The sequence below is a fragment of the Spinacia oleracea genome, chromosome 2 (genome assembly GCF_020520425.1).
Source record: "Spinacia oleracea cultivar Varoflay chromosome 2, BTI_SOV_V1, whole genome shotgun sequence".
NCBI classification, from domain to species: domain Eukaryota; kingdom Viridiplantae; phylum Streptophyta; class Magnoliopsida; order Caryophyllales; family Amaranthaceae; genus Spinacia; species Spinacia oleracea.
In genome coordinates, this window is record NC_079488.1 from 73125679 (window position 1) to 73186626 (window position 60948).

The 60948-nt window shown below is 37.5% G+C and overlaps 5 protein-coding genes across 5 annotated transcripts; 1 reads left to right on the forward strand and 4 right to left on the reverse strand.

Annotated features, from left to right (window-relative positions):
- The first annotated feature begins 12058 nt into the window (after nucleotides 1–12058).
- On the forward strand, nucleotides 12059–19706 carry LOC110775696 (subtilisin-like protease SBT6.1). The gene is made up of 10 exons (XM_021980307.2): nucleotides 12059–12785; nucleotides 13469–13597; nucleotides 13735–13887; nucleotides 15214–15330; nucleotides 15731–15915; nucleotides 16638–16901; nucleotides 17020–18088; nucleotides 18496–18993; nucleotides 19075–19135; nucleotides 19367–19706. Exons 1-10 carry the CDS (start codon nucleotides 12234–12236, stop codon nucleotides 19456–19458), a joined length of 3120 nt encoding a protein of 1039 aa, XP_021835999.1. The 5' UTR covers nucleotides 12059–12233; the 3' UTR covers nucleotides 19459–19706.
- Nucleotides 19707–19935: 229 nt separating this feature from the next.
- Nucleotides 19936–22930, reverse strand: LOC110775702 (ras-related protein Rab7A). Its single transcript, XM_021980314.2, has 7 exons — nucleotides 22691–22930; nucleotides 22555–22581; nucleotides 22247–22346; nucleotides 20783–20929; nucleotides 20608–20688; nucleotides 20275–20420; nucleotides 19936–20176 (listed from the first exon to the last, which is right to left on the reverse strand). The coding sequence occupies exons 1-7, from the start codon at nucleotides 22741–22743 to the stop codon at nucleotides 20107–20109; spliced, it is 624 nt and encodes a 207-aa protein (XP_021836006.1). The 5' UTR covers nucleotides 22744–22930; the 3' UTR covers nucleotides 19936–20106.
- Nucleotides 22931–35886: 12956 nt separating this feature from the next.
- Nucleotides 35887–41421, reverse strand: LOC110775699 (proline-rich receptor-like protein kinase PERK1). Its single transcript, XM_021980312.2, has 9 exons — nucleotides 41156–41421; nucleotides 39210–39692; nucleotides 38205–38825; nucleotides 38005–38091; nucleotides 37853–37923; nucleotides 37616–37692; nucleotides 37316–37457; nucleotides 37000–37161; nucleotides 35887–36618 (listed from the first exon to the last, which is right to left on the reverse strand). Exons 2-9 carry the CDS (start codon nucleotides 39394–39396, stop codon nucleotides 36280–36282), a joined length of 1686 nt encoding a protein of 561 aa, XP_021836004.2. The 5' UTR covers nucleotides 39397–39692; nucleotides 41156–41421; the 3' UTR covers nucleotides 35887–36279.
- A 304-nt stretch (nucleotides 41422–41725) lies between these two features.
- LOC110775698 (proline-rich receptor-like protein kinase PERK1) lies at nucleotides 41726–48474 on the reverse strand. Its single transcript, XM_056837011.1, has 8 exons — nucleotides 46831–48474; nucleotides 45277–45816; nucleotides 44967–45053; nucleotides 44806–44876; nucleotides 44485–44561; nucleotides 43958–44108; nucleotides 43662–43823; nucleotides 41726–42287 (listed from the first exon to the last, which is right to left on the reverse strand). Exons 1-8 carry the CDS (start codon nucleotides 47750–47752, stop codon nucleotides 42042–42044), a joined length of 2256 nt encoding a protein of 751 aa, XP_056692989.1. The 5' UTR covers nucleotides 47753–48474; the 3' UTR covers nucleotides 41726–42041.
- A 6824-nt stretch (nucleotides 48475–55298) lies between these two features.
- On the reverse strand, nucleotides 55299–59689 carry LOC110775704 (proline-rich receptor-like protein kinase PERK1). The gene is made up of 8 exons (XM_021980315.2): nucleotides 58940–59689; nucleotides 58062–58616; nucleotides 57819–57905; nucleotides 57661–57731; nucleotides 57356–57432; nucleotides 57043–57190; nucleotides 56746–56907; nucleotides 55299–55935 (listed from the first exon to the last, which is right to left on the reverse strand). Exons 1-8 carry the CDS (start codon nucleotides 59592–59594, stop codon nucleotides 55558–55560), a joined length of 2133 nt encoding a protein of 710 aa, XP_021836007.1. The 5' UTR covers nucleotides 59595–59689; the 3' UTR covers nucleotides 55299–55557.
- Between the last annotated feature and the right edge of the window lie 1259 nt (nucleotides 59690–60948).

Genomic DNA, 60948 nt, shown 5'->3' on the forward strand with positions numbered 1-60948 from the left:
ATACCTTCAATGACCTGATCTCCATGTTTCTTCACTATCTAATAGAAGAATCTCATAGTTTCAGTGACTTGAACTCTATGCCAACTTGGGTATAGAAAATCAAACAATAGAATATCAATAGCCACTTGAAAGTCCTTGGAATATTCTGTTCTCCTTGAAGCACTTGTAAAGTCTTCTAAGAGATGTCTATTCTTTAAAGCCACTTCTAAAGTCCTTAAAGAATACGTGTTCGGATTTTCTAAAGAACTTCGAAAAGCCTCCGGAATGTCCGTTTATGTTTGTTGTTCGCCTCGAAGACTTTAGAGGTCTATTTTCTCCCACTTGTCATTTTGGAAACGAATCTCCAAAAGGACATTATTTCGAGCAAACAAACATTATGTTCTCAAAAATTCGTGGTAGAAACAATACCCTTGTGTCTCATTTGAATAAATCACAATGAAACATATATCTATACTTGGGCCTTAGTTTGTTGAATAACAAACTCTAAGCTCCCACTGAGTTTGGCAACTCTCTAGATATATATTATAAAAAGATATCCTGAAATTACTTTTCAATAGCTTTGACGAATTTGGTTTAGTTTGGTGGTAGTTGAGCATTTTGTTTCGAAAAAGTCTTTATGATCCATCATTGATCGAATCAAGTACTAATCGACTTCGATCATTCCAACTTAGATATACCATATATTATGGAGCTAGATCATGAAATTACAACACACAATCATTGATGATCATTCTTGGTATAAGTAATCAACAACATGATCTAACCTAGATCTTTATGATTTCTTGCCAAGTGGATTTTATACTTCTGAATCTTTGAACTAGCCAAACAAATTCAACTTATATCACATTTGAGTAAATAAACCTATATTCACTCAAATCCATGTGAAATAATAAAGTCATAAAATCTTTCTTTAGCTTTGAACTCTATTGTCTAGGCGTTCTAACAATAGTTCATATCTTTTGTTACTTTCAACAAGTAAGACTAGTTGTCTTAAATTGATCTAGAAATCAATCAACTTTCAAAAGTCCATCAAAATAGAGCTTTTGAATGTTAACTTGTTGATATGGTCTAAGCAACAATGCTAAAGGTTAGTGGAACTCAAATCAAGAGATTGATTTGAACCTAGTAAACTTTTTATTGTTAAAGATTTGTTTGTTTTAATCAAGCATATTGACTCAACCCGTAAATGACCATTTCATTCAAATAAACAAACAAACATTGTTTTTGTTCTTCTGAATGTGAGTCTTTCTGTGTTTGAAAACAGAAATTTAGGTATGCTGATTGTGGAACAAAATAGCCATTAAGTTCCAGCCTTTGAAAGGACTTAAAAAAAACTAGATGACCCTACAACTAATGTAGCATTGCCATGCTTCATTTCCTACTTGTAGGCCATTAGTGTAGCCTAGCTTCCATTGTTTGAGTTATTACCGAAGTAAGAACCTCAAGCGGTATATGATACCAAGGAAGTTTGATTGCTAGGTCACTTCTCTTTAAACATAAACTTATAGGTAGAAACGAAATCGTAAAATTTCTTTCATTTGTTCCTTGTTTTCCTATTTCTTGTACCCTTTCTTATAGCTAGTCTTAAGAATTGATTTCTCTAGATTTGACTTTTATACTTTGTTCAGACATGCCCAATGTCACCAACAAGGTTCTTTACCATTTTAATTTATGTTGAATATTTTTTTTCAACTAGATGATCTTACCAGAAGCTTCTAAAGTTCTCTAAGCATCGATCTATTCGAATGTCTAGGGACTAGACTCATTCGAGAATTAAATGGAAAATGATTTTAGGTTGTTAATCATTGGTAAAGCTGAGCGTTTAAACTCAATGCTTTATGATCTCAAAACTACATTGTATTTTGAATTCACAAGCACCAATCGGTTTGCCATTCGACTTTGATACTTGAAAACAACCATAAAAGTCGCTAAAAGAAACGTACATTTTAAATTGCTCATTTTCTCTTATTTCCGTGAATCGTTCTTAGATTCACTACCAATCGAGGAAATTTACGGTTACCTTTCTTAAAGGATTTATTGGTGTGCAAGATATTTAATTATAAACAATAATTAAAACATATATTGAAGCATGCAAAGTCTAAACATTTATCATGAGTAATAACTTGAAAATTATAGCAATCATGCAATTTAAACAAGTTATTAGCATTTTATTCGAATTTATTGTTCCGGCAGGTGTGAATAAAATGATTCCAAGACCCTAAAATCATTGAAGAATTAAGCACATTATGTATTTAGACTTAATTCTAAAATCTTTTAGGTAAGCAAAAAGCCTTTTGCTAATAGTCTAGAAACTACTCTTGGTTGATAGGTACGTCTAAGAACTTATTAGGTAAACCTATGGATTTTGCCACGACATAAAAGGACTCCTTACTTATATCGTTGAGTTTCACCAAAACTAACATGTACTCACAATTATTTGTGTACCTTACCCCTTTAGTATCGATAAGTAACACCTCGCTATGGCGGAAAACTATTACTAAGATCGATGAAAAAAGGATATCCAAGTAAGTGTTATTTTGGCATGGCACCTTTTAACTCAATTTTTAAGTGAACTAAAATCCTTAATCATTCAACATAATCAAGCTTTGATCTCATGCATATTTAAGACATATTTAATAGCAATAAATAACTTATAACATGCATAAGACAAATGTGATCTAGTATGGCCCGACTTCATCTTGAAGCTTCAACTTCAAAGTCCGTCTTGAAAATCTCCGTGGGAGGCGCCATTTTCTTCAAATAGGATAAGCTATAATTAAACTAATTACAACTATTTGATGGTACGCATACCATATTTGAATTGAAAAACAATTTTGGTACTTTAGACCAATTACATTCAAATTAATGGTACGCATACCATATTTTCTATCCTATTTGGGTCATACTAGTCACTTCATAACCTGCAAAACAGTACATATACAATATATACCATTCACCCATTCATTATCATGAATGGCCCACATAGTTGGTTAGTAAAACACGTTATGCATCACATAAATATTTGCAGCAATTAATTAAGGGCACCAATAATCTACCAATTATTCAGTCTTTATTAATTCTAATCAAGTTGTTAAACCTTAAAGGATTTGTAGACCTAATCAAGAGTTTATGACTAAAATACTCCCACTTAAACCAATAAAATCATATGCTTTACTAATTTTAAACATAAAAACGTATTTCTAGTCTAACCGGAAACATACAAATTTAATTAAAATTTAAAGCTCATATAAATTTATAATCGAATCCATTAATTTTAATTTATTTCAGTTGAATCAAACGAATTTAAATTAATTCAAGATTTAATTTTAGTAAAATAATTAGTATAAATAAAATTTATAATAATTATAATATTCAAAATTAAAATCCAAGAAAACAATTTAAATTACGAATTTTAAAGTTAATTAAAATTATTTCCGAACTGAAAATTCAAAATTAAAAATCAAAACGTACCAATCGTCGCAAGACGAGGCACTTGGGCTTGCGCCCAAGCCCCATCAAGCCACGAGGCAGCGCGCCCCGCTCGATCGATCGTTGCACATGGCATACACAGCCACACGCCACAGGCAGCCACACGCCACACGCATACGGAGCCATTGCTTGCCACGCTACGCGCAGCCTTGTGCTGTGTCGCGTCTGCTACTGCGCAGGCCAGCGCGCGCCGTGCGAGGGATCGCTCCCTGCTCGCGCGTTCTGCTTGCTTGATGGGCGAGCCAGGCGCGCTGTGGCGCGGCAGCATCGCTGCCCACTCGCGTCTTGCTCGTCGCTCGAGCCTTGGATCGTCGCCCTCGCCCATCGCATAGCACACACGGCACACACGCACATGCTCCCTTGCCTCGTGCGCGCGCCATGCACTATGTTGCTCGCTGCATTCGTACCGCACGGGCGACGAGCTCCCTTGCTCGTCGTCGCGTGCCCGCACTATACAACACCCCTTAAGGGTAACAGTAGCTTCCATTGCTTTGTGCGTGCAACATTAATGAGCGTGTTCATAAAAATTTAAAATTTTTAATTCAAAATTAATGATAAATTAATAAAACATATTAATTTCATAATTTTAGGGCAAAAAATCGAAAATTTATTAATCAATTAATTTCCGATTAACATAGATTCAAATCTAGGTCATAAAAATTAAAATTTTAACATAAATTAACAATTTTTATGGTGGATTTTAATCATAGATACCTAATTAAACTATTAATTAATTATGAAAATCAAATTAATTCTAAATTATTCAAATTTTAACAAATTAATCATAATTACAAATTAGGTTGTATAATTAACAAGGCTAGGCATTCAAACTTGTTAAACATATACTGTAGGTCAATCACAAATTCAAGATTTATCAACAAGAATCGCAAATACTTAATTTAACATCTTAAATTTACAAACTTTTGCGTTCGAAAAACTAAAACCTCCGAAAAGTCATAGTTACGATTCGAATTTGGGAATTCTGGGTTCGGCCGAAAAATACTAATTTTGTCAAAAATTTAGAATGCCTTTTACATGCGGAATTGACACAAAAATCACTCGATTTGGATGAGTAACGAAGAAAATGCCGAAAAACTGCGTACATATAATTAAATAAACGCAATTTGTAATTAATTAACAATTACGAAAATTAATCACCCCTTTTAATTCCTTGCAAATTTGTGAAATTTAACCATGTTATGAAATTTAGATTATGAAAATAATAAGAGGCTCGTGATACCACTGTTAGGTGATGATTCATATGACAAAACATAAATCATGCGGAAAAACCATAAAGCCAGGAAATCATATTATTTACACATAATCATTTAGCATAGTTTAGATGCATACACTTTGTTGCGTGCCCTCCCTAGCTGCGCCCGAACCGAACAAGAACTAGTCTTTAGGACTCCAAGTGTCGTCCCTCCGTAGATAGTCCACAGTACGTCCGGATCCGCCTCAAGATTGACCAACTAGAATCGCCCTTAAGGTACTAGGATTTTCGGCTAGGTTAGTGCAAGTGTATGGCTGAATTTTTCTTTCAAAAAACTTACCTTTTGAATACTAGCTTCAATTGTCTCTATAATTTATGACCCTAGGCTCCTATTTATAGAGGTATGGAAAAGGAATTATAATCCTACTAGGATTTGGATTTATTAATTAGAATCCAACTTGAACTCTACATAATAAATATAATCTTATTAGGATTAGGATTTAATCAATATGTAGAATCCCGATAGCTTTAGGATTCGTACAGAAACACAAATACTCACGCACGCACGAGCCGCACGCCCATGCGCAAGCCTCACGGCCCACGCACGGCGCACAGCCCCTTTGCCCGCAGCCCATTATTCGTGCGCGCCAAGGCTTGGCTGGGCCTGGCCTTGCGCTGGGCCTGGTCGAGTTTGGCGTGTGTTTGTTGCGTGTGGCTTGCTGGGCGACGGCCTGGCTTCGTATTGGGCCTTCGTCTAGCAAGCCTCGTCTGATGCTAATTCGTACGATACGCTTCAGATTAAATTCCCGATTCCGGAATTCATTTCCGATACGAACAATATTTAATATTTCCGATTCCGGAATTAATTTCCGTTTCGAACAAATATTTAATATTTCCGTTTCCGGAATTATTTTCCGATTTCGATAATATATATTTCCGATTCTGACAATATTTCTGTTTCTGGCAATATTTCCGATTCCGGTAATATTTCCATTTCCAATAATATTTTCGATACGTACCATGTTTCCGTTTCCGGCAACATCTACGACTTGGATAATATTTATATTTCCGATACGATCCATATTTCCGTTTCCGGCAATATCATCGTTTCCGGAGTATTCATTTCTTGCTTGTGACGATCTCAGCTCCCACTGAAACCAAGATCCGTCGATTCCGAATATCCATAGATGGAGTATTTAATGCCATGAAATACTTGATCCGTTTACGTACTATTTGTGTGACCCTATGGATTCAGTCAAGAGTAAGCTGTGGATTAATATCATTAATTCCACTTGAACTGAAGCGGCCTCTAGCTAGGCATTCAGCTCACTTGATCTCACTGAATTATTAACTTGTTAATTAATACTGAACCGCATTTATTAGACTTAATATTATATGCATACTTGGACCAAGGGCACTATTTCCTTCAAGATGCCGGGTAGGTATACTATAGAGATAATCCTAGGAGACCATTCTTGGGGATATTTCTAAGAGACCAGTCTTTTGAAATAACTGGTCTCTTAGGGTTTTGAATTTAAACCCCCGCTGCCGTAGAGAATAATTGCAATAATTTTGTACGACTGTAATATGAATATCGATTAATTTTAGGACAATACATTTTTTTTTTAGTAATATACTGTGTGTTGTGGAAGATCACCAAACACAACACTCTAAAAGTCTTGGGAACGTCACTGCCAACACCCAAAAAAAAAATTTCTGGCTCCGCCATTGATCACCGTACCACAACCAGTAATAGTGGCTTAAGATAGTGCCGAAAAGGGTGGTGGCTGGCCGTTGACTGGAAGCAGTCGACAGTAGGCAGTGCAGTAGCGGTGGCCCAAAGAGACAGCTCCGCGGTGGTCAAACCAGAGGAGATAGAAAGTGGGGAAAACTCTTAAATTTTTGGATAGAATACGAAACTGATGGTACAATTCAACTTGGATGTTAACAAGAAATTGGGCAGCAATTTACAGAGGCGAAAAGGGAGTATAAAACGTAAGCAATGATCACACATATCAAAACCATGGTCTAACAATATGATGGGTAATTGAGAAAACATACAGCATAATACTACATATGAGGAACTTTGTTACTGCATGAATAGGCTTGAAAGTCAAAGAAAGAAAGAAACTCTCAAACATCTGGCAACAAACAATGGCTGTCAGTTCTTTAGCTTCCCACGTAAGAGAGGGAGAAGAAGAAATGGTTTTGTTTTGTCATTGGAGCAACAAGGGTGAAAGTGTAATTTGGCAAATCAAATTGTTAGAATATCAAATTGAGGCTTAGGAGTTAGGAGGATATAACAAAACATTTCATACAAAAAAATAATTTTCCTTATTAAGCTTTCCCAATTAAAGCTTCATTTTTGTTAAAACCATTATAAAATACGTTTTGTGTTACTCATAAAATGGTGGTATAAAACGATCTGAAAAATTTAAGACATAATTATCTTAATAAATTATAATTAAAGAATGATAAAACATGTTTAAAAATATAGGGTCTTACAGCAACAACTTCAATTCCTTGCATATAGTTTCTAGAGTTAATGCTATATAAACAGTTTCAGATTTTTCTCAGGGGCCGGAGACCAAGGGGGCACCAATGTATCTTCGTCCTCGCATTAGAATAAAAAATGATACTCAGTATAGGTTTGAAACTTGATTCTTAATATCATGTGTTCATTCGTAAGCTTGTTCAGATTCGAATATAACTCGTTTAGAGGTCGTTAATTAACTCTAAAAATATATGACATTTTCTTTTAAAACTATGTTAGTGTGTTTGTATATCATTTAAATGAAGTCCAAAATTTGGCCATACGATTTTGCTTATAGAAAGATTAAAGAAAACCTAAATTGTATTCGGATATAATGGAGGTATATACTTATATATAACGACTCGTTTACTTTATCAAGCTCGATTGCAGTTCGAGCTTAAACTTGTAATAGAAAAAGCACGTTCGTGAACAAACCTTGAACAAATTACTCTTAACCAGCCAAGACCAAACAAAAATTTATTCGTCTGAGCTCGAGTTAGCTCAAACACTAAAATTCCTTATCAAGTTTAGCTTGAAAAGACAAACTCGACTTGACTAACTCTTTTGAAGCCTATACAACCCTACCTATGTAATTACATAGGCATATTCATTCAAAAAAAATGTTAGTCACTCCCAAACATAACGCATTTTATTGAGGCGCCCTTGTGACAAGTTACAAGGAGAGTTCCCTGCCAATTCCACCAACTTGTGTAGGTTGAAAAAGTAAGAAAGAACAAAGAAATATTTCTATGCACTCTTAACTATAGTCTACCGATAGGGTGTCAAACGAACCGAACCGAGACGAGTACTACCATGTTCATGTTGATGTTCATTTAAATTAGACGAGCTCGAGCCCGATCGCGAGCTTTCAACCAAGCTAAAAAATCAATTCAAGCTCGGTTCGTTTAAGAGATTTTGTGTGTCGTGAACGGTTCTTGAACATCTCATTTATTAATCAATTCGAGTTCATAAACAAGATTTTTTTCTTAAACGAGATTTGCTTTTTAGAGTTTAACAATTTGAAAACATAATTTTGAATGTGCACTTTAGCCATTAAACTAGTATAATGCCCGTGCGATGCACGGTTTATAATCCTAATATTAAATTTGCATGAAATCTAAATTGCAGTTGCAGACAATCTATAATAAAAAAATAGAGCTTATAAATATTTTCCTATTTAAAAATTAATGATGAATAAAATATAATAAAATATGTTGTTGCCCCATTCGTATAATGTCTTATTTATTTAAAAAAAAAATTAAAAATAAGGGTACAAAGATATGTTTGTTTTTGTCCCCTCTCATCACCCATGTCAAATAAAAAATTATTCTCATTCTCCCTATACTTCGGTAGTCATACTCCTCTAACACTCTCACCGTCCATCTATTTTATTCGACTATAAATGACTTTGAAGCGGGTGAAGCCTCCACAACCGTACCAGGGTAAATTTTTTATCCCCTCCACCAACTGTAGGTATAGTACCAAATCCAATCCCATTCCTGCTCGTATTAATTATGAGATACGAAATAAAATTCATCCTTAATAACTACCTCATTATCCGATCACTTAACACATACCCCCACCATTTACTTTATTCAGATATAGATGACTTTGAGGTGGGGAGGAGCCTCCACACTCGTAACCACCTAAGATCTTATCCCCCTCCTTGCCACCCACGATAGGAACAATATTACCAACCGGGCCACCCCACCCAATCCCTTTCCTGAAAGGTAAACAATAAAATTCATCCCCGTTCAATCACCCTCCCGTGTATCTACACCGGCCTCAAACCCACCCCTAAAATCAACATTTTTTGTTTAGGTAAGAGAACTTTGAATTTTAAAACTCTATTCTAGAGACGTCTACAATTTGGTTGTCTGGTTAGAGTAATCGAGTAAATAAACAAAACATTATAATATGTAGGTTAGTATTTTTTTTAAAAAAGATTCACAATAAATTAGTTGAAGGAGAAGAGAAGCGGGCGGGGCTAATAAAAATTCATGCATCCTCTTCCCGTCACCCGCGGCGAGTACAACTTTTTAACCCCGTCACCCACCAAATTTCCTCCACCCTTCCCACCAAGTGCGGATGCGCGGGCTTATCTCCCAAAAAAAAACTTGCCCCGTTGACAATCTTTCGTCCCTATATTCGTTAAATAAGTCACTTTGTCTTTCATCTATCTTTTGAATATATTGACATAAGTTTATTATTAAAATTATTTTTATTCGCTATAATATTGATGAAAATATCTGACATACATAATTAGAATTGGGTGAGGGTGAGGGTTCTCAATCCAATAATTCAAACTCGCCCCATCACCAAGGTGGCCTGATACATATTATCTTCATATCTGTTCACTAACGCTAAATCTCCATTTATTAGTCAATATTAGTCAATAATTTATCTTTATTTTCTTCGTTAGAATAAATTAAGTCCGGACTCGCCCATATCAAGTGCATGTGATGCATGGTTTATATATCAAAATGTTAACTTTACACGAAATTTTATATATAAGTGATATTACAATCCTTTACATTAACATAGAAAACTTATTTTTGTCGTTGCAAACATATTAATAATAATTTTGTTATTAATTAATTTAAGATACTACTACGTACAATACAAACCCTTAATTATAAAATATAACCATTATAAAGTCTATGTTGACTTATGGAGTTAGTAATTTCAAAATCATATTTGCCCCTTTACCCCAAGTATGATATAACATGATATATTATTAGTAGATCAAATATGTTACATTATAATGCTCACTCACTTTATTCGACCAAATATTCATTAAAAAATGTCATACTCCACCCTCTTAACTCAATTGACCAATTTAAAAATTTATCTTATTCATCAACTTTAAATTGAACTTAATATAATAAAATAAAAAATTAGAATTTTACTAAGTTATATGTATGTATATTCTCGATCACCTATCTTATCTTGTTATATCACAAATTAATGTTTTCGTAATATCTAGTTTTGCATGTACAATTGCATGGACATAATATGAAGCAGATCAGTTGCGTTGACATATAATTTGTATGTCATAGTAATACCATTTCATGTTTACTAATTTACTAATACATAAATTATAAAAGATATTTTTTAGTTTAGCAACAATATCTTTTAAAAATATACTTTGTAATAAGGTATTGAACTGAAGTATATCCTCCGTATAATTGATTTGTTTAATTAGGAAGGGGAAAAGAGCCGGGAAATATTTTTATATGTTTATTATCAACATAATATTTAAGATTTATAATGAAAATCAATAATATTTTTTCCTTAATTTAAGTATTTTAATTATTTTTGCTTAATAAAGAGAGGCGAATCAATGAGTGACATTTGTCATCACTACATTGATTTCCTCTCTTTCAGTATAATATATAGATATAGATTATGTGAAAAGTTAACATGTTTGGAGTATTACTGTATGAGTTTTAAACTTTCTATCATGTTATGATTTCTAATTTTGTAATCTACGGAGTATTGCATTTTTATTATCTTTTATAGCTTTGTTAGAGTTTCTAATTATGTTAAAATTAAATATCAACATATATGACTTAAATATTCTTTGACATATTTGGTCGAAATTTAGTTTAATGAATTCTAATTATGTAAGTTAGTCTCTTATGAAAGAGCTTACATGGCCACAATAAAGATAATTTTAAGAACAATTATAAATTACCCTAGTAAAAAATGTGATGTATTAATTATTTATATTAAATCAAAGAGTGGAAGTTGTTAGCTCCACATTAATCCTCTCTATTAAGCTATGTTCTATTCGATTTATTTGGTTTGAACTTATGTTATCTGAATTTATCTGAACTTATCCGAATTTAACCGAACTTATCTTAACTTATCTAAGCTTATTTTATCCGGGAAATAACTTATTTTTGTGTGAAAAAAAATGTCTGGAAAAAACTTAATTTTCTTAACTTATATTATCTAAATTAAACCTAACTGAATCTTTCTAAACTTATTTTGTCTGAAATAAGTCAAACAGCACAAAACCTTAATATAATCAAATATCTTCCAAATAATTTAGCCACAGCATGATTGTTTGCAAATTGCAAAAGTAATTTTGTGGACAAACAAATACTACGTAACTTCCAAATAATATATTCCAAATATTTGGAAGATAATACCTGAGCAACTTTCCATATTAGTTATTCATATAATATCTTCAAAATGATACATGTTTTGTAAATAGTAATATCATCGCACATTATGGGAAATATACAGTAATATAGATTTTGCGATTTTTCCATATTCATTATTGTTACAATAAATAAAGTAAGTTAAATATGACAAAAATGTTATCTTATTAATTAATTTATATTAAAAGAGAGGACCAATCATGTGGTGACATTTGTCATCACCACATTGAGTTCCTCTCTTTTAGTATAGTATATATAGATTAAAATATTTTTATTCTATGATATATGTTTTTGAATGTTAAAGTCAAAATATAATTTTATATCTATAATAAAGTAATTATGTATGGAAATTTTGATTAAGAACATAAATAGATGAGTTTGTTCATGTACATAAATAAACGAGTTGTTAGTGAACTTAAATGAACGGTTGAAATATGTTCATGCTCAAGTACGTTTATTAAACGAGCTTTAAAAATGGTTCAACATCGACTCATTTATAAAACAAACGAACATAAACGAGATTTAATCGAGTTTAAACCCGAGTAATTTATTGAAAATTTCGGCTCATTTGCACCCTCATCTACGGATTATTCGGGTTAGGCCATTGGTTGTCTCAGTAACTTCTGTCGTTTGTTGAAAAAGGCATAAGAAAATTTTCTGATTCATTCTCAAAAACAAAAAAACTTCACTTCCTAGTCCGGTAGTTCGTACTTCGTCCGGAGATCCCATCTTTAACTCATTTCCTTCCATTTCCTCTCTCTTCAATGGTGGAATTTTCCCGCCAAAGGAAATCCGCCATAGCAGCCCCCTTGCCATCTCCTAATTCGCCATGATCAAACCTCAGAGTTCCGCCTCTTTCCTTTTCTCTCTCCTCATTCTCTTCTCTTTTTCTCTTCACTCTCCCTTTCTCGATGACGGAACCCTAACCCTAATCGACCGCCCTCAGCCGGAATCCTCAAATTCAAGAAGAAACTACATCGTCCGATTCTTCGACTACAAGGATGCCAAATCTCACCGGAATTACCTCCGTCGTGGGATTAAATTCGACGGATGGGATTGGATCGAGCGGCAGAACCCTGCGGCGAAGTTTCCAACTGATTTCGGCGTTGTTTCTATTGAAGAATCGGTGAAAATGGCGGTGATCGGTGAAATTGAGAGCTTGAATAGGGTGAAGGATGTATCGGTGGATTTTAGCTATTCGAGGAGCTTGCTTGAGGAGGAGAAATTGGAGAGAGACAGTGATTTTTGCGATGTGAAGAAGCGGCCGGGGAAGATATTTACCAAAATGTCCTTTGAAGCGGATGATGAAGGGGCTGGAGGTCACTGGAGCTCTCTGAGCAACCAGACAATCAATTGGCAGCGGCGGCATCTTCTGGAAAAGGTTAGCTGATGATAAATAGTTAGATTTTTTTTGAATTAATTAAGAACTGTCATTATTGGTTTGAGTTTGGTGCATTTAGTGATAATTTTGTGTTGCAAGGGACTGAGGGAGGAATGGTGTATAGATTATCAATTGGCACTTTGAAGTTTTCTAATTTGTAAATGTTGATGGATATTCTTTCCATAGATGATACTAATGTAATGTCAATGCAAAATATAGTATGTATTGGCATCTTACTTTGATTTTGAAATGAAGAAAGACTAATCCTTTGCTCTCTTTGTCCAAATTCTGAACTTGTTCGAATTTTACTGAGCTGGTGAAAGTAAATTTATTGGGATTAATATTTTTAATTAGTAAAATTTGACAAGAGTATTGATAATGTTAAACTTGAGTGGTTGGATTACAAAATTTACTGAAACCAATGGGAATATATTGATAAATGGTCTCTAAATTTTCTGATGTTTGGAAATATGTCAATGGAGTTTATGTGAGTATGTCACAGGGATATGTAATGGTACTGGAGATTTTAAATTTTGTTGAATTCTTTTCTTAAGAAATGTCCAAGTTCATTGTGCTAGTGAGTGAATCCAAGATCTCTTTGCATTAGATTCTATGCATGAAATTTCTGTGCTTTAGAAACTTTATTTTGGTCGCATAATTATCTATGTTCCATTCTGATGTAGAGTTCTCAAGTAACTTCTCTGTTCGGGTCTGATTCTCTCTGGTCCAAGGGCTACACTGGTGCTAAAGTAAAAATGGCAATCTTTGATACAGGAATTAGGGCCAATCACCCTCATTTTCGCAACATAAAGGTATAATTTGCTCTTAACTATAATGTTTCGCTATAAAATGCATCTTATTAATGGAGGTTCTCTTGTTAGGCCCTACATAATGAAATTTGAATACCTTATACGTAAATCATTAGTTTGATTTTTCGAGTGGTTTGCAGGAGCGGACTAACTGGACTAATGAAAATACGTTAAATGACAATCTTGGACATGGAACATTTGTTGCTGGAGTGATCGCCGGCCAAGAATCAGAATGCCCTGGATTTGCGCCAGATACTGAAATTTATGCTTTTCGAGTATTTACTGATGCACAGGTAATCCATGTTTTGATACAGGGGAGAGAGATATAAATAACCTGCTACAAAGGATACACTTGCTAGCCTTCCCCCTTCTGTCAAGTTAAATTTTTGTTTCTAAAACTGAAATTGTTATCCTTTGTACTGTTCTCTTGTTGACTTATTCTTAATAGAAAGTATATTGTTTTAATGGCAAATCTTAAATTGGTAATGTCATGTTTGTGCTTGCGTATTGAACGGAAAATTCCTGTAGCTGCTTCAATTACAGGACGGAATTTCACTATGCATAGGTGATTGTAAGAGCTTAAAAATAGAAGTAAAATTTAAGATATATCTTAGTATCTATAGAGAGGAGAAGCTAGGGAAAACTGCTCATCTTTCATAGTGTCATGCATGCCTTTACTTAGTGAATTGACAAGTTTGCATTTAGGCTCCATTTAGGTTGATGGAAAATGATTTCCATGGCAAACCATCTTCAAGGGAAAACATAATTGGTAAAATAGTTTTCCATTGTTTGGTTTCTTGCAAGAAAAGTTGTGAAGAAAATGGAAATGGAAGGGAGGAGATGGAAGGAAGTAGAATAAAGAAAAAGGGTGAGGAAAGGAGTAAGGGTCTGTTCTGTTCGACTTATTTTGACTTATTTCAGACAAATAAGTTCAGTTAATTTCAGATAAGTTAGATAATATATGTTCAGCAAAAATAAGTTTTTTTCCAGACAATTTCACACACAAATAAGTTTATTTCAGATAAAATATGTTAAGATAATATAAGTTCAGTCAAAATAAGTCGAATAGAACGGAGCCTAAAGAGGAAAATGTGGCATCCTTTCCTTACAAAAGGAAAATACGAAGTATTTTTCACCCTTGAAGAGCTTTTCCATCTTAGGAAAATTGTTTTCCATCCTTAACAAACCAAACAAAGAAAATGGAAAATTATTTCACAGAGAAGTCGTCAAAACAAACAGAGCTCTAGTGGGATGGTGAGTTGGTGACTTCCAGTTTCTTTTGGGCTTTTGGCTTACTAGACCCTTGCTAGTCCTCCATCCTTGTAAAAGGAATTCGGATAACGTTGTGAGATTAAACCGGAGCTTGAATGATTGCTTAGTCTGGATAATCTAGAATAGCATTGAGCTAGGCATAATTTTTTGTGTGTGAATTGGGTGAAAATGTTATTTTCATAGGACCTATTGATCTTTTCAGTTATTTGATAATAAGTTGACTAAAAGATGGACCTTTATACAAATCATACAAGTTACATCTCTTTTCTGCCCCCCTCTCAAACATGCACTTCAAGTAGGCACACTATCAGCAATTTTGTGATAATCTTTTATTCAGCTTATTGCAGGTGTCGTACACGTCATGGTTCCTTGATGCATTCAACTACGCCATAGCTACTAATATGGATGTGCTTAATCTGAGTATTGGTGGTCCTGATCACTTGGATCTTCCTTTTGTGGAGAAGGTATGCTGATCAATTGATTTTTCCACATGAATTGTTGTATCTTTTTGGAGCATCAACATTTTTTATTCAAGTGCCTACTCGACTTGGGAATGAGGGGGTTGTAAGGTGCTTCAGATTCTCACCCCCCTTTTTATGTTGCAACTCACCAGGACAAAAAACAATCCACTGCCCTTGCACAACTGGAAAATGGATCTTGATCCACCATTTCCACTTTATTAATCTTTAATCAATCATTTGCAATTTTCCCGTTATTATGGGAAGGAATGCATTCCTTTTTGGATAAGGGTTTAAATGATGTTTCTTGCTAGACTCGGTTCACTTGTTTTGGTGCTAATTTAACTGGATCTGGTATACCATTGCAAGATAGCTGATGCCTTGGATACTTTATCATGTTTCTTAGGTTTGGGAACTAACAGCGAACAACATAATCATGGTATCTGCTATTGGAAACGATGGGCCACTTTATGGTACGCTGAACAATCCAGCTGATCAAAGTGATGTCATTGGAGTTGGTGGTATAGACTATACGGATCATATTGCATCATTTTCGTCACGTGGCATGAGCACGTGGGAGATTCCTCATGGGTAACAATTTTAATGATTTCTTCATATATACATTTTTTCTAATTATATAAGAACATATTTGTAGGATTATCTAATGCAGCTAAATAGCTGAATTGCAATAGAAGAGATCTTATATCCAAATTGTTCGGATACTAGACATGTCAAAAACCGACCCGAAAATACTGGGTCTTGAACAAGATTTTGTGACCCGTAACCCGATTTATCCGAACCCGACTAACCTGAAAAGTAATGGGTCAAAACCCAACTGTACCCATTTTTTACCCGACCGATTAAAAATCATTGTAGTTATAGTAATAAATGAGATTATGAGGAACTTTAAGCATAGTAAACACGTTTTTATTATTGTTGGGTGTAATATGATTTTAATTTGAATTATACGCCATTTTATGGTTGAATTTGACTAAATATAAACATGCGTAGAAAAATTTGTAATTTAGTGCCCGTATTTGGTATATTTATTACTTAAATTAATGAAAATATAATATGCGTTTTAAAATCTATCAACCCGTTGGGTCGACCCGAACCCGAAAGTCCTGGGTCTTGAACAAGCATTTGTAAACCCGAAAGTGACCGACCCGATTTAACCCGAACCGAAAATAATTTTTTTTACAACCCGACCCGACCGACTTGTTTGACAGATCTACCGGATACTGTATCTTACTTCTGATAACCTATGTTTGAGTCTTGAGATATAAAACTTATACGTGAATATCTTTGGCCAGATATGGTCGTGTGAAGCCAGATGTTGTAGCCTATGGACGTGACATTTTGGGATCAAAAATCAGTACAGGGTGTAAAACTTTGTCAGGCACGAGTGTCGCGAGTCCTGTGGTTGCTGGAGTGGTGTGCTTGCTAGTCAGTGTTATCCCAGAGAGCAACAGGAAGCGCATCCTGAATCCTGCAAGCATGAAGCAAGCACTGGTTGAAGGAGCTGCCAGGCTCTCTGGTCCCAATATGTTTGAACAAGGTGCTGGGAGAGTTGACCTGTGAGTTGTTTAAACCTATGCATGCTTCTCAATTCATGTTGTGACAAATAATTACGTTGTTTTCACAAATGAGTCCTGGCTTTGTACTATTGGGATTAATTGCTGATTATGATGTCAGGTTAGAATCATATGAAATCTTAAAGAATTATAGACCGCGGGCGAGCATTTTTCCTAGTGTGCTTGACTTCATGGACTGCCCTTATTCATGGCCTTTTTGTCGTCAGCCGCTCTATGCTGGTGCTATGCCTGTCATCTTCAATGCTACTATTCTGAATGGCATGGGTGTGATTGGCTATGTTAACGAGTCACCAAACTGGCATCCATTTAATGAGGAAGGTAATCTGCTTAGCATCCATTTTACTTATTCAGAGGTAATTTGGCCATGGACTGGCTACTTGGCGCTCCACATGCAAATTAAAGAAGAAGGTGCCCAGTTTCTTGGAGTGATTGAAGGCAACGTGACTGTTAAGGTTAGTAGTCCACCTTCAAAAGGTGAGAAAATAGTACGAACTACCATGTGTGTTCTGAGGCTGAGATTGAAAGTTGTTCCAACTCCTGCAAGAAACAAAAGGATCCTGTGGGATCAGTTTCACAACATCAAATATCCACCTGGCTATATACCTAGAGATTCTTTGGATGTCCGAAATGATATTCTGGATTGGCATGGGGATCATCCCCACACAAATTTCCATACTATGTTCAACATGTTGAGTGATGCCGGATATTATGTTGAGACCCTTGGTTCTCCACTTACATGTTTTGATGCTCGCCATTATGGAACACTCCTGCTTGTTGATCTAGAAGACGAGTATTTTGAAGAAGAGATAAATAAGCTGAGGGAAGATATTCTGAACACTGGGTTGGGCTTGGTTGTGTTTGCTGAGTGGTATAATGTTGAAACAATGGTCAAAATGAGATTCTTTGATGATAACACAAGGAGCTGGTGGACCCCAGTTACTGGTGGTGCTAATGTTCCCGCACTGAATGACCTTTTGGCACCATTTGGGATTGCATTTGGTGATAAGATCCTTAATGGTGATTTTACGATTAATGGTGAACAAAGTCGGTATGCATCAGGGACAAATATATTACGGTTTCCAGCTGGTGGATATGTTCACAGTTTTCCTTTCCTAGATAGGTCAGATAGGGGAGCTACTCAGAATGTACTTTCATCTGGCCTTACGAAAGTAAGTTTTTATGGTATGCTATTTTCTTTAAACATTCCAACATGATTAGATAGAATCTGTTGTGTCAGAGTTTTGAGAACATGCTTAGATGTATGATTCCTTGGGTTTAATACTTTTTTGTGGGGGTAATAGCACAGGGTTTGGGGAGCATGCTTAAATGTATCACTGTCCTCATTCATCACCATCCAAAATTTGGATATTGACCTTTTAAGTTTTCTCCTATTAAGAAAACGATACGGAAATTCTTACACAGAATCTTACTTTTGTTTTCTTCCCATTTTGGTGGTGGCATGATTCTTTTCCCATTTAGCTGGCAGGTTGACTGATGTCACTTGCTATGAAATTCTCCTTTTACATGTCTCTGTCTATCTTGATATCTAACTTCCTTATCTTGCTTGTTCTTGTAGGAAAATTCACCTATTCTAGGTTTTGTGGAGGCTGGGGAAGGCCGGATATCAGTTTATGGAGATTCAAATTGTCTTGACAGTAGCCATATGGTTACTAATTGCTTTTGGCTGCTTAAAAAAATATTAGAGTTTACAAGTGGGAATACCAAGGATCCAGTTCTTTTCTCGGATTCTGTTAGACAAGGTGAATCCTTGTATGTAGATGATAAGCAATTGCCATGTCGAAGGACTGATGTGAATTTCTCAGCTTATTCAGCTGTCATGGGGAAGGAATTGATGTGTAGGACTGACTCCAGGTTTGAAGTAGTGGGAACTAAAGGTTATAATATGCAGGTTAGGGGAAGAAACAGAAAACTGCCTGGTTATCATGCTATTGATATGGGGAAAAGTTCAAATTCCAGTTCTGAGGTTTCAGATCCGAAAGTTTACAGTACTAGTCCCCAGAAACCAGGCGATTCTTTAAGTAACAAGTATTTTGGTCTCTTTTATACAGATGAGGTGAGGAAGCAATTCTGCTCATATAATTTGTTGTTACATAATACATTAGCTATCTAGTATGACTCTTGAAATTTCATGCAGCTTGACATGCCCGTGCTGGTTGCTAGTCATTGGCTTGTACCTGCCATAATTGCCATTTCTGGTTAGTATAGCACTCTTGTAATTCATTATTTTTCCAGTATACAAGGCCCTTCCATCTCGTTGAACATTATCCCTAGTTATCCACCCTAATCTCCTTCCTAATTCATTTGGCCATCGGCATTCATGGTTCTTCCAGTATGCAAGATTTTTTTCATCTGATCGAATCTTGCATACGTACTTTTCCACCCTGTAATATTATCATGACCTGTGGACATTTTATGTGGTTTGGTAGGTTTCTTGCTTTTTTTGAGCTTTTGGAGAATCCGACAGAAGCGCCGGCGACGGAGGAAAGGATCAAGCTCAGGCAGATATCCAAATGTGTAATAATTGGCAGAAAAGTTTTGTAGGATAACTAGTTGGTAGGATCTGTTATTGAAGCTGAAATGTAGATTAGTCTTTTCCATATACTGCTAGGCTGCTAACCTTCGGGTTAGATCCAACTCATGTTACATTGTAAGCTCTCCAAAAATCACACAAGTAAAAGATCTTCGAATGCAGTCAAATGTAAAGATCCAACTTATGCTACATTGTAGGATCTCCTAAATTTATGCAAGGAGAAAGGTCTTTGTTGATATGTTATTGTCAATTACTAGTTTAAAATCTTTACAATAACTCGAGTTCTCTACGTGTGTGATCTATGATGTGTGCAGGCACCATCGAAATTATTGGAATGTGGAAACCCTGTACGAATTTAATATAGTTCGTACAATTAGAACTCCAGATTTAATGCCATAGTGCAATTCAAACGACTTTGGTGCGACAGTAATATGATCCCTGTGCAACCAGTATTTATCTCCGAAATCAACATAAAACGACAAAGATTTATTAAGAATGATGAGAAAACAAATACAGAATGATAATCTGATTGCTTCTCCGTTATGATGTTTGTACATTCACAGACAAACTTGCAAATATTATACTTAGTAGAACAATGGAAAAATTAATGCAGATATTTTTCGCGTCAACAGATTTTCAACATTCACAGCCTGAAGAACTTTGAGGTTGTGCTCTGTTAGTCATATCAATGGTGTCAGGAACATACCTATAACACGGTTAATAGATCAAACGATTAGAATCCTTTTCAAGTAACATAGTATGTTCCAAAATACAAAGTACTAAATGCTCATAAACAATACTCACATTTCTTCTTCAGGTTCATTCTTTATGGCATTTTTAGCAATACACAGGAATGCCTCTTCAACATTTGTACCATCCTTGGCTGAAGTTTCGAAATAAGGTATATTTCCCTTGCTCATGCACCAAGCTTTGGCCTTCTTTTCAGAGACCTGATTTTCAGAGAAAAACACAAACTTGTATAATTATTGGCAAACAAGAGGATAAATTTTTTTACGTAGATCAAGAGATTAGTACAACTTGGTGTACTCACAGGTAAATATTCATTATAATATTATATTGTCCAAAATCTAAAATTGGAGAAAAATCTGCTTTTCCAAAAGAAATAAGAAAATTTACCACTCTGCCGCTCCCACCATCAACATCTATCTTGTTCCCCAGCAAAATAAACGGGAAGTTATCAGGATCACTTGGGCTTGCCTATGACACAAAAAAAAAAAGTTTTCTCAGTTTTGTTTTCCACCATGAGGTTCAAGTACTGGTCAAAGCTGAAAGCAAAACATTTAAGTCCTACCTGTAATAAAAACTCCTCCCTCCAACGATTGAGGTTCTCAAAAGATTTCATGACATTGACATCATAAGTAAGAACACAGCAGTCTGCACCACGGTAGAAAGCAACACCTAGACTCTGAAATCTTTCCTGTCCAGCTGTATCCCAAATCTGCAATTCAGCCAAACAACATCCATCTTAGTCTAGAATGTGACAGGATCATTTTCTCAGTACAGAGCAGATAAACATGTATACAGGCAAATAGCTGTTATAAACAGATATTATGAGGGGGGTGGCGACACAGGAATACATGATTTACAACAGTTTAGTCTATCCTCAACTCCTGTTTTTAAGTTTGATCTTTGTTTTACGGAGAGTTACATCACAAGCCCTTCTGTTTTGCTTCTGATAAAAATATCAACAAGAAAGTCTCCACCTCAAACCAACTAATTCCTAAGTTAAATTTCATCACCTCAATGTCTCATGCTATTTAGTGGAAGCTGTATCACTTATCACTTATTATCCTTACAAAGCGAAACGCGAATCAGAATTCGAGACATCTTCAGAACATGCAATCTATGGAAACTGGTTGACAGTGTAACACGGTGAATGTTATCTCTATCTTGCACAATGCCAAAGAAAGATTCAAGAGCACTGATTACAACAGGAAAATCTAGGAGCAATCATTTCAATGACTCTACAAAAGTGGAGAATGAGGAAAGGCATAACTGATGATTGAGACATTCTACAGAATTGTTTCTGTACTTTGGAATATCAAATGATCCAAAAGAAGGTTTCTGCATCTATAAAGCTACATTTCATATGCAAAACATAGTCAGCACAAAGAACAGACACAACGGAGGGACATAAGAGGAAGTAGGAAACGGAGGAAAAGTTATTTCTTTACTTTTAATGTATCAAAATGCAACGCTCCTACGATCAATCATACCCACTTTAAAATTTTCTTTAAAACTCGCCAGTCCGCCACAATGGTATAGAGAGATCCAGCATCCTAATAGCCCTTCTATAAGAAAGATGAGATAAGTGCATACTCTGGATTCATAAAACAAAAATGAAGGAACTGATGACTGATTAAAGACCACAGTTGCACACTGTTTCACACGCTAGTATTTGAGCAATCAGTTACCATTCCTTGCATTTTTTACAATAACTAAATTTTTTCTAGAGTCAGACACTTAAACATGATTTTGGTCAAAACTTCACCTCTTTTGGAACTCTGTACACCTTAGTGTTTCAGAAAAGATGCATGAGGTACCCTATTGAAAAACGCACCATGTACCCCTACGGTTTGACATAATCTAACCAAATTCCCAAATTTTGAATGACATCAAACCTGCCCATGCTTTTAACTTACAACATTTGTACAAGGACAGCACAACCACAGCAGATAAAGAAAATTCACAAGCAAAATCAAAGTAATCTACGGAAGCAAACCTCGAAAAGGACAAGTAATAAACATGATCATACCTGCAATGTGAAAAGCCTATCTTCAAATTGGAGTTCTTTGGTCAAGAAATCAGCTCCAATTGTTGCTTTATACTGATTACTAAACTTCTTATTAACAAATCTGAATTGATCAAGTTTAAGGCAAAAACCCAAATCTCCAGTTCCAACTAGCATATATATAAAATCACATGCCACAAAATTGATAAAAAGAATTGGGGATCAACGTCATCATGCAGAACAATATCAAATTAAAAGGGTCATCACTAAAATCAGAATAATTAAAATCAAACAAAAAAAATGGCAAAGGCATAATTGAATTTTGAGGATACTGATTCATAAGTGAAGTCTTCCCAACTCTGTGAAACCATCATCAGACATTCAAACAACAGAAGTAAATCAACCCCATCAATTAAAATCGAATTCCCAAGTAATCAAAAGAAGAGAGAGAAAGGGAATCACAATTACCCGCTATCACCAAGGATGATAATTTTGAGGAGCTTTCGACGACGCGATGCCATGACCTTGAATTGGTGTGATGATTTTTCAAATACTTCAAAATCCCTAATTAAAATTTTTTTTTTCAGAGAGAAAAAGAGGGATTTGGGGGTTTGAGGAAGAAGAAGTGGACCAGGAAAGGAATATGCAAATCTTGTACAGGAACGAACAATTGCAGCTGTATTTTGCAATTTAGCGACCAGTCTTTTTACACTTTTTTTTGGTGCTAATTGTTTTGTAGTCTTTTGGATATTGCAAACTTTTCAACCTTTTTTTTTGGTTGGTTTGGTCATGGGTCGAGACTCGAGAGTCCATACAACCCACCATTCATATGTCGATTCATGAATATGGTTGGACCGATTAGGTCCGGAGGTTCATAACCATTATTTTATCTTATACTTCGTATTATCTTATCTGAAATTTATTGACCTTATCTTATCTTATTAGACATGAATTAAATGAAAACATAGGTGAACGGAACAAAGCCTTGAAGTCGAAGCGTCATAGTCCAGGGATCATTTGAATTGAGATTAAATATGTTTCAGACCCTTCGAGAAGGGTTAACTTATTAATTCTATTTCGGCTTATATTTATTCAATTGTCTTCTCTGTTTCTTTAAATGCATCACTTAGATCGAGGGCCTGTGTACAATAGTTGTTGGATCAAATGTTGTTGGATTAGCCAAATACATATTTTCATAATATCACATTTTTATAATTTTTACAAATAGAAAATTAGTTGTATTTAATGATGAGATGCAATGACAAGTGTGCCGATACAAGTGATACATGAAAAAAAAAAAATTAAAGTCACAGTGTCAAGATTAGTTAAAGGTTGGCCTTGAAACATATTTCGTACTCGCGTGTAATTGGTAATTTTTTTCTTCTAGTGTTATGAAATATATTTTTGAATAAGAGAACGACAATAACTAGAGTAATAAGCTGCGAGCTAAACTTTTAAGGTGATTGTGAATTGGGAATCATGTGGCATATTAAGTAAAGTCGTGAATCATTATGATTATACTATTTGTGATGTGGTTGCATTGCGTTTTCTTTTAAAAGAATAACATTGTTTGAATCATACAAACTTCATGAAATTGTTTTCTAAGGAATTAGAATTCTTTCTTCAAGTAAAGTTTTTCAGGTATTTTGAATAAGTAAAGTTGCATTTCAAATAAAATATAAACACTAACACTAAAACTATTTTGAGCCATCTATCAAATGCATTTCAGGTAAGATGTGTGTACTAAGATTTCCGCTGATTTTGTTCTATGAACCTGTCCCGATGGGGGCAGAGTTAAAATGTTTTGCAGGTAGCAAGAGTCGAGCCTCAGTTCAGGTCGAAGGTTCGTAGAGTTCTCCAGGGGCCTTATATGTCCAGGGTTGGATTATGGATTCTCCAAATGTAACTAAGTATGCTAGAATTTGTTAATGGGCTGTATAATTTCTTCTTAAAGCTTTTGGTTTATAATTTATGTATTAGATATCCGTATTGGAGTTGTAGTAAGTTAAGTCTGTTTGGTTTAAGGTTAAGTGTGCTTAGTGTTAGGTTATGATACATATGACAATTCATAAATCATGCGGAAAAACCATAAAGCCAGGAATACATATTATTTACACATAATCAGTTAGCATAGTTTAGATGCATACTCTTTGTTGCGTGCCTTCCCTAGCTGCGCCCGAACCGAACAAGAACAAGTCTTTAGGACTCCAAGTGTCGTCCCTCCGTAGATAGTCCACAGCACGTCCGGATCCGCCTTAAGATTGACCAACTAGAATCGCCCTTAAGGTACTATTATTTTTGGCACTTTTGGGCAAATGTGTGACTGAATTTTTCTCTCAAAAACTCACTTTGAATACTTGAAAACTCGTTGTAAATATGTGACCCTATGCACCTATTTATAGAGTTATGGAAAAGGATTTGGAATCCTATTAGGATACTAATTTATTTAATTATAACCCTACTAGGACTCTAATTAAATAATCATTATCTAATAGTTTTAGGATTTAATCATATTTCGAATCCCGATTGCTTTAGGATTCCCGCACAGGCGTTGCACGAGCACCGTACACCCGCGCAAGCCTTGCGGCCCACGCTAGGCGCACAGCGCTCGGCCCACTGCTGCTGTGCTCTCGCGCGCGCGCCCTAGGCCTTGGCTGGGCCTGGCCTTGCGCTGGGCCTGGTCGAGGCTTGGCACGCGATGGTGCGTGTTGGCTCGCTGGGCGATGGCCTGGCTTCGTGCTGGGCCTTCGTCTAGCGGGCCTCGTCCGATGCTAATTCGTACGATACGCTTCCGATTAAATTCCCGATTCCGGAATTCATTTCCGATACGAACAATATTTAATATTTCCGATTCCGGAATCAATTTCCGTTTCGAACAAATATTTAATATTTCCGTTTCCGGAATTATTTTCCGATTCCGATAATATTTCCGATTCTGACAATATTTCCGTTTCCGGCAATATTTCCGATTCCGGCAATATTTCCATTTCCGATAATATTTTCCGATACGTACCATGTTTCCGTTTCCGGCAACATCTACGACTTGGATAATATTTATATTTCCGATACGATCCATATTTCCGTTTCCGGCAATATCATCGTTTCCGGAGTATTCATTTCTTGCCTGTGACGATCTCAGCTCCCACTGAAACCAAGATCCGTCGATTCCGAATATCCATAGATGGAGTATTTAATGCCATTAAATACTTGATCCGTTTACGTACTATTTGTGTGACCCTACGGGTTCAGTCAAGAGTAAGCTGTGGATTAATATCATTAATTCCACTTGAACTGAAGCGGCCTCTAGCTAGGCATTCAGCTCACTTGATCTCACTGAATTATTAACTTGTTAATTAATACTGAACCTCATTTATTATACTTAACATTGAATGCATACTTGGACCAAGGGCATTATTTCCTTCAGTCTCCCACTTGTCCTTAGGGACAAGTGTGCATTTCCTAATTCCTTTGTCGCTCGATGCTTGCTCTTGAACATAAGGTAAGAGTTGTCATCCTTATTATGTCCAGAGGTGTTCCTCGGTTTCAGAGTTCAACTGATCAAATAAACAGATAATCATAGCCTATGATTCATCCGAGCACGACCATGCATTTCACAGTTTCTAGCTCTCCGAGTGGCCTTGTACAACTTTTAAGCATCTCATCCCGATTTATGGGAGGACAATCCCAATCTTGCGATCTTGAGATTAGACTTCGTTTGATAGGTGATTACCTGAGCGTTGCCTTTATAGCCTCCTTTTACGGTGCGACGGTTGGTCAACGTCAAAGTAACCAGTTCTCAAACAAGTAATCTCAAATCACTCAGGTATTGAGGATTTAGTGTCTAATAATTTTAATGAAATTTACTTATGACAGATTTTCATCTCTTACAGTAAAGTTTTATAGGTCTTGTCCGATACTAATCTTCCCAAAGTAAGTATCTATGCAAATGGTTATGACATTGCCATGTCCACATAGTTCAAGAAACAGAACTACTAGTCATCTTGCATTCTAGTCGTCTAACGTTTTCTATGCGTCCAATTTTATAGAAAACTCCGACTAGGGACCATTTTCAACCTTTGACATTCAAGTTCACTTGATAGACATTTCTTAGTCACAGGACTGGTCCTGACAGTCTATCTTGAATATATCGTCAAATTGAAGGGACTCATCATTTAATAAACCACAAATTAAATGGAAAAATGAATTCTTTTCATTTATTGTGAATGATTAACCAATAATGTTCTACAAAGATTTAAACTCTAAAACTTTAAAACATTAAACAGGGTCATCAAAGCCATTCTCCAATATGCTTGATTCCCATAGTTGCAGTGTGCGAGTTGTGCTTCGCCTGCGGCAGAGGTTTAGTCAATGGATCTGATATGTTGTCATCAGTTCCAATTTTGCTTATCTCGACTTCTTTTCTTTCAACGAACTCTCGTAGAAGGTGAAATCTATGAAGTACATGCTTGACTCTCTGGTGGTGTCTAGGCTCCTTTGCCTGTGCAATAGCTCCGTTATTATCACAATACAGGGCTATTGGTCCTTTAATGGAGGGGACTACACCAAGTTCACCTATGAACTTCCTTAGCCATATAGCTTCCTATGCTGCTTCATGTGCAGCAATGTACTCCGCTTCAGTTGTAGAATCCGCAATGGTTCTTTGCTTAGCACTTTTCCAGCTTACTGCTCCTCCGTTGAGGCAGAAGACAAACCCAGACTGTGATCTGAAATCATCTTTGTCGGTTTGGAAACTTGCGTCCGTATAGCCTTTAACAATTAATTCATCATCTCCACCATAGACCAGGAAGTCATCTTTGTGCCTTTTCAGGTACTTCAGAATATTCTTGGCAGCAGTCCAATGCGCCTCTCCTGGGTCTGACTGGTATCTGCTCGTAGCACTGAGTGCGTACGCAACATCCGGGCGTGTACATATCATAGCATACATTATTGAACCAATCAATGATGCATATGGAATCCCATTCATTCGTCTACGCTCATCAAGTGTTTTTGGGCACTGATTCTTGCTTAGAGTCATTCCATGAGACATGGGTAGGTAGCCTCGCTTGGAGTCCGCCATCTTGAACCTATCAAGCACCTTATTGATATAAGTGCTTTGACTAAGTCCAATCATCTTTTTAGATCTATCTCTGTAAATCTTGATGCCCAATATGTACTGTGCTTCTCCTAGATCTTTCATCGAAAAACATTTCCCAAGCCAAATCTTGACAGAGTTCAACATAGGAATGTCATTTCCGATAAGTAATATGTCGTCGACATATAATACTAGGAAAGAAATTTTGCTCCCACTGACCTTCTTGTATACACAAGATTCGTCTGCGTTCTTGATGAAACCAAAGTCACTGACTGCTTCATCAAAACGTATATTCCAGCTCCTGGATGCCTGCTTCAATCCGTAGATTGACTTCTTTAGCTTGCATACCTTTTTAGCATTCTTTGGATCCTCAAAACCTTCAGGCTGTGTCATAAACACAGTTTCTGTTAAAACGCCGTTTAAGAAAGCAGTTTTGACATCCATCTGCCATATTTCGTAATCGTAATATGCAGCGATTGCTAACATTATCCAAATAGACTTTAGCATTGCAACTGGTGAAAAGGTTTCATCGTAATCCACACCATGGACTTGCCTGTAACCTTTTGCAACCAATCTAGCTTTGAAAACTTCAAGTTTCCCATCTTTGTCCTTTTTCAGTTTGAAAACCCATTTGCTTCCAATGGCTTGGTAGCCATCTGGCAAATCGACCAAATCCCATACTTGGTTTTCAAACATGGAGTCTAATTCAGATTGCATGGCTTCTTGCCACTGCTTGGAGCTAGGGCTCGTCATAGCTTGTTTGTAAGTCGCAGGTTCATCACTTTCAAGTAATAGAACGTCATAGCTCTCGTTCGTCAAAATACCTAAGTACCTTTCCGGTTGAGATCTATATCTTTGCGATCTACGCGGGGTAACATTTCTAGATTGACCATGATTCTCACCAGATTCTTCTAAAGATCTCTGAGTTTCATCCTGAATGTCATCTTGAGCATTCTCTAGAGTTTGTTGTTCGACTCGAATTTCTTCGAGGTCTACTTTTCTCCCACTTGTCATTTTGGAAATGTGATCTTTCTCCAAAAAGACACCATCTCGAGCAACAAACACCTTGTTCTCAGATGTATTGTAGAAGTAATACCCCTTTGTTTCCTTTGGATAGCCCACAAGGATACATTTGTCAGATTTTGGATGAAGTTTGTCTGAAATTAATCGTTTGACGTATACTTCACATCCCCAAATCTTAAGAAAAGACACATTTGGAGGCTTTCCAAACCATAACTCATATGGAGTCTTTTCGACAGCTTTAGACGGAGCTCTATTTATAGTGAGTGCAGCTGTATTTAGTGCATGTCCCCAAAATTCTAATGGAAGTTTGGCCTGACCCATCATTGACCTGACCATGTCTAGCAAGGTTCTATTCCTCCGTTCTGACACACCGTTCCATTGTGGTGTTCCAGGAGGAGTCAATTCTGATAGAATTCCACATTCTTTCAGATGGTCATCAAATTCATAGCTCAGATATTCACCGCCTCTATCAGACCGCAGTGCCTTAATCTTCTTGCCTAATTGATTCTCTACTTCACTCTGAAATTCCTTGAATTTGTCAAAGGATTCAGACTTATGCTTCATTAGGTAGACATAACCATATCTACTGAAGTCATCAGTGAAAGTGATAAAGTAGCTGAAACCACCTCTAGCATTTGTACTCATTGGTCCACATACATCTGTATGGATTAAACCCAATAGTTCATTTGCTCTTTCTCCAACTTTAGAGAAAGGTTGCTTCGTCATTTTGCCAAGTAAACATGATTCGCATTTACCATAATCCTCTAAGTCAAATGGTTCTAGAATTCCTTCCCTTTGAAGTCTTTCTAAGCGTTTCAAGTTTATATGGCCTAATCGACAATGCCACAGATAGGTGAGATCTGAATCATCCTTTTTGGCCTTTTTGGTATTTATGTTATATACTTGTTTGTCGTGATCTAATAAATAAAGTCCATTGACTAATCTAGCAGATCCATAAAACATCTCTTTAAAATAAAACGAACAACTATTGTCTTTTATTAAAAAGGAAAATCCCTTAGCATCTAAGCAAGAAACTGAAATGATGTTTTTAGTAAGACTTGGAACATGGAAACACTCTTCCAGTTCCAAAACTAGCCCGGAGGGCAACGACAAATAGTAAGTTCCTACAGCTAATGCAGCAATCCGTGCTCCATTTCCCACTCGTAGGTCGACTTCACCCTTGCTTAACTTTCTACTTCTTCTTAGTCCCTGTGGATTGGAACATAAGTGTGAGCCACAACCTGTATCTAATACCCAAGAAGTTGAATTAGCAAGTATACAGTCTATAACGAAAATACCTGAAGATGGAACGACTGTTCCGTTCTTCTGATCTTCCTTTAGCTTCAAGCAATCTCTCTTCCAATGCCCCTTCTTCTTGCAGTAGAAGCATTCGGATTCAGAAGTGGGTTGACTGACCTTCCTCTTTACAGATTTGGCGCCAGTTTGCTTAGTTGGGCTGGCCTTGTTGCCACCTTTCTTAGCATTCCTCTTCTTTCCAGATTTCTTGAACTTGCCCCCACGCACCATAAGCACATCCTGCTTATCACTTTTGAGCGTCTTTTCAGCGGTCTTCAGCATACCGTGAAGCTCAGTGAGCGTTTTGTCCAGACTATTCATACTGTAGTTCAGTTGGAACTGATCATACCCGCTATGAAGAGAATGGAGGATGGTGTCTATAGCCATTTCCTGAGAAAATTGCTGATCCAGCCGACTCATATTCTCAATGAGTCCAATCATTTTGAGAACATGTGGACTTACGGGCTCGCCTTTCTTAAGCTTGGTCTCAAGAATTTGCCTATGAGTCTCGAATCTTTCGACTCGAGCCAGATCTTGGAACATGTTCTTCAACTCACTGATGATTGTGAAAGCATCTGAGTTGATGAACGTTTTCTGCAGATCCGCACTCATGGTGGCGAGCATTAGACATTTCACATCCTTGTTGGCATCAATCCAACGATTGAGGGCTGCCTGAGTGACCCCGTCGCCTGCGGCTTCGGGCATCGCCTCTTCTAGGACATACTCCTTTTCTTCCTGCATAAGAACTATTTGCAAGTTCCTTTGCCAGTCAAGGAAGTTTTTCCCGTTCAACTTCTCCTTTTCGAGAATTGATCGAATGTTGAATGAATTGTTGTTTGCCATATTAAAAACTACAATTGAAAAGAATAAACAAATAAATAACCATTCACAGTTTCTCTTAATAAACTTAAATTCTAGCATACATGCATAATTCAATGTTTATTAAGCATTTTATTCAAGTTATGTGTTCCGGCAGGTGTGAATAAAATGATTCCAAGATCCTAAAATCATTGAAGAACTAAGCACAGTTTGTCGACTTAATCCTAAAACATCTTAGGTAAGCAAAAGCCTTTTGCTAATAGTCTAGAAACTATTCTTGGTTGATAGGTACGTCTAAGAACTTATTAGGTAAACCTATCGATTTTTCCACGACATAAAAGGACTCCTTACTTATATCGTTGAGTTTCACCAAAACTAACATGTACTCACAATTATTTGTGTACCTTGCCCCTTTAGGACCAATAAGTAACACCTCGCTGAGCGAAAACTATTACTAGATTGATGTAAAGGATATCCAAGCAAGTGTATATTTTGGCATGGCACCTTTTAACTCAATTTTTTTAAGTTTGGAACTTAAGGCTCTTACTATGTTGGTTAGATTTTAAGTGAACTAAAATCCTTAATCATGCAACATAATCAAGCTTTTGATCTCATGCATTTTAAGACATATTTAAAAGCAATAAATAACTTAAAACATGCATAAGATAAATGTGATCTAGTATGGCCCGACTTCATCTTGAAGCTTTAACTTCAAAGTCCGTCTTGAAAATCTCCGTGCGAGGCACCATTTTCTTCAAATAGGATAAGCTATAATTAAAACTAATTACAACTATTTGATGGTACGCAGACCATATTTGAATTGAAAAACAACTTTGGTACTTTAGACCAATTACATTCAAATTAATGGTACGCAGACCATATTTTCTATCCTATTTGGGCCATACTAGTCACTTCATAACCTGCAAAACAGTACATATACAATATATACCATTCACCCATTCATTATCATGAATGGCCCACATAGCTGGTTAGTAACACACATTATGCATCACATAAATATTTGCATCAATTAATCAAGGGCACCAATAATCTACAAATTATTCAGTCCTTATTAATTCTAATCAAGTTGTTTTAACCTTAAGGATTTGTAGACCTAATCAAGAGTTTATGACTAAAAGGGATCCCACTTAAACCAATAAATTCATATGCTTTACTAATTTTAAACATAAAAGTGTATTTCTAGTCTAACCGGAAACATACAAATTTAATTAAAATTTAAAGCTCATATAAATTTATAATTGAATCCATAAAGTTTAATTTAATTTCAGTCGTATTTAAATTAATTCATGATTTTAATTTTAGTAAAATAATTAGAATAAATAAAATTTATTATAATTACAATATTCAAAATTAAAATCCAAGAAAATAATTTAAATTATTAATTTTAAAATTAATTAAAATTACGTAAACTGAAAATTTCAAATTAAAATTTCAAAACGATCTAATCGCAACGCAACAACCCTACGCGACGTACGCCCATGGGCCACACGCACACAGCCATCGCTGGCCATGTGCGCGCAGCCCATGCGCTGCGTCGCATCGCTGCTGCTGCTTTCCTTCGCAAGGCCTCATGCGAGCTGGTGCTCGCTGCGCGCGCGCCAGCGCTCGATGCACGCGAGCCATCGCTCGCTGCGCTCGCTCGCCAGCGCTCGATGCACGCGAGCCATCGCTCGCTGCGCTCGCTCGCCAGCGCTCGCCAACGCTCGCTGTGCGCGCTCGCCAGCGCTCGCTGCGCGCGCTTGCCAGCGCTCGATGCTGCGAGCCATCGCTCGCTATGCGAGGCATCGACGCTGGGCGGAGCACTCGTGGCACGCGAGCTTGCGCTCGCTGCGCGCGAGGCTCCGCACGCTTTGCGCGAGGCAGTGCGCGCTGTGGGGCAGCTCGCTTGCTGCCCACACGCGACTGCCGTGCCTTGCCTTCGCCCATGCCCATTCGTCCATTGCTCATAGCCCACGACACAAGGCAGGGCTGCTGCCTTGTGCTCGTGCACCATGGCCTTGCTCATTGCATTCGTGCCGCATGGGCGACGAGCTCCCTTGCTCGTCGTCACATGCCCGCACTATACAACACCCCTTAAGGGTAACACGTAGCGTCCATTGCTTTGTGCGTGCAAGTTACATGAACGAATCGCATAAAATTTAAAAAATTTATATTTAAAATTAATGACAAATTAATAAATAATATTAATTTCATAATTTTAGGGCGAAAAATCAAAAATTTATTATTCAATTGATTTCCGATTAACATGGATTCAAGTCTAGGTCATAAAAATTTAAAATTTATCATAAATTTACAATTTTTATGGTGGTTTTTAATCATAGGTATCTAATTAAATTATAATTAATTATGAAAATCAAATTAATTCTAAATTATTCTAATTTTCAACAAATTAATCATAATTACAAATTAGATTGCATAATTAACAAGGCTAGGCATTCAAACTTGTTAAACATATACAGTAGGTCAATCAAAAATTCAAGATTTATCAACAAGAATCGCAAATATTTAATTTAACATCTTAAATTTACGAAATTTTGCATTCGAAAAACTAAAACCTCCGAAAAGTCATAGTTAGGCTTCGAATTTGAGAATTCTGGGTTCGGCAGAAAAATACTCTTTTTGTCAAAATTTTAGAATGCCTTTTACATGCGGAATTGACACAAAAATCACTCGATTTGGATGAGTAACGAAGAAACTGCCGAAAAACTGCGTACGTATAATTAAATAACCGCAATTTGCAATTAATTAACAATTACGAAAATTAATTACCCCTTTTAATTCTTGCAAATTTGTAATATTTAACCATGTTCATGCAATTTAGATTATGAAAATAATAAGAGGCTCGTGATACCACTGTTAGGTTATGATACATATGACAATTCATAAATCATGCGGAAAAACCATAAAGCCAGGAATACATATTATTTACACATAATCATTTAGCATAGTTTAGATGCATACTCTTTGTTGCGTGCCTTCCCTATCTGCGCCCGAACCGAACAAGAACAAGTCTTTAGGACTCCAAGTGTCGTCCCTCCGTAGATAGTCCACAGCATGTCCGGATCCGCCTTAAGATTGACCAACTAGAATCGCCCTTAAGGTACTATTATTTTCGGCACTTTTGGGCAAATGTGTGACTGAATTTTTCTCTCAAAAACTCACTTTGAATACTTGAAAACTCGTTGTAAATATGTGACCCTAGGCACCTATTTATAGAGTTATGGAAAAGGATTTGGAATCCTATTAGGATACTAATTTATTTAATTATAACCCTACTAGGACTCTAATTAAATAATCATTATCTAATAGTTTTAGGATTTAATCATATTTCGAATCCCGATTGCTTTAGGATTCCCACACAGGCATTGCACGAGCACCGTACACCCGCGCAAGCCTTGCGGCCCATGCTAGGCGCACAACGCTCGGCACACTGCTGCTGTGCTCTCGCGCGCGCGCCCCAGGCCTTGCGCTGGGCCTGGTCGAGGCTTGGCACGCGATGGTGCGTGTTGGCTCGCTGGGCGATGGCCTGGCTTCGTGCTGGGCCTTCGTCTAGCGGGCCTCGTCCGATGCTAATTCGTACGATACGCTTCCGATTAAATTCCCGATTCCGGAATTCATTTCCGATACGAACAATATTTAATATTTCCGATTCCGGAATCAATTTCCGTTTCGAACAAATATTTAATATTTCCGTTTCCGGAATTATTTTCCGATTCCGATAATATTTCCGATTCTGACAATATTTCCGTTTCCGGCAATATTTCCGATTCCGGCAATATTTCCATTTCCGATAATATTTTCCGATACGTACCATGTTTCCGTTTCCGGCAACATCTACGACTTGGATAATATTTATATTTCCGATACGATCCATATTTCCGTTTCCGGCAATATCATCGTTTCCGGAGTATTCATTTCTTGCCTGTGACGATCTCAGCTCCCACTGAAACCAAGATCCGTCGATTCCGAATATCTATAGATGGAGTATTTAATGCCATTAAATACTTGATCCGTTTACGTACTATTTGTGTGACCCTACGGGTTCAGTCAAGAGTAAGCTGTGGATTAATATCATTAATTCCACTTGAACTGAAGCGGCCTCTAGCTAGGCATTCAGCTCACTTGATCTCACTGAATTATTGACTTGTTAATTAATACTGAACCGCATTTATTAGACTTAACATTGAATGCATACTTGGACCAAGGGCATTATTTCCTTCACTTAGAAGTAGCTTATTAAGTGTGGGTTGTTTCAGTGGCACCCTGGTGATGTTTTGAATATGTTGGAATGATGTAATTGGAGCAGGTGAAAGAGAATCGGACGTAATTTCCTAACAATTTTTTTTAGGTTGTCCATATTTAGGGGAAGCGCTGCCGATTTTTTTTGTAATTAGGTAAAGTTTAAAACTTAATTAGTGTCTTTAAGATAGGCTAAGCCTATGATTAAATATTTGATATTGTTTGAGGAGTTGAACTTGTTTAGCAGAGTTAATTGTAATTTACAAGCAGCTCGTTAAGAGCGGGCTATTACACGAAGGCAGTATTTTACGTTAAAACCTCTATACACCTGACTGAGTGTACCTTTTTTTTGATAGGATCGTAATGGTACAAAAAGTTCATCTGATGTTACATTTTGTTCATTTGCTTATAGCATTTTCACTGATCAACCCAATAAGATTTTGTATATGTATCACAATGTTGTTTATAATTCCTTGTAAATTCATATCCATACTTCTTATGGTTCACTTCCTGAATCTACCACCAGTACCACATTATGGATTGTGAAATGATTTTTACCTTAAAAAAGAAGTATTTTTTTTCTTATGAACGTGAAGCCTTGAAGGGACATTTGTCACGCATAAAAGAAAGTTTGGTTTTTTATTTTGGTATAAAAAGGGCCCTCCGTTCCTTTTTGTTGTATCCGTTTCCTTTTTAAGCGTTTCTCTTTGTTGTATCCGTTTCTATTTTTGGACATGCATTTTATCCTAAAATACCCTTACATTTCTATTTAATTAGCAAAATACCTAAAGATTTTACCCATATTTCCACCTAAATTTCCCCACCCCTATTATTTAATTATTTTCCCTTCCCCATATACCCACTCTCTCACCTCCTTTATCACCCATCATCATCACTCCTCTCTCTTACCTTATTTCTTTATTATTTTCTCTTTTTTTTTTATTATAATCTCTTACATACAATAATTTTTCTTACACCCAATCATTACACTTATACCAATACAAACCAAGATTCCAATTTTCTTAAAAACTCCCCACTTTCCCAAATGAATACAACTTAAAGGAACGGAGGGAGTAATTCTTCTAGCCTAGCTTCTCCACATATAATTGCTCAAACATCATCTAATCGGGCAATAATACGTGCAGATATTCCTCTAAGCGCAGTTCAAAATCAAACTCATAATTTATACTTGTACCAAGTATTGTATTTGTTTATAACAAAAACACAAATAATTACTCGGAATATTCATCTTACTAATCCAAAAGTCCACAATGGGAAAAGAAAAAGAAAAAACAACAAATTCCTACAGAAAATTTCTCTAAAAACAAATATAGTTACACTTGGGTAAACTATTCTTTCTTTTTGTACAATCAAAGAATAAGAAATGGTCAAAAAAAATCTTCATCGCTCTCAATCTAGTAACTCGATGGTCTCCCCCCAATAGGCAACACCCTAAACGTATGTAGCATTTCTTCGAAAATGGGAATATTTGAGAAATATATATCATGTTACTTGATTGAATCATCCCCTGCAGTTGATTTACTAACAGGAATCAGGTCGAGGAGTGTCAAACAACGCGTTTCTCAAAACGTTTCCTATCTCTCTTGACTTCTTCAGTATCCAACTCTCGAACAGTCTGACTTTCCCCTTCGCTACTTGAATCAGACGCGTACAATCCATACTCACTAGTCGTTCCATCATACTCACTGCTAACATGTTCTCTGGTTGTGTTTATACTGTCAAATCCTGTTGAGTCATTACTTTTATATCCTCTTGAACCTCTACTCTTGTATTCACTGCCACTCTTTTCTGAAGCTGCATCATATCTTTGGACTATGCTTTGTCCAGGTGTTAATCCTTCGTTTAAATCAGATAGGGACATGTTCCCTTCAAGAGCTCGAACTATCTGCTCGTTTTCAATAGTTCGATCAAAAACTGCATCAGGAATAAATAAAGACAGAAAAGTGTAATTTAATTGAACTAGCAGTTTATTGTTAGATTCTGTCTGGATGGTTTCGTTCTTTCCATCTGAAAACGCTTTTCTAAACTTGTCTGAAACTCAACTTAGGGTAGGTAGCCCTTATCTAAAATTCTAAACTAATCTGAAACATAGTTTTTGCTGAAACTTATATCTTTTAAGGCGAGAAGAACAAAACCGTAGGATGATAACATATGATCAACTGACCAGTAAGATATGATCTGAAGAATATGCTTCAGATATTATCAAGGCAAAACAGATTGATGAATTATTCACTTTTGTTTTGATTAATGCAGTTGAGTTGAGTACCTGACTCATAAGTGGTCTATGACGTGATGACTTACGAACACATGTAGCAGCACAATTCACCATACGAGCCATCTCACTATGCTTGTAACTGAATTGCAAGCGTGGATCAACAAGGTGATTGAAGTTCTCATCCTTCATGGCAGTTACGAGTAAAGGTCTCGCCTGCAATAACCAACAGAATGCTAGTATATTAACTTAATTTTCTGAACAGATATATTCCAAGCTTTAGAAATCCTTCCATTCCTTGGAAACTGAATAAAATCATATGGTGTACAACTGTACATAGAGATGAGATGAATGATCGATCAATGTTTACCCATTCTACTACATTATAATCCTTTTTTGTTCTGTCAATTGGTCTACGTCCAGTTATCATCTCCAGAAGCATGACACCGAAGGAATAAACATCAGACTTTTCTGTCAGTCTCCCAGATGAAGCATACTCTGGAGCCAAGTATCTGCAAGCATGACACAAAAGCGAAAATTCAATGTAACGAGTGTATGCTAATTTTCAGACTTAGGCCCTGTTCTTTTGGACTTTATTTCAGTTCAACCAAATAAAGCTCGTGTGGATAACATAAATAGAATAGAAAATGAAGAAGGGATCAGTTCATACCCCAAGGTTCCCATAACTCGTGTGGTTACATGTGTATCTTCTTCAGATGTAAGCTTTGCAAGTCCGAAATCTGCAACCTGCATAACACAAGCTTGGATTTTCATCAACATAATAAAAGTTTCCACCATATAATACAGACGTAAGAGTTGGGATGGAAGAAATGTGGTAACTGTTAAGAACAGATCCAAGCATAAAACCAAAATCAATAGAAATCCTTCTACAGATGTGAGCAGTCACCTTTGCTTGATAACTGTTGTCTAAGAGTATATTAGCAGCTTTAATATCACGATGGATTATTCTCGGTTGACCTACATCAGAGTGACCGTACCATGAATTAGGTTCATGTATTATTCACTAAAATTGGCTCCACCTCGGTTAAGAGTACTTACAGTCCTCATGCAGATATGCTAATCCTTTTGCAGTCCCGAGAGCTACTTTCATTCTCGTGGCCCAATCCATTGTAGGCTGCCCCTTACCTGCAGGCAACATGCATGTTCCTTCCATCAGATGGAAGCAGAGATGATCTAAAATAACAAAAATATAAATATAAACCAAGAAGTAGTACTAGTAATAGTAAACATGAACTAACCATGGAGATGGAATTCTAAAGTCTTATTAGTTACAAATTCATAGACAAGCAATCTTTGGGGACCAATGATGCAGTACCCAACCAAGGAAACAAGATGCCTATGATGAACTCGGCTAATAATTTCAACTTCTGCCTCAAATTCGCGCTCTCCTTGGCCACTATTACGTCTTAAAGACTTAACTGCAATTACTTTCCCATTCGGAAGAACTCCTTTGTGAACAAACCCAAATCCACCTTCTCCAAGAAGATTAGCTTGCGAGAAGCCATGTGTTGCAATTGCAAGTTCATTGTAAGTAAACATAGTCTGCGAAGAGGCATATGATAAAGCTGGAGATGGAGGTGGGATTAAGCTTTCATTAACTGATAGATAGGATTTCTCTGAGCTCAGATCAGCTGATGGTAACTGACTTGGAGAACGCCTAGATGGTTGTGGAGGCAATGGGTTGCTTCCGGTACTTTCCAATGAAGATTGTGAAGGCAGATGTGTTGGAGGACGACTTGGTGGCTGCTTCTGCTGCAATGGCGATGCAGCTGTAGGGGGAGGAGTATAAAGATCAACATGATGTTCAGCCCTTCTAGGTTGATTGTTCTGCTGCTGCCGTTGTTCAACATGCTGGTTACCTAACAAGCATTTCATCCATTTAGGCTTTTACAAATTAACAACAAAAGGAGTTACTAAATATGATATATAATGGAATGCAAACACCCACATCAATTTGTAAATCCACGAAAAATCATACACCAATTAGCCATAGTTTCTTGACACACGAAGAAATCATACACCAAAGTCGATCATGAACAATTAGCAGTGGTTTCATGAATATGATTAACCAAGAATGAAGTTTGGGAAACTTCAATTCCAGTCAGTCTTATTAAGCATGCATCAAAATATCTAATTCATTATTCAGATAAAACCCATTCATGTTTTTAGCTTTATGTAAGATTATGCAATCACCATGAGAGAACATAACAGACTACTAATTTCTGCAGGTTATAGGGTCAAACCTCTTATAGGTCCAGGAGGATTTTCTGCAGAGATACTGTTAGTCGTTCTCTTCCTCCTGTCTCCATCTTTTCGCCGACAGCACATAACACACAGGAAAATGAAGATTATCAGTACTACAATAACTGTTGTAGCAACAATTGCTATAACTGTAGTAGATATATGTGTTCCTAGAATGTGGAGGTTCATAATGACTTCTTCCGGAAGCAAAACTCCAGAGTTATACAGAAAGTGCAGTCTGATTGTCTCCAATCCCAATGTTGAAAGCAAGATTCAGAAATTTGAGAAACACAAAACAGAAGAGATAAGAGGCTAAGATCAATATGTGGTTTAACTTCTGACAGTCGATCACAAAGATGAGAATGGAAAGTTGGTGCCTTGAATTGTTAAAGGGTGTTTTAAGGGCATGTTTGGCTCTGAAGTCTGATATAGTGCAAAACCATGAATGTCAAACCAAGACAAAGTAGTCGATACTTTCCAATAACCTGTCATGTATGCAAGAAAAGAATAAGTCAATGTTCAATCTTACAATATCATAAAAGTTCAGTTTTCAGTCTTTTCACAAGTGCAAATCATAATAAACAAACAACAGGAAAAGTTCACTAATCCAAACTTGTTAAAAGAATATCATCACCCTTGGAAATAAGAACAAGTTGATGATTTCTTCGGTTATTTTTTCTGTTAATGACCTGGTTGTGTAATTAGTCTATTTTAAGCCATAAGCTGTATAATCAAGTCAAGTTGTACAACTGTGTGTTATGGCCAGGAACTAGTATAATGTCCAGAGAATGTGATGGAAAATCAGTTATGCAATTTGCAATATATTAGTCTCAACAATGGGATATCCGTGTATTCGTGGTCACCAACTCTCTATACATAACCATACATAACTTCATATCTCGAACAAATTGTCAAGGCAACCTAATCAACCTATACAAGAAGGATGGACTAATTAAGAAAGGTTCTATTTGCCATAAGGCAGTTTGACTTATTATTAAACAATACTCAAGGCAGTATTAGAGCACTAACTTATTCATCAACTATACGATTAACTAATATTATCCAACAACCACAACAACAACAACAACAGCAGCAACAAGGCCCCTTGATTATTCCACCATTGCCGAATGAGAGGCTATTTCTAAGAGACCCGCGTAGAGCTACCTGAAGTATTCCGTGCTACATACATCGAGATAATTGTCACATTGCCTCAACCTATTATACACAAAATATTACTATCATGCTCATGTGAAAAAAAATATGCTCCTCTTGTCTCTCTTCATCATCCAATCATGATTACTATTCCATCCGTCCCATTTTATTCTTCCAACTTCTTCTTTGCCTATCAAAAAGATTCCAAACACGAAGAACAAAAAGAACATGGTGAAAATGTTCGTTCTGCCCTCCTAAACCTTGAGTATAATTGTAAATATCTCCTATTATATTGCTTAAATTTTTAACTGGCTCTCTAAAATAAATTGTTCAAGATCCGTCACTGGGTGAAAGTACGATTTAAGAACATGTGTGACTTTTTCTGAACATTTAATTCGAATTATTTCTATATGTGGAAGTCTAATTTCATACATCTATCATTGATCGGCATCACAATCAATGAGAAACATGAGCATAATAATCAAATTTAAACCTAGGTTAGGAAGAAAATACACTAGGCACATAGCAAAAACCACCTTAGACAATCTTTTGGTATGATCCATCTTATAAGATTTCCGTTCAAATAATAACGTTCATAGTAAATATCACATTTCATTTTTCCCTTCATATTCAAATACTATTCTACAATTATACATTAGAATACATCAAATCCGAAAATTTTTAATCCTAAACAAAGTAAATATCACATTTCATTTTTGTTTGGGATGAACCGATGATTGATAATAATAAAAAAAACAAGTAAAAATGTTAGTGTAAACACAAATTAAATTTTTACCTTCCAAATTGGTCAGGAATGCTGTGATTTGACTGTGACTTTGCTTCTTTGGCTGCTTGATCCCTTTTTAACTTTTAACCATCCATCGGAATTGAAAAACCCTCCTTCCACTGATGGAAGTATTTTCTCTCAATCTATAAGATGGATAGCCAACTATTGGTGTTGCTCTAATATTATGTCCGATAATCACCACTCTTGTTATTGTCACATGGTCTGTTTATACGGGTATAAAAGTATCTTATTCCCGAGTACACCCAGTGGCTAAAGCTAGGTGCATCTAATGGCGTTTTTTCGTTATGCTAATTTGATTAGCTTTAATCACTTTCCCCATTTTACCCAATGAGTATATAATACGAAGTATGGAATTTCCAATTGGAACTGAAAGAATTGAAACTTACTTTTCTTCAGTTGTTTTAGTTAGTAGAACATCATCAAATCTTAACTTGTTAAATCCATTCTTTTATATAGACACTCTATCGTCATCAACGGAACGAACAATCAAGTTTAGGAAACCTACTGCGGAAACGAAAACTGGCGTTACTCTGGAAAGAGATTTACCAAAACAGAATCTACAAACAGAGTTTCACACTCTCTCTAATACCAAATCAAGCGATGAAGTTACAATGATCATACGAGTCCAAATCCGTGTTAATTCATCACTAAACAGAGCTGCCCAGCTTTGTTCATGGATTATCATGGTGGGCACTGGGCAGTAGTAGATACAAATTACAAATTGAATAAATGAATAAATAGATACATCAATGGGGCAAGTGATGGAAAAAAGTTAGAATCAAAATCATGTTAAAAAAATTGCCAGTTTTCTCTGCATACAAGAAATTAGCAGAACTCTCTCAAGATTAAGTGCGCTGTCCACCCACGAATGTCTTCATGTAGGGCGCCGCATCTCACTACTTGACACTGACAATCCACCATCACTAAACTGGCTTCTTGTCCTACTAAAGTCGCTGGTACCATAATCTTCACTTAGATACACCAGTTTCCTGAATTTCTTTTCATCTTCCTTGTCTACGCCACTATCCATGTCAGCAGAATCAAGGGATGAGCTAAATCCGGGTTTAACACCGTCATTGAGATCAGATAGCGAAAGATTTCCTTCTAGAGCCCGAACAACCTGTTCAGTAACCATGTAATGAATCGTGAGAATCTGTTGAAAAAGCAGCGCGTGGAATAGGACTAACATATCAATTAAAGTTGGCAATTTGACGGTAGCATTTCTATTCAGAGAAAAACTCCTAAGCTATATGAAAAAGAGAGAATTTTCCTAAACTAGGCAAGAGGCCATTAAATTTGTGATCCCGAGAAGGTGATCACATCTTGGCAGTAGTGATCAACTCATACAGACCAGGAGCATCCATATTCAGGTTGATTCATGAAAGTTCCACTCCATGACAATTAGGCATTCTTCTCATACTCCTTTGTATTTTTTTTACTTTATTTTCAAAAAAGTTCAAACTTAACTGATAACCTGCTGATAAATTCCAATAAGTTCGATAAAATTACTTTTGCAAGTTTCTGAAAAATTAAGAAAATTTGAGAAGGTGAAGAGAACAGAACATGGCTTTTAAAACACCTTTGGTTGAAACAACTTTGTTATACAGTCTTGGAATCCCTAATATAATGCTCCCACCTTCTCAATTTCAGGAATGGAAGTGGCCAATTCCAAAGAGAGAAATAATATTGAGATTTGAGGATGAGGAATTGAATATTCAGAGTGCCTTTGTTTTTCCTAGTATATTAGGCATGATTCGCTTCGCTTATAAATCAATGAATTGTTTTGTAGTTTGAACTTCTTAATATTTGAATGTTACATTGAGATACGGATTATACAATAACTTTGAATTGGAGTCATGATATGTAACTTCCCAACAAAAAGTTTGGCATCTTGTGATGCTAACTTCTTATTCGTGCCTGGGAAGCCAAACTGTTTTCAGATTTATTTAGCGCCTTTTTCACCCTGATCTACAACATAGATAATTTTAAAATTGTATTCCTTATTCACTCCACATTAATTGTTTTTTTCCCCTTCGTTTAAATGATCATTGTTTGGTGGCAACATTGTTCATTGCATCAAAAAGCATATTATCCCCAAAAGGAATATTTGAAACCGTCAAATTATGAAGAAACATTGCCTACTTCGAATAGCAACCTAGTTTTATGGAGGTGAGAGTCTCTCAGTTAACCTCCCTCCCCGTCTCCAAAATCAGTAGATTCCACACGCTCAAGAATGTTGTTTCTATTTCGTGCCTTTCCTTTCCGTACAAGTCAAGTCCACAAATATCAAGCACACAAACAAGAGGTGAACTCACTGAACTGCATAAACTTTGTTGATTATTTCTATGTCTTTTGAGTTCAGTCAGATATTGGTTCAGTCTAATCCATCAAATTTTCTATGTTGCTACACAACCAGAGAATACCTTCAAGTGGACTTGAAAGAAAACCAAAACTAGCCTAGGGAAAATTCCAGAGTTATGAAGTAGAACATTACCAGACTCATTCGTGGTCTGCGTTTCGCAGAATGGCGCACACAAGAAGAAGCACAAGTAATCATGGAGCCCATTAATTCATAGTCATAACTGTTTCCTAACCGTGGATCAACTAATGGATCAAAGTTTCCATCTTGCATGGCTTTGGAAAGTAGTGGTCTAGCCTGCAATGGAAATAAAATGAGGTTAGCTTTCTAAAAATCATATTCCTCCCCCTATGCACAAGACCAAAGCAAACGAGGAAATAATCTTTGTAGGGTGATGAATCCGTTTACAGATAAGTAAAGTGACTACTTACCCAGTCCACCAAACTGTCCTCCATCTCAGCATGTGAGGAGTAGTCAACTGGGCGACGCCCTGTAACTAATTCCAAAAGTAATACTCCGAAAGAGAAAACATCACTCTTCTCAGTGAGCTTTCCTGAATTAGCATACTCTGGGGCCAGGTACCTACAAATATTAGAGGGGGGGAAATATGAAACCACACTATATAAGCTTCCTTCTTTTATTTGGGCGGGGTGGTGTTGGAGGGGGGTGGTTCAGGGTTGAACCTGAAAACCAATCCAGAGAGAATAGAAGAAAATGTAATACAAACATGAACTTGTTTCCAGATTGCATGTTTGAAGATAGTGTTCACCCAAATTAATAATGTGCAGGAATATCTCACTTTTAAATAAAGTAAACATCAGAATATAATATGATAAAAGGTCAGCTAAGTTCAACCATAGTAAAACCTCCATTAGATAAGAAAGGAACAAGTCTTATCAATTATTTGGATAATTATCAGACGAAGACATTATACAGATAGTAATAAAATAATCTTTACCCAAAAGTTCCCATAACTCGGGTGGACACATGAGTGTCGGCATCAGAAGTAAACTTTGCCAGTCCAAAATCAGCTACCTGGATGAGAAAATGCAGAAATAAATAAATAAATATGAGGATTCTAATAAGCTGTAGAATGAAGTTATCTTCTACAGAAACTCTTATGTCCTTGTTGGTGAGGGCTCTGAGGAGCAACATAATCTAAGTCAAGAAAGCAAAGCTTCTAAATAAAGGAGCAACGTCATCTAATGCAAGTAAATAATACTATGTAACTAACATGGAGTAAAGGCTAAACCCTGACTACTGCCAATTATAAGCTTACCAACGCCTCAAAATTAAAATCCAGAAGTATATTAGCTGCTTTAATATCCCGATGAATAATTTTTGGATGACCTGCAGAAGTAAGCATATCTTCAGATCGTAACTCAATTAAATCAGAACATAAGAGTTTACAGCCAGGGGTCGGTAAGAAAAAAGGCTTACAGTCCTCATGCAAATACGCCAATCCTTTCGCAGAACCAACAGCAATCCTTAGCCTTGTAGGCCAATCCATAACAGGTTGTCCCTTCCCTGGAATATGATACTTCTTATCAGATTAAAGAACTGCTATTCGAGAAAAAGGGACCCAAAATTTTGTTCAATTGAAAAATGTAATTGATACTATTGTTGTCTATATATGTTTAAATGGGAAGCCCAGAAAGAATAATATTCAAATTACTGTGACCATAGCATCCAGGTCCATTTAAGAAGGTCTTTAGAGGCAGTAAAATGTCAGCAGGAGTAAAAAACTAACCATGCAAATGGAACTCCATGGTCTTGTTTGGAAGAAATTCATAAACCAGCAATTTCTGGGGACCAGTGACGCAATATCCAACCAATGAAACAAGATGTTTGTGGTGCACTCGGCTAATAGTCTCCACTTCTGCCTGAAATTCACGCTCTCCCTGCCCACTATCAGCTTTTAGTGATTTCACAGCTACTACTTTCCCATTTGGGAGGATCCCTTTATGGACATATCCAAAACCACCTTGTCCTAGGATATTGTTGTTTGAGAAGCCATTTGTAGCGACAGAAAGTTCTTCAAAAGTAAAGGAAGTCGTCGACGCACTTCCTAACACAATCCCATGCGAAGATGGTGGAATTGAGCTCTCCGGCCCTGAACTGTTTGACCAGAAACCTCCACTGCCAGTAGACAGTGGTTGTGCTGTTGAAGAATTCGACCTTGATGGTACCGCAGTCAGTGTTACAGGAGATGGCTTGCTCATTGAATAATGTTCAGTTGACTGGGGATTACCCTGTTGCCCAGATTGAGCTGACCCTTGATAAAAGCCATCTAGCATATATAGTCATGAATAACGATGAAATCAGCTAGACTGGAACAAAAAATTCTCCAGTCCTGGAAGAGTTGGTACAAGCATGTATTTCAACGCAACTATTTATATGGGAAAAAGAGGACAAGGCTTCTTTAAAGTATCTAGTATCTTTCCAACAAATGAAAAATCATTTGTTAAAAATTATCAAAACACTTAGTTAGGACTAAGGGGTGGACAATTGAAATATGCCATTCCATTACATACTGGCTTTTCTTCCCATATTACTCTTTGACACCCCCATTCTTCAACTTATTTTCTGTTTACAATCTTAAAGCTGGAATGTGAAATTCAAAAAAAAAAAAGAAAAAAAAACTCAATGAGATTAATCTTTTTTTGGTTCAGCAGCTAAGCGTCACTAAACAGCCAAGTCCGAACTCCAAGTTGGAAGGAAAGGACAATGTTACATTGTATATTTGTATGAAGTTAATAGGCCTGGCAAGAAACTAAATGATCCTAAGCTATTGAATCAGGAAAAAGGTTTCTTTTAATCTATGGTTAAGCGCAATCCTGAGGACCCATGAAGGAACTAGATAAGACCAACTTCAGATTCTTTTGAGATAAAACATTCTAATAAAGATAATTGTGTTTGTCAAGATATAAACATGAGCAGAACTCATATAGCAGGGATAAGATATACTATAATTCTGACTCTTTCTCGCAATATTTATTTTATAACTCTAAACTCAAGTAGTCTATGAGGATTTCTAACGACAACTACTTTGAGATTTTTATAATGGAGCTCATATAATATTTTAAGAGTTCCATCACTCTAGTTCAAACGCATAAGCATCTCATGTCTCAATTCACAGAATCACAACTTCACACCCAACCATAATAACTCGGTAAGGACAAAACTAGCCAATGATAAAGCATCAAATATCAACAACTAAAGAAAAATTAAGAAGGAAATATACAGAAACGGAGGAGTCGGGTACAAAAGTATTGTAGCCAATAAATATAATTAAAGCTCAAACCTCTAGGTACGTAATATCCTTCTGCTCCATATGAATCGTTCCTTTTCTTCTTTCTAGCAAAGAGCAGCCACAGAAGGCCAAACACAGCCAATACTACTACACCCCCTACTGCAACACCCACAATAAGGCCAGTTTGTGTACGAGGTGATGAACTAGGTGGAGGCGGAATGTCAAGTGAGGACGGTGGAGGCCTAGTCGGATTCAAACTAAGAGGTGGAGGACTCTGAGATACGATCGGTGGAGACAGGGGTGGAGGTTGAGATGTTGGTGGTGATGGTGATGGAGGTGGGCTTAGAAGTGAAGGTGGTGGCAAAGTTGGGGGAGGTGCACTGCTTGGTGGCTGAGAAGGAGGGCTAGGGGGAGAAGGAGATGGGCTGAGAGGAGGAGGAGAAGGGCTTGGAGGTGACGGAACCGGGGCTGGAGGTGACGGTACCGAAGCTGGAGGTGAGGGAACTGGAGGTGGAGGTGAGGGAACTGGAACTGGAGGTGAGGGGACAGGAGCTGGAGGTGGTGACAGGACCGGGGCTGGAGGAGGAGGAGGAGGAGGCGACGGGACCGGGGCTAGAGGAGGAGGCGACGGGACCGGGGCTAGAGGAGGAGGCGACGGGATCGGGGAAGGAGGAGGAGGCGACGGGACCGGGGCTGGAGAAGGAGACGGGTCCACGACTGGAGGAGAAGGCAACGGGTCCACGACCGGAGGAGTAGGCGACGGGTCCACGACCGGAGGAGTAGGCGACGGGACCACGACCGGAGGAGAAGGCGACGGGACCACGACCGGAGGAGAAGGCGACGGGTCCACGATAGGAGGAGGAGGCGACGGGTCCACGACCGGAGGAGGAGGCGACGGGTCCACGACCGGAGGAGGAGGCGACGGGTCCACGACCGGAGGAGGAGGCGTAGTTGATGGGGGTGGCGATGACATTTCGAAAGAATTAACAAACTATCTCGTTACAGCATTACTGAACGTCTACCCCCCTAAAGGAAAAAGAGGAGTAGAGGAACACCTTTTACTCCCCTCTTGAACAGAGAATAATGAATTAAGTAGATTCTCTTACAGTTGTTTCAAACATCAGCATCATTATGCAGGCTTCCCCCTCTCTTTTCAGCCGGTCATTGTATAAACTAATCAACAAACTTTGTACAGAAATAATCCATCTCCTAAGAACCAAAACGTGCTCACTATGTCATTTCAGAACAAGTCTAATTGTCCTACCCTATAATTAAATAAACCTAAGCAATTGACTATTCAAGAAACCGATCAAAAACAACCTTCCATGTCATGAATTAGCTAAATAAAGCTGTTCTCCATGCCTTCTACTCCTATTAACAATCATATCAAGTTCCAAACTGAGAATAAGTCATCAAGCCGTCAAATATTAATCCCTTCACATGCATGTCTATAATTAAACATAAATTTATCCGTACCTATAATAATATAAATTAAAACAAACCCAAATTTTTGGATTGAAAAAATCACGATTGAAATAATCAGCCCAGCAACTACTAAAGTCAACTTAAACATCGATTCAACTTCCAAAATCATTCTATAATTCTATAATCATCACCTAATCAGTAATTCGAACGAAAACTTACAAATTAAACAAAGATATCATTTTTTCGTGCCCTCCAATAAATCAATAGTGACTGCCATGACATTAAAGACCAATTCAGTTTGCAGATAATTTAATCAGAACAATTGTAAATACAAATTAAAAAAAAAAAAAAATTGACAAATTCGAGTTGGGAAGTCTGATTATACCAACCCTAATTCATATTGGAATTAATTAAAAATAAAGAATCAAAACATATTGCAATACATGAGTAAATTAGCGCAATACATGCTAACATAATTAATCATTTGAAGGTTTCAATTTTACCAGCTTACCTTCTTCAATTGTTCTGTCAATGAATCAACCAATTGTTCCGCAGAAGATGTTGTTGAATTGAAGTTCTCTCTCCTCGTAAAGAGAATCGCTTGCTCCATCGGAATATATGATTTCGGCTAGTGGAGATTGGTGCTCTTCTCTTGATGCTCATGTTCATGTTCATGTTCACGTTCACCTTCACCTTCACGTAGCAGAGAATTGCCAGAGATGTTTATGAAGGAAAAGGAAGAAGGAAATGTGGCACCTAAATTTGGTATCCAAGACGTGAGATCTGTTGTCGTAAAACGGACTTCTACTGTGGACTCGTGGTAAGTTATGGTTAATGTTTGCTAATTTTATCTTCATAATCTATTTATACAAGTTTTGTTACTTTGTTTTACAAACTACGCATTAGTATTACGAAATCATAGAACTTTAGAAGAATTAAAAAAACGATTTTGTATCTCATGTACATTATAAATTGAGGTGTGTTTATAAACATTCTTACATTTTTATGTGAGTAGTTTATGGTCGGTTTTACACTACTGTATTTTTTATTTTTGGATTTTGAACGTTAAATTGCCTAGATAAGTAAAGACCAAATAGGTGCGATTATGAGGTGTTTAGCAACTGGTTGTTGGTCGACGGCCATTTCACTTAGCTTGTTTGACCGGTTGTTTATGTTGGCTTTTTATGTTGGTTGTTTGACTGTAGGTTTTCTAAAATTGGGTTTGGAAAAATTGGTTATTGGTTACTAGTTGTTTCATACAAACACATTGGTATATTTTATATTTTTGTAAGATAAAAGGTGGTAATGAGTAAGAGGGATAAAATGTACATAGTAAAATAAAAAAACCAATTGCAAAATACTAGTGTTACTAGCTGTTTGATTTTGGTGAAGCGGACTTTTAAGCTCAAAAAAAAATCACTTAACAAACACCTACAATATATTGGTTGTTTGACTAAATAGAAAGGCCAAAACTAACTAAAAATCAATGAAATGCTAATTACCAAAAGCCCAATGAAAACCTGAAGTAGTTGTCTTAAAGAAATGTGAATTTGTAGAAAATGAATCTTCTCACAATCAACTCTGTAATTCTAGATTTCTAGGGGTAGTAGCTGAATATTTTCAAGAAAGCAAACTAAAAAAAAGTTATAAAAAAAAATAAAAAAAACAAAAAAAAATATTGAGGAAAACAAATCAGTTTTTAGGTAAGACCATCTTACTTTGGTCTATGGCCCCAAACAAGAAATCACTCCAACAATTATTACGATTACGACTTCCACAATGCTTCTGTAAAAAGAAATTTCAACATAAAATTATGGGCTAATTTTTAAGGAAAATTTGTAAAAAATAATCAAACCTTTGCCCGTTCTTCTATTAACAGTACCACTAATCGATTAATTCTAAATAATCTAAGGGGGCGTTTGGTTCATTGAAGGTAAAGGGAATGGAATCAACAAAGGGAAAGAAAGGGAATGAGAATGAATCCCTTTGATTTAGAATATTGTTTGGGGAACACAAAGAGAATGAGGAGAAGAAAGCAGAAAAGAACCCATCGCCGGAGAAGAAGCCGGAGAAACCAAACAAACCCATCGCCGGAGAAACCAAAGAAACCCATCACCGCCTCTTCTCCTTCGTGAACCTAGCCGCATCATTGTTCTCCTTCGCAGTCGCCGCCTTCTCCTTCCTTTTCACACATTTTTATTGGCAAATTTGAGGTTTTAATGGTCTAATTCGACCATGAAAACACCAGATCTGGTATTTTTATGGTCAAATTTGGCTATTTAAAGCCATGATTAAGAGGTTGCTTGAGCGGCGATGGTGAAATTCGGCGGCGACGGAGGCGGTGAACTCAAACATCGACGGAATCGGTGAAGCTCGAGTGGCGACGGAGCTTCCGGAGTCGGTGAAGCTTGAGCGCCGACGGAGGAGTGGTTGAGCGCCGACAGAGGAGTGGTTGAGCGCCGACGGAGGAGGTGGTTGAGCGCCGACAGAGGTGGTGGTGGAGCTTCTGGTTGTGTGTTGAAGATTGAGGGTCAGAGGAGGGAGAGAGGGGGTGGGGAAGGGAAGGGGGGAATGGAATGGGAAAGTGTGGGGGGGGGGGGGGGGGGGGGGGGGGAATGAGTGTAGAAGGTTTTAGGGTGAACTCAATAATGAAAAAGGGTAAAGGGAATGAAGAAATAGGCATAACAAACAACAACAAAGGGAATTATATCCTCCCATTCCCATTCCCTTTGATTATTACCCCCAACCAAACGCCCCCTAACCTTTACCTAGTGTCTTCAATTAACAGGTAAATTTACCGATGACCTGTTGAAACTTGTCAACGAGTCAATGTTGACTATTTTCCCTCCTATGTTTCCGTAAACCATGCTAAATAGGCCACATGTTGCTCTTTTATTAGTTTAGATTGTTTTTACATTTATCTTAAAAAGAAAGAAAAAAACTCTCATCTTCTTCTCCCTCCTCCCTCAACTGGAGTTTTCCCTTTCCTCTTGTTTATCTCCTTCACTGCCTTAGCCTCGTTCTCCGCACAACCACCGCCACCGCCGACTCGACACAACTGTTCTCCTCCTTCAAACCCTCGTCCTTGTTCTCCTGCTCCTTTCCCCCTCTCTGTATTTCTCTTCCTGCTCTCTCACCCACTAACCCAAAAAAAAAACCTCATATTGATTTTTTAAAATTTCCGGCGAGGGAGGAGAGAATGAATTGGTGGCAGCAAAGCGAAAAGAGGGGAGAGGTGGTCGCAAGGGGTGGTGGTGGTCGCAGGGGTCAGGGTTGGGGAAGGGGGTCGTGAAGGTGGTCGCGGGGGGGTTGGTAGCAGAGGGTAACTAGGGGTGGGTAGGGGGGTTGTGACAGTGGTCGAAGGGGGTGGGGGTGGTCGGAGGGCCAGGGGTGGGGGAGGGGTGGTGACGGCGGTCGCATGGGGGTTGGTCGCGGGGGCAGGGGTGGAGAAGGTGGTTGCAGGGGATGAGCTTCATCTGGTGGTGGTTTATTATGGGAGAGGGGAGCAGAGAAAGGAGGCAGACATGGGAAGGAGAGAGAAAGGGGGCATACATGGGAGGGAGGAGAGAGGAGGGTAAATAAAAATGTTTTTTTTAGTTATTATTAAATTAAAATTAAATGTGTCTATTTAAAAAAAAAACCAATCGAAGAGCGCCACGTGTGACATTAACCTGTCAATTCGGTTACCAACAGGTCAAGGACTGTTTTGAGAAGATACCCCCTAAAGCTTGGATTATTCATAAATAATTTAAATGTGGTTTTTAGAAGAACGGGCAAAGGGTTGATTATTTTTTCCAAATTTTTCATTTTTTTTATTATATTTTTTTTTTATTTTTTTTGACAAGGTCATTCAAAGAAGGACAAATTACAACCTATTACTAGGAAAGCTTAAAACAAACATCATACAACCCACAAACTGAAATAACATTACATGAAATAAGAACCCAACCACCGGATTGTAAGACCGAAACCGAAAGACGTTGTAGCTCTTACCACGAATTCGAACTCGAACCCTGCAAAACAAAAAATTTACCAAAGCTCCTCCTAAGTATTTCAAAGGGTGTATACCAGGGGGCACTTGCAAACGAGCAAAGAAGGAGCATTGATGTTGAAACCGGGCTTTTACCAAGCGAAAGCAACATAACTACATTTTAATGGAGGATGTTGAGAGATTGCACTGGAATGCCGCACCATGAGAGACACACACAGGACAATTTTTGTCCACTCCCAGGGACCGAAAATTACCTGCTCTTCCTGGAAGTCTTGAGACCTTGCCAAGGGAGACACCTTCCTTAGTGACTCCTCGATGGACTTGCCTGCAACAAAGTGCAGGACATCCTGTATTCCCCCAACAAGAGAATACAAGGAAATGGAGGGCTTTGCTTGCCCCAAACGTTGAATTTGGGGAGCCTCCTTCAAGATTAATATTTTAACAGCGATGGCGGACGCCATCACCAAGACCAGGACAAAACTGACTAACATTGAGCCAACCCCATCCGACACACGACCCACAACAGGCACATCAAACACAATCCTCACAACAAACCAAAACCCTGAAAGGACTATGACTCGAGATTCCACACTTTGTATCTCTACAAGCCAGTTAAACAACCAAACTCCTAAGAAAACCCAACCAAACCACTTCTTAGGAAACCCACATTCCCGACTACGACTACACCAGCCGGAGGAACCAAATACTTGCCGTCGCAAACCCACAACAAACCTCAGCACTTCCCTCCCTTGAGACATGCTCATAAGCCCACCGAATTTAATTGAAAACTCAAAACCCCAAATTTTAACAACACCCACAGAAACCCTTATACACCAAACCCAGACATGAAGAATCACAGGAAATCCGAGGTGAAGATATCACATAAACATACTAAGAACACCAAAAGAGGAACAATCCGATAGCAGGGAACCTAAAACAGCAAAAAACACACCATGGGATAAGAAGAGGAGCGATAAAACCATACCAGATCGACCCTGATCTTGTACAAAAGAGATTGGCGGTGAGAAGCACCAGATCCCCGATGTCGATTGAAAACCACCGCACAAAATTATACCGGCCGCCGCAAACGGTAGGTGAAACCGGGCCTGAACCTTCGAGAGCACCGATCGGCCGACAAAAGCAAACAAAAACCTAAGTAAACAAGGGAAACAAGCTAAACACAAGTCACTCGCCGGCGATGGCGATGTGAATCAACGAACGCCGGCGAGGAAGGATGCAGAAAATTAGGCGGTGGAAGTAGAGAGAGGAGAGAGGAAACTGAAGAAAGAGAAAACTGAAGAGATAATCTAAGTGAGTTAGGACTAACTATGGGCTAATTGAATCTATTGCCACAAGGGATAATATAAATATCTGTTTTTTTAAGGTGGGTACTAAATGCAAGTAGAATTTTTCCTAAATACAGGATGATTTAATATCATTTGAATTTTACTTTTACCTTGCCCTTGTTTTAATATATTTCTGTGAATACACAATAAAAGTTCTTTTATATTCGTCCATTCATATTAATGTTGCTAATTGAATCTTTTCTTTGCACCTTACATCATCTTCCTGGGATTAAATTTTTTTAAAATGTATTGTCGGAATGAATTTCAAACCACAAAGCCACTCAAAAGTTTTTGGTGTCGTTGACAACAAATCCTCGAGAATAGTTTCGGAAGCTTTATTCGCAAAAGCTTGCCGACTGCCAAAAGAACAACCCGGAAGCCCTGTTTAACCTCCGGAAAAACTTTCCGTTGCTCCTACTCAACCTCCGGAAGAGAGATCCAGAGCTCCTATTCAACCTCCGGAAGAAATCTCTGAAACCCTTTTCCAACTTCCGGAAGTAATTTCCGAAAAACCTTCTCATCATTGTAATACAAAATTTTAATAGAATTTGACAGGGTGAGTTGAACAAAAGTCACACAACTTAGCAAGGAGAATATACTATGAAAGCATTGAGAGGATTAAAGGAGGTGTAACAATAGCAAAGAGGGGTGAAGGAACTATGAAGCCGTTTAAATATAAGAGGGTATTTTGGTCATACACTTATTTTAGACCATTATATCATCTGCATTTAGGTATTTTTGCACTGCATTTAAGTATATCATCTACGCTTTTAATAGTTGCATCATTTTGACTTATTGACTTACCCTAATCCCACCATAATTTTCTACAAATAATTGGATAAATAAAACAAATGTATGTAAAATGTTACTAGACTTTATATAATAGAGATATCAAATTTTAAAAAAAATTATTAATAAGTATTTATAAAATAAAATGATGGTCAAACTTATGCGTTGCCAAACCTGAAAGTTTAATTGATGCAAAAAAAAATAAACCGAAAAGTACAAGGCATAGCAAACCCCATGGGCTAGACTCTAGAGTAGACTAGAGATTAAATTTTAGGTCTGTGTAGTGTTTTTGTTTTTTTTTTTGATGCAAGCTAGGAGGTAGGAACCATAGGTTTGTGTGATGTTTTTTATTTTACGCATAGCACATCCGGTTCACCGGAACTTAGCTCTGACTACATTCGGATCCGATCCAGTTCACCCGGAGGTTTGTGTGATGTTTGTTTAACGAAAGTTTATCAATGGTAAGGTTGAGGCATATAGTCAATGTAAAGGCTACTGACTTGCGATCCTCATAGGTCATAGCCCCCCAAAAAATAACCCTTTTAGTCAAGGCTACTATGGCCGAGGCTCATAGAGTACGCGCAAATTCGAGTTAGATTGTGCTGTTGGGTGCACCTCTCGGCCACAGCCAACAGTCGGTGTTGTCGGCTTGTCGCCAATTTTGCATTTAGTTAAAAAAAAACTTGCAACACACTGTTACTAGTACTCCGTACATGTTAAATGCCATTATCAATTACGGAATACCAATAACTTCAAGGAAACCTATACTTGGAATCTCTCAAGAAAAATAATGTAAAATCCTCCAATACAAACTCCATTTACACCTAAATATTAGCTTATCAAACCAAATTGAAGATGAAACATCGAAATCACCTCAAAAATGGCAATAATTCCCATCTCCCTTAATACTCATGGTTCACAACTTGATCATAATCGTTACAACGACGACCATTTAAAACAATGTCATATCCACAATTGAGCTCAACAAAACAAAAATCATTTTACAAAAGAATTGCCCAATTTGTAGTATGTTATCTCTCTGTAATAAGCAATAGTAAATACATTGAGGTGAAAATCAATCATTCCACTGCAAGGTAAAAGAATGCCAAAAAAACGAAAAAATTGTGTTAGAATCACTCACAACCTAATATATAAGACAATTAATTTTCCTTTTTCACATCAGAGCCATTCTTTACAGGAACCAAATGATGCATGAATGTCAGCACATCAAGTGTTTTCACTAAAACCTCTACTATCTCCTTTCATCTTACCCATCTCTGTCTCTCGGGTAGTTTGCCGGCTTTGGCTTTGGGCTTCACTGAATCCTCTACTGTCTCCTTTCATCTCTCGAGTTGTTTGGCGACTTTGGGCTTCGCTACTTGAACCAGATGGGTACATGCCATACTCACTGGTCGTTCCACCATACTCGCTGCTACCATACTCTGTACTCGCAAGAGCCATCTGCCTAAATTTCTTCATGTCGTCTTTGTATTGGTTGTTATCATAATCTGAGCTTCCGTATGAGCTGTAAATAGAACTCTGCCCAGGTCTTATTCCTTCATTTAGATCAGATAGAGACACTTCTCCTTCCAATGCTCTAACAACCTGCTCAATGTAAGGTAAAAGATTCTTAATCAGAACCATCATACTCCATATTAACGAGGCATCCAACCACAAGCGCATCATTATTTTTTTATTTTAAATGATGTTGAAGTGTATTAATAGTATAAAACAAGAAACCAAGAGAATGTCTGAGATTTTGTGTATGAAAAGCCATTCAGGCGCGTCAGCAGGAGCCTAAAACACGTCAGTTTGATATTGTCAACTTCTGTTTCCTGTTTCTTAAACCCATTTAGTATAAAATTACAAGGCTCTGTCATGAAACATTCTTACTAAATAATCCATAATACTAAAAGTCTACCAAATCATCAAATACACTAGAAGTCACTGTCCTTAAGGATCACACGGATGTTACTTTCCCCTTTTGGTAAGGTGGATGGCAGCTGTCTGCCTCTCTAGCGTACTAAATAATCCAGATACTACCGAATATGTCACATTCACAGAAACTTCAAAATTTTCATTCTCAGTACTAGTCAATAACGTCGGCGATTGGCAACCATACCATGTAGCAAGTTGTGGGCGTTGGTGAATTTAGCGACAGGTCTGGGATATTGTCTTAGATAGATTTGGAAAATCCATCACTAATACTAATTGGCGAAATATTAGTATTAGTGACCTACAGCTCAGAAATTTATCAAAATTACCTTTGAGAAGTCTCTAATGTTGGAAAAACAACTCTAAATAAGAAATCTGACTCCTAAATACTGAGTTGAAAATCAGGTCCATGAATTCAGTAAAGAGTATACTAAGTAGAGAGGACTAACAGTTCGGTGGAATAGAGAAATGTCTGTTTACCTGGCTCATCCGAGGTCGGCGCCTTGCCGAGTGACGGACACAAGCAGCTGCACAAGCAACCATGCGTGCCATTTCACTGGGGTTGAAATTGTCTTGCAGGCGTTGATCAACAAGAGAATCAAAGTTATTTTCTTCTAGAGCTCTTGTCAGCAAAGGTCTTGCCTGCATATACAACAGAATAGCTTTATTACTTCTCTGACCTATCTCATCTTTTGTTAGGTTAATAGTTTAAAAGCAACAGTTCATATCCAACCAGATGAGCAAGGAGGAAGCTCAAAAAATGGACTAAACACTTACCCAGTCAACTAAACTGTCATCCATGTAAGCATTTGTTGTGTCAACAGGCCGTCGCCCAGTAATCAATTCCAGAAGCATGACTCCAAAGGAGAAAACATCAGATTTATCTGTAAGTTTCCCACTAGAAGCGTACTCAGGGGCCAGGTATCTGGAAATGACATACATGAAGGAAACTCAGTAAGCACTTGTTCCAAGTAAGCAACAGATAAACTTGATGCACAAAAGGCACAGAGGGATGTGAATGGAATTGTGAATGCAATCAAATAACGTTCTTATCGAAGGTAGTCAGAAGCTGTAAAAGATAAAAACATACCCAAAGGTTCCCATCACACGAGTGGATATATGAGTATTAACTTCCGAAGATAACTTAGCCAGTCCAAAATCTGCAACCTGAATAAACAAAACAAGGGCAACGTAAGTAAAAGTGACCAAAGATTTCAAATGACCAGCTTAAATTCCAGAAGCTTATGTCTTGACAACTAGTACAAGGACATAATCTAGCTAGTTTTGTCTTCTGCAGAAGAGATTACTGGAAAGCTAATGCCCAGAGAAGAGCACATAGATCAAGCAGAATACCAAGCTAACTGGCTAATCTAACGATTGATAATGCAAGCTCACCATTGCCTCAAACTTGTTATCCAGAAGAATATTGGCAGCTTTAATATCCCGATGTATGATTTTTGGATGACCTGCAGAAACAGACAGTATATAATAAATTACAGTTTACGGTAAACACTGGTGGATAGGGAAAAAGCTAATGATAGGAGGAGACTTACAATCCTCGTGCAAATATGCCAATCCTTTTGCAGCTCCAAGAGCAATCCTCAGCCTTGAAGGCCATTCCATGACAGGCTGCCCTTTACCTGCGATTAGCCAATTTCAAACTTACTTCAATCAGATCAATGCATATAATTGATGAACCATTACAAGCTCAGGAACAAAAAGATGAAACTTAAATTATGTGCAATTAAGGGGAGACAATGCAGTCAAATATCAAAGCAGAAAACAACAAAACTAACCATGAAGATGGAACTCCATGGTATCATTTGGAACGAACTCGTAAACCAACAACCTATGTGCCCCAGTGATGCAATATCCAACCAAAGAGACAAGATGCTTGTGATGAACACGGCTAATGATTTCAACTTCCGCCTGAAATTCGCGCTCTCCCTGTCCACTACCAGCTTTAAGAGACTTAACAGCAACTTCTTTCCCATTCGGAAGCACACCCTTGTGAACATAACCGAAACCTCCTTGGCCCAAGAGATTATCCTCCGAGAACCCATTGGTAGCCATTGCCAACTCCTCATAAGAGAAGGGGCTCTTTACAAACCCAAGTGAAAGTCCAGGGGAAGGCGGTGGAAGCGGGTTCTCAGACCCAAAGCTAGACCCCGAACCACCACCAGTACTCATAAATGGTGCAGGAGGTGGTGGCGGCGGAGGATGGGGCGAAGGAGGTCTAGGCGGCCTGTGTTGTGCCGCAGGCGGTGGGGGCGGCTTCGGCACCTGATAATGCTCAGCTGGTGGTGGGTAATTCTGTTGCCACTGCTGTGCTTGTACAGCATATGGTCCATCTAGCATTAACAAAACAACATAAAAAATCAACAACAATCATAAATGCATCCAATTGATCATTACTTAATCTAGACAAAACAATGAACAAGCAAACAAACATTAATAAATTCATATTAAATACATCCAGATCTAATCTAATCCTCCAAAAAAGCTAATGAATTAACTCAAATTACACCCAAATATAGAATGTTTATCAAAAGATCCAATCAAAGAAATTAATCACTCAACAAATCAATATGTTCACACCTACATAATCAGCAAATTATGATTCAAAGTTTTAAAAATTAAAAATCAAGAAATAAAAGAAATGCAGAAAATAAACCTTTAGGGCCAATGGGGCCGTGAGGTGGAGGAGGAGGGACATAGTAACCTTCACCACCAAACTCATTTCTTCTTCTTTTCTTCTTTTTTCTGGCATAACACAAGCAAATTATACTCAATATTACCAATACTGCAACTCCTGCAACTGCTATCCCTACTACAGTCCCCGTTGATATTCCATTACCCGAATCCGCATCCGGAGTTGAGCCTGAAGAAGAACCCGGAGTTGAGCCTGAACTTGGGGTTGATCCTGAACCAGAGGACCGCGGGGTTGAAGAAGGTCTTCCGCCACCGGAAGGAGGGGATCCACCGGAAGGTGTGGAAGGGGTGGAGGAAGGCGGAGAAGGAGGAGAGAGAGCGGGAGGAGAAGGGGTTGCTTCACCGGGCGGAGCAGGAGGTGAGGGGGAGGGTGTCGTTGGGGGTGGAGAAGACGCTGGAATTGACGGAGGAGAGATTGCCGGAGTTGTAGGAGGAGGAGCGGTTGTAGGAGTCGACGGTGGAGGAGCAGTCGCCGGGGTAGAAGGCGGAGGGGCGGGAGGTGAAATGGTGGCAGTGGGAGGAGGAGCGGCAGTAGGTGGTGGAGTTGTGGAAGCTGCCGGAGGTGGAGTTGTTGTGTTTGTGGCGGGAGGAGACGTCGCCGGCACCGGCGACGACATTTGAGGACTGTTCTAGAGAGATAAAGTGTGGAGTATAAACAAAGAGAGAGAAGGAGAATTTTTAGAGTTTGCTGAGTGTGTTGCTTTATTTTGAGGAGAGAGAGGGTGGGGAGGCTTTTTCTGGGCACATGGGGGGGCGTTTTTGTCCAAGTAGGATGAATAAGGTGGGACCCACACGACTGACCCGCGCATTTCTCCGGTTTTCACTCTTTAATTTAATTAATTAAAATTAATTAGCCAAAATTTTTGTTGATTTTGTGTGTAGTAGTCCGAGTAAGAATAGTGTGCCGTGTCTGTGTGTTTTCTTGCTAGTAGCGGTAATTCAACACGTTTAAGTTGATTTTTTCCATCACATAATTCTTTGATTATTTTACCATATCCAATATTTATCATATGAGGGAGGCTACATCGCTGGTTACCAGCGGCTTTTTTGCCCATATTCAGGGGCAAAATTGTCTTTTCACTTAATTAGTTGAAAAGTCAAACAAAGTACTAAGTATCGGAAATAAATGACAGTATTCAATATAACAATGACAGTATTCAATACAACAATGACAATATTTATACAAACAATGACATAGTATATGGAGCATGTTTATCCAGTCATTTAAGTAGTCCCTTTACTATTTTTGTTTCATTTCGTTTTCTTCTTTTTGGATGATTATGATAGAGAGTATATGTAACACGTTTATCCAGTCATTTAAGTGGTTCCTTTACTATTTTTGTTTCATTTCGTTTTCTTCTTTTTGAATGATTATGACAAATTTTAATACAACAATGACAGTATATACACAATAACGACAGTATTTATCTAACCTTTGACAGTATATAGCAAGTTCGTAACATTTTTACCATTTATTTAAAGGGTGGGCCATCATTGCAATTTATTTTCTTTTTACTTTTTTTTTGGTGGGTATGGGGCAGATACATCGCTAGTTACCAGCGATGTAGCCTCCCTCATTTACCATATCCTGTTTGTATTGATCCATGTTTTACCTAAGGAATCAAGGTGATAAACGATAATGAATTTGTTATAAATCCATCACAAGCCAAATATGGAGCACTCGTAGCGTAGACTTCGTATCTTGCAACAAAGTGAATGGTATTGTAAGGGCAACGTTTGTAGCAAATTAAGGAGCATGCTCGCGTTTTGCCTGCTATTATAGATGTGTCAGTGTTGAGTGACCACAAATTCTTATTTACAATGGGTGTACAATAAATATTATAAAAGTTAATCAAAACTAGGTTAAAGTTACGAGAAAAGGGGTAAAAGTTATCTTGGTGTACAATAAATTTATTGTGCACCTTGTGCGCGCAAGACCTTTTGTTGAATGACATGTTCATGTTGCATTGT

Bases quoted from the DNA above. Each gene is read 5' to 3' on its own strand.
- LOC110775696 (XM_021980307.2), top strand. From the start codon at position 12,234: ATGATCAAACCTCAGAGTTCCGCCTCTTTCCTTTTCTCTCTCCTCATT. The intron at 12,786-13,468 runs GTTAGCTGATGA...ATTCTGATGTAG, and splicing joins GGCGGCATCTTCTGGAAAAG to AGTTCTCAAGTAACTTCTCT. The intron at 13,598-13,734 runs GTATAATTTGCT...AGTGGTTTGCAG, and splicing joins CTCATTTTCGCAACATAAAG to GAGCGGACTAACTGGACTAA.
- LOC110775702 (XM_021980314.2), bottom strand. From the start codon at position 22,743: ATGGCATCGCGTCGTCGAAAGCTCCTCAAAATTATCATCCTTGGTGAT. The intron at 22,582-22,690 runs GTAATTGTGATT...ATGGTTTCACAG, and splicing joins ATCATCCTTGGTGATAGCGG to AGTTGGGAAGACTTCACTTA. The intron at 20,689-20,782 runs GTAGGACTTAAA...TTTGTGTCATAG, and splicing joins GGGAGGAGTTTTTATTACAG to GCAAGCCCAAGTGATCCTGA.
- LOC110775699 (XM_021980312.2), bottom strand. From the start codon at position 39,396: ATGAACCTCCACATTCTAGGAACACATATATCTACTACAGTTATAGCA. The intron at 38,826-39,209 runs GTTTGACCCTAT...AATGCTTGTTAG, and splicing joins TCCTCCTGGACCTATAAGAG to GTAACCAGCATGTTGAACAA. The intron at 37,458-37,615 runs GTATGAACTGAT...TCATGCTTGCAG, and splicing joins CGAGTTATGGGAACCTTGGG to ATACTTGGCTCCAGAGTATG.
- LOC110775698 (XM_056837011.1), bottom strand. From the start codon at position 47,752: ATGTCATCGCCACCCCCATCAACTACGCCTCCTCCTCCGGTCGTGGAC. The intron at 45,817-46,830 runs GTTTGAGCTTTA...TATATATGCTAG, and splicing joins AGGATATTACGTACCTAGAG to ATGGCTTTTATCAAGGGTCA. The intron at 45,054-45,276 runs GTTAGTTTTTTA...ATCATATTCCAG, and splicing joins CATGGAGTTCCATTTGCATG to GGAAGGGACAACCTGTTATG.
- LOC110775704 (XM_021980315.2), bottom strand. From the start codon at position 59,594: ATGTCGTCGCCGGTGCCGGCGACGTCTCCTCCCGCCACAAACACAACA. The intron at 57,433-57,660 runs GTGAGCTTGCAT...TTGTTTATTCAG, and splicing joins ATAACAAGTTTGAGGCAATG to GTTGCAGATTTTGGACTGGC. The intron at 55,936-56,745 runs GTAAACAGACAT...TACATTGAGCAG, and splicing joins GCCGACCTCGGATGAGCCAG to GTTGTTAGAGCATTGGAAGG.